Source organism: Dendrobates tinctorius, unplaced genomic scaffold, assembly GCF_039654945.1.
Source record: "Dendrobates tinctorius isolate UK_male_01 unplaced genomic scaffold, ASM3965494v1 ptg000064l, whole genome shotgun sequence".
Lineage (NCBI taxonomy): Eukaryota > Metazoa > Chordata > Amphibia > Anura > Dendrobatidae > Dendrobates > Dendrobates tinctorius.
In genome coordinates this window covers 39280186-39352274 of record NW_027361732.1, presented here as the reverse complement: position 1 = coordinate 39352274, position 72089 = coordinate 39280186, and the positions used below count along the sequence as shown (strand labels likewise).

General features: G+C 43.1%; 1 protein-coding gene across 1 annotated transcript; it reads right to left on the bottom strand.

Moving 5' to 3' along the window:
- Window positions 1–21295: 21295 nt before the first annotated feature.
- On the bottom strand, window positions 21296–50024 carry LOC141094581 (uncharacterized). The gene is made up of 6 exons (XM_073580459.1): window positions 49927–50024; window positions 49764–49850; window positions 49439–49634; window positions 48712–48871; window positions 48371–48601; window positions 21296–21335 (listed from the first exon to the last, which is right to left on the bottom strand). The coding sequence occupies exons 1-6, from the start codon at window positions 50011–50013 to the stop codon at window positions 21296–21298; spliced, it is 801 nt and encodes a 266-aa protein (XP_073436560.1). The 5' UTR covers window positions 50014–50024.
- Between the last annotated feature and the right edge of the window lie 22065 nt (window positions 50025–72089).

Genomic DNA, 72089 nt, shown 5'->3' with positions numbered 1-72089 from the left:
CTACCACCTGAACTATAATCCCTGTGCTTCAACACAGCCAGTTGTCGCTCAGATGTGTCGTCTGCACAGAGAAACACACTAGCTCCTGTGTTACTGGGGTTCAGTAATGCCAGCTGATCCCCTGCTGTGTGGACGGCAGAGTCACCAGCTCCATCAACATTCAAACCACTACTGATTTTTAACCGTGCCCAACTTAGGTCTCTGGCTCCACTGTCTCTACTATTTCCCCTGACCTCCAACCCCGCCATCTACATCTCTGAAGTGGCGTCAGCACAATCTACACTTGTTCCTGTGTTCCTGTGGCTCAGTCCCATCAGTTTATCCCCTGATGTGTGTCCGGCAAGGTCTCCTGCTCTGTCCACATTCCCATAACCAGTAGTGGGAATGAGGACAGAGCTGGCGAACTTGCCGGACAAACATCAGGGGATCAACTGATGGGACTGAGCACCAGTAACACAGGAACAAGTGTAGATTGTGCTGACGCCACTTCAGAGATGTAGCTGGCGGGGTTGGAGGCCAGGGTAAATAGTAGAGACAGTGGAGCCAGAGACCTAAGTGGAGCATGGTTAGAATCAGTAGTAGTCCACAACCTCCATAAAAACCGATGCCCATTGGCCTCTGCATGCGGCATGCGTAATCCTGGGCTCCAACAGCGTCAGTTGGTGTTCAGAAGTGTCGTCTCCACAGAGCCAAACACATTCGTTCAAGTGTTAGTGGGGTTCAGCACTGCCAGCTGTTCCCCTGCTGTGGAGATGGCAAGTCTCCTGCTGCATTCACCTGCCAAAATCCAGTAGGCCCCAGCCTGCTCCTCGCCTAATCCTGGGCTCCAACAGCGTCAGTTGGTGTTCAGAAGTGTCGTCTCCACAGAGCCAAACACATTCGTTCAAGTGTTAGTGGGGTTCAGCACTGCCAGCTGTTCCCCTGCTGTGGAGATGGCAAGTCTCCTGCTGCATTCACCTGCCAAAATCCAGTAGGCCCCAGCCTGCTCCTCGCCTAATCCTGGGCTCCAACAGCGTCAGTTGGTGTTCAGAAGTGTCGTCTCCACAGAGCCAAACACATTCGTTCAAGTGTTAGTGGGGTTCAGCACTGCCAGCTGTTCCCCTGCTGTGGAGATGGCAAGTCTCCTGCTGCATTCACCTGCCAAAATCCAGTAGGCCCCAGCCTGCTCCTCGCCTAATCCTGGGCTCCAACAGCGTCAGTTGGTGTTCAGAAGTGTCGTCTCCACAGAGCCAAACACATTCGTTCAAGTGTTAGTGGGGTTCAGCACTGCCAGCTGTTCCCCTGCTGTGGAGATGGCAAGTCTCCTGCTGCATTCACCTGCCAAAATCCAGTAGGCCCCAGCCTGCTCCTCGCCTAATCCTGGGCTCCAACAACGTCAGTTGGTGTTCAGAAGTGTCGTCTCCACAGAGCCAAACACATTCGTTCAAGTGTTAGTGGGGTTCAGCACTGCCAGCTGTTCCCCTGCTGTGGAGATGGCAGTCTCTCCTGCTGTCTCCGCATTACAAAGACAGTAGGCCTCTGCCTACACCCTCCTATTTCCTGGGCTTCAACACAGCCAGTTGTAGTTCGGAAGTGCCGTCCACACGGAAAGAGATACTTGCTCCCGTGTCTCAGTGGGGTTCAGTAACGTCAGCTGATCCCCTGCTGTGTGGATGGCAGTCTCTCCTGCTGTCACCTCATTCAAAATACAGTAGGCCTCTGCCTACACCCTCCTATTTCCTGGGCTTCAACACAGCCAGTTGTAGTTCGGAAGTGCCGTCCACACGGAAAGAGACACTTGCTCCCGTGTCTCAGTGGGGTTCAGTAACGTCAGCTGATCCCCTGCTGTGTGGATGGCAGTCTCTCCTGCTGTAAACTCATTCAAAATACAGTAGGCCTCTGCCTACACCCTCCTATTTCCTGGGCTTCAACACAGCCAGTTGTAGTTCGGAAGTGCCGTCCACACGGAAAGAGATACTTGCTCCCGTGTCTCAGTGGGGTTCAGTAACGTCAGCTGATCCCCTGCTGTGTGGATGGCAGTCTCTCCTGCTGTAAACTCATTCAAAATACAGTAGGCCTCTGCCTACACCCTCCTATTTCCTGGGCTTCAACACAGCCAGTTGTAGTTCGGAAGTGCCGTCCACACGGAAAGAGATACTTGCTCCCGTGTCTCAGTGGGGTTCAGTAACGTCAGCTGATCCCCTGCTGTGTGGATGGCAGTCTCTCCTGCTGTCACCTCATTCAAAATTCAGTAGGCCTCTGCCTACACCCTCCTATTTCCTGGGCTTCAACACAGCCAGTTGTAGTTCGGAAGTGCCGTCCACGCGGAAAGAGATACTTGCTCCCGTGTCTCAGTGGGGTTCAGTAACGTCAGCTGATCCCCTGCTGTGTGGATGGCAGTCTCTCCTGCTGTCACCTCATTCAAAATTCAGTAGGCCTCTGCCTACACCCTCCTATTTCCTGGGCTTCAACACAGCCAGTTGTAGTTCGGAAGTGCCGTCCACACGGAAAGAGACACTTGCTCCCGTGTCTCAGTGGGGTTCAGTAACGTCAGCTGATCCCCTGCTGTGTGGATGGCAGTCTCTCCTGCTGTAAACTCATTCAAAATTCAGTAGGCCTCTGCCTACACCCTCCTATTTCCTGGGCTTCAACACAGCCAGTTGTAGTTCGGAAGTGCCGTCCACACGGAAAGAGATACTTGCTCCCGTGTCTCAGTGGGGTTCAGTAATGTCAGCTGATCCCCTGCTGTGTGGATGGCAGTCTCTCCTGCTGTCACCTCATTCAAAATACAGTAGGCCTCTGCCTACACCCTCCTATTTCCTGGGCTTCAACACAGCCAGTTGTAGTTCGGAAGTGCCGTCCACACGGAAAGAGACACTTGCTCCCGTGTCTCAGTGGGGTTCAGTAACGTCAGCTGATCCCCTGCTGTGTGGATGGCAGTCTCTCCTGCTGTAAACTCATTCAAAATACAGTAGGCCTCTGCCTACACCCTCCTATTTCCTGGGCTTCAACACAGCCAGTTGTAGTTCGGAAGTGCCGTCCACACGGAAAGAGATACTTGCTCCCGTGTCTCAGTGGGGTTCAGTAACGTCAGCTGATCCCCTGCTGTGTGGATGGCAGTCTCTCCTGCTGTAAACTCATTCAAAATACAGTAGGCCTCTGCCTACACCCTCCTATTTCCTGGGCTTCAACACAGCCAGTTGTAGTTCGGAAGTGCCGTCCACACGGAAAGAGACACTTGCTCCCGTGTCTCAGTGGGGTTCAGTAACGTCAGCTGATCCCCTGCTGTGTGGATGGCAGTCTCTCCTGCTGTAAACTCATTCAAAATTCAGTAGGCCTCTGCCTACACCCTCCTATTTCCTGGGCTTCAACACAGCCAGTTGTAGTTCGGAAGTGCCGTCCACACGGAAAGAGATACTTGCTCCCGTGTCTCAGTGGGGTTCAGTAATGTCAGCTGATCCCCTGCTGTGTGGATGGCAGTCTCTCCTGCTGTCACCTCATTCAAAATACAGTAGGCCTCTGCCTACACCCTCCTATTTCCTGGGCTTCAACACAGCCAGTTGTAGTTCGGAAGTGCCGTCCACACGGAAAGAGACACTTGCTCCCGTGTCTCAGTGGGGTTCAGTAACGTCAGCTGATCCCCTGCTGTGTGGATGGCAGTCTCTCCTGCTGTAAACTCATTCAAAATACAGTAGGCCTCTGCCTACACCCTCCTATTTCCTGGGCTTCAACACAGCCAGTTGTAGTTCGGAAGTGCCGTCCACACGGAAAGAGATACTTGCTCCCGTGTCTCAGTGGGGTTCAGTAACGTCAGCTGATCCCCTGCTGTGTGGATGGCAGTCTCTCCTGCTGTAAACTCATTCAAAATACAGTAGGCCTCTGCCTACACCCTCCTATTTCCTGGGCTTCAACACAGCCAGTTGTAGTTCGGAAGTGCCGTCCACACGGAAAGAGACACTTGCTCCCGTGTCTCAGTGGGGTTCAGTAATGTCAGCTGATCCCCTGCTGTGTGGATGGCAAAGTCTCCTGCTGCCTACACAGTCGTACCACTACTGATTTTTAACCGTGCTCCAATTAGGCCTGTGGCTACACTGTCTCTCGTATTTCCCCTGTCCTCCAACCCCGCCAGTTACAGCTCCGAAGTGGCGTCTGCACAATCCACACTTGTTCCTGTGTTACAGGTGTTCAGTCCGGTCAGTTAATCCCCTGATGTGTGTCCGGCAATGTCGCCTGCTCTGTCCACATTCCCATTATCGGAATGTGGACAGAGCAGGCGACATTGCCGGACACACATCAGGGGATTAACTGACCGGACTGAACACCTGTAACACAGGAACAAGTGTGGATTGTGCAGACGCCACTTCGGAGCTGTAACTGGCGGGGTTGGAGGACAGGGGAAATACGAAAATCAGTGAAGCCACAGGCCTAAGTGGAGCTTGGTTCAAATTAGTAGTCTACAACCGATCTTAAAATTTCTTCAATGCAGCCTAAGCCTGCTCCGTGCTTGTCCCTGGGCTTCAACACAGCCAGTTGTTGCTCGGAAGTGCCGTCTTCACAGAGTAAAACACTAGCTCCTGTGTTTGTGGGGTTCAGTAACGTCAGCTGTTCCCCTGCTGTTTTGATGGCAATCTGTCCTGCTGCCTCCCAATTGACAGCACATCAGGCCTCAGCCTGCTAAGTGCTTGTCCTGGGCTCCAACATCGCCAGTTGCTGCTCATAACTGACTTTGGCACGGGTACTCCCTCCTGCCCAGCTTGGTTCCAGCCCTGCCTGCTGTTTCCGGGAAGTGTCAATGTCAGTTTGCCACCCCAAGTTGCCATGTCGTGTTGCGGTTGGGTTAGCCGAGGCTAGGGTGCCAGCAGTTTAGGTGCTTCCTATGTGGACTGCGGGTTCTGGTAAGAAAGGTTTGTTCCATAGTGCCAGTAGGACAAGCACCCCCTGTAGGACTGTGTGATTCGGTAACTGCGGCCAGCTTGCGGCATGCCAACTTTGCTTTTCAGGGGTAACTTCTGATACCCCTCCGGGTTCCAGCACCGTCAGCTGGTTCTCATCAGAGCCTTTGGCCTAGGTGCCTCCATCTCGGTATCCGAGTTCCGGCAACGTCTGCTGGTCCTTGGTAGTGCTTTGTAGCACAGGTACCTCCTGCTTAGTAACCGGGTTCCAGCACCGTCAGCTGGTCCTCGGTTGTGCCATTGGCTCTTATTCCTTCTGCTGCCCCTCCGGGTGCCAGCACTGTCAGCTGGTCCTCGCTATTTCCATTTGCTCTTGCAGCTTATGCTACCCCTCCGGGTTCCAGCACCGTCAGCTGGTTCTCGTCAGAGCCTTTGGCCTAGGTGCCTCCATCTCGGTATCCGAGTTCCGGCAACGTCTGCTGGTCCTTGGTAGTGCTTTGTAGCACAGGTACCTCCTGCTTAGTAACCGGGTTCCAGCACCGTCAGCTGGTCCTCGGTTGTGCCATTGGCTCTTATTCCTTCTGCTGCCCCTCCGGGTGCCAGCACTGTCAGCTGGTCCTCGCTATTTCCATTTGCTCTTGCAGCTTATGCTACCCCTCCGGGTTCCAGCACCGTCAGCTGGTTCTCGTCAGAGCCTTTGGCCTAGGTGCCTCCATCTCGGTATCCGAGTTCCGGCAACGTCTGCTGGTCCTTGGTAGTGCTTTGTAGCACAGGTACCTCCTGCTTAGTAACCGGGTTCCAGCACCGTCAGCTGGTCCTCGGTTGTGCCATTGGCTCTTATTCCTTCTGCTGCCCCTCCGGGTGCCAGCACTGTCAGCTGGTCCTCGCTATTTCCATTTGCTCTTGCAGCTTATGCTACCCCTCCGGGTTCCAGCACCGTCAGCTGGTTCTCGTCAGAGCCTTTGGCCTAGGTGCCTCCATCTCGGTATCCGAGTTCCGGCAACGTCTGCTGGTCCTTGGTAGTGCTTTGTAGCACAGGTACCTCCTGCTTAGTAACCGGGTTCCAGCACCGTCAGCTGGTCCTCGGTAGTGCCATTGGCTCTTGTTCCTTCTGCTGCCCCTCCGGGTGCCAGTACCGTCAGCTGGTTCAAGAGGACAAAGAACAGGAAGACAACCACCAAGATGCAGAACAACAAGAGAGAGAAGACAAAGAAGCATAAAAAAAACAAAGCAGAAGAACATTAAGCATAAGACTAATACTCTGAGCAAATGATATTATCTTATTTATAAGCAGAAGAAGACTAAGCAGTGTATGGGGGTGAGTCCGTTCCTCCTAGTGGTGCCCCTGGAAAAGGCCTGCTTCTGCAGGCCAAACTGAACGCGGACAAATCCTGTTGTAAATCTTTTGTGACAGGCAGAACGGAAGGTGTAAACTTCTAACTTTTCTAGATAACAACTACAGGAATGCCTGACACAAACAAGAATATGATGAAGAAGAATAGGAAGAAGATGAAGAAGCTGAATATGTAGAATAATAATTGTTGAATAAGAAGAATATGAAGAATGTAAGAAAAGGAAGAAGAAGAAGAAGAAGAAGAATGTAAAAAAAGGAAGTAGAAGAAGAAGAAGAAGAATGTAAAAAAAGGAATAAGAAGAAGAATGTAAAAAAAGGAAGTAGAAGAAGAAGAAGAAGAATGTAAAAAAAGGAAGTAGAAGAAGAAGAAGAAGAATGTAAAAAAAGGAAGTAGAAGAAGAAGAAGAAGAATGTAAAAAAAGGAAGTAGAAGAAGAAGAAGAAGAATGTAAAAAAAGGAATAAGAAGAAGAATGTAAAAAAAGGAAGTAGAAGAAGAAGAAGAAGAATGTAAAAAAAGGAAGTAGAAGAAGAAGAAGAAGAATGTAAAAAAAGGAAGTAGAAGAAGAAGAAGAAGAAGAATGTAAAAAAAGGAAGTAGAAGAAGAAGACATACATGTCTGGCAAAATATAAATGAGGCTAACATAGTCAATATCTTTGTAACTCCTAACATCTTTAAAAAAAAAAGTTTAATTCCTGCTATTCCATTTGATTGGGCTAAACCTCTATGGCTTTAATGTCTCCTCCACCTCCCACAATACATTCTACATTATTCTTAGTTGTTTTTCTTCATGTAGAATTAACCTACAAGGAAAGAAAGGGTTTTTTTTAATTCCGATATTTTGGCCCCATTGACTTGCATTGGTTCCCGGTATCGGAATCGGCGATACCGATACTTTTTTTAAAGATCGGCCGATCCATTCCGATCCGATATTTTCAAGTATCGGCTGGTATCGCTCAACTCTAGTAGATAGCTGTTATTGGAAAGGTTACACTAATTGACTGTAATAAAAAGATAGTTCAATGTACACAGTCATATATCTGTATTAGTAGGAGGTCCAGACAACGCTAGGGGGAGGTTCAGACTACAGTATCATATATTTGTACCAGTGATAAGCTCAAATTGCACAGTCATATAACTCTATTAGAGAGAGAGCCCCAGATTACACAGCCTTATATCTGTACTAGATGAGTGCCCAATGCTATCGCATCGGGAGGGCAGTAACATCACGATGGGGGCAGTTTTGTGGCACTGGGGGTGGTTGCCCACCCACTTCCGTGCAGTCACATCCAGCAGGAAAGACGGTGTTTTGCGGCCTGTGCTGGAGATGGTGTGCGGCGCCACCAAAGGGTGGCCACACCCAATCTCCAGCACAGGCCTCAAGCTGAGGTCTTTCCTGCTGGCTGTGACTGCATGGAGGTGGGTGGGCAGGCAGCGGCGGGATATGGCAAGTGTAGTCAGGTTGGTTCCTGGCGGGGGTCCGGTGGCGGCATCCTTCTCATTTCTCCCCCTCATTACACCCTCTTGCTACATCCCTCTCACAGCCAGCAGGAAAGACTGTGTCTTGCGGCCTGTGCTGAAGATGGTGTGCGGGCAGCGGCGGGATCCGGTGCGTGTAGTCAGGTGGTGGGTCCTGGCTGGGGTCCGGCGGCAGCATCCCTCTCATTGCACCCCCTCATTATACCCCCTCATTATACCTCCTTCATTACACCCCTCTTGTTATACCCCCTCTTTACACCCCTTTCACAGCCTTGTGATCGTAGCAGCAGCCTGGATCCGAGCAGCAACTGGGAACCGAGCGGCGGCTGGGATCCAAGCAGCAGCCGGGATCCCAGCGGTGGTCATGATCGCAGCAGCGGCCTGGATCCGAGGGACAGCTGAGATCTCAGCGGCGGTCGTGATTGCAGCGGTGGTCGGGATCACAGCTGCGTCCTGGATCCGAGCATCGATCGAGATCGCAGCGGCATTCGGGATCGCAGCTGCGTCCTGGATCTGAGCGGCATCACTTGGGTATTCCAAAATGGTGGTCGACGTACTTCCAGTGTGGCGCGGTGGATTGTGGGATTCGGTGACATCCAGACGGAAGTGGATGACAGACAATTTAAGGCAATTATATATATAGATTAGTGAGGATTTCAGACTACATTATCATATATCAGTACTAGTGGGAGGTCCAGACTACACTATCATATATCTGTAGTAGTGGGAGGTTCAGACGAGAGTCATATCTGTGTTAGTGGGAGGTGCAGGCTACAATATCATACATCTATATTAGTGGGAGGTCCAGACTACACAGTCATATGTCATATGTTTGAATTAGTTTGTATTAGTTTCTGTATAAGTGTACCTTATGTCCTTTGTTTTAAAGTGTTATCCATATTCATTGAGTTTTAACCCTTCCCACTGTGAGTGTGTATCTGTATTGGGAAATCCTTTTGTATACAGTCATATATCTGTTTTAGTGGGAGGTCCAGACTACACAGTCAGATATCTGTATTAGTGGGAGGTCCAGACTACACAGTCAGATATCTGTATTAGTGGGAGGTCCAGACTACACAGTCAGATTTCTGTATTAGTGGGAGGTCCAGACTACACAGTCAGATATCTGTATTAGTGGGAGGTCCAGACTACACAGTCAGATATCTGTATTAGTGAGAGGTCCAGACTACACAGTCAGATATCTGCATTAGTGGGAGGTCCAGTCTACACAGTCATATATCTGTATTAGTGGAAGGTCCAGACTTCAAGGTCAGATATCTGTATTAGTGAGAGGTCCAGACTACACAGTCAAATATCTGTATTAGTGGGAGGTCCAGTCTACACAGTCATATATCTGTATTAGTGGGAGGTCCAGTCTACACAGTCATACAACTGTATTAGTGGGAGGTCCAAGCTACACTTTCATATATTATTATTAGTGGAAGATCCAGTCTACACTGTCAGATACCTGTATTAGTTGGAGGTCCAGACAATACATTCAGATATGTGTATTAGTGGAAGTTTAAGACTACACAGTCATATATCTGTATTATTGGGAGATCCAGACTACACAGTCATATGTCTGTATTACTGGGAGGTGCAAGCTACATGTTTATATATCATTATTAGTGGGAAATCCAGTCTACACAGTCAGACACCTATATTAGTGGGAGGTCCAGACTATACATTCAGATATCTGTATTAGTGGGAGATCCAGACTACACAGTCATACATCTGTATTAGTGGGAGGTTCAGACTACACAGTCATATATCTGTATTACTGGGAGGTCCAGGCTACACATTCATATATCTATATTAGTGGGAGGTCCAGTCTACACAGTCAGATATCTCTATTAGAGGGAGGTCCAGACTACACAGTCAGATATCTGTATTAGTGAGAGGTCCAGACTACACAATCAGATATCTGTAATAGTGGGATGTCTAGACTATACAGTCATATATTTGTATTAGTGGGAGGTCCAGACTACATAGTCACATACAGTACAGACCAAAAGTTTGGGCACACCTTCTCATTCAAAGAGTTTTCTTTATTTTCATGACTATGAAAATTGTAGATTCACTCTGAAGGCATCAAAACTATGAATTAACACATGTGGAATTATATAATTAACAAAAAAGTGTGAAACAACTGTAAATATGTCTTATATTCTAGGTTCTTCTAAGTAGCTACCTTTTGTTTTGATTACTGCTTTGCACACTCTTGGCATTCTCTTGATGAGCTTCAAGAGGTAGTCACCAGAAATGGTTTTCACTTCACAGGTGTGCCCTGTCAGGTTTAATAAGTGGGATTTTTTGCCTTATAAATGGGGTTGGAACCATCAGTAGTGTTGTGCAGAAGTCTGGTGGATACAGTGGTGGAGGAGGAGGTATGATGGTGTGGGGGTGCTTGCTGGTGACACTGTTTGGGATTTATTAAAAATTGAAGGCATACTGAACCAGCATGGCTACCACAGCATCTTGCAGTGGCATGCTATTCCATCCGGTTTGCGTTTAGTTGGACCATCATTTATTTTTCAACAGGACAATGACCCCGAACACACCTCCAAGCTGTGTAAGGGCTATTTGACCAAGTAGGAGAGTGATGGGGTGCTATGCCAGATGACCTGGCCTCCACAGTCACCAGACCTGAACCCAATCGAGATGGTTTGGGGTGAGCTGGACCGCAGAGTGAATGCAAAAGGGCCAACAAGTGCTAAGCATCTCTGGGAACTTCTTCAAGACTGTTGGAAGACCATTTCAGGTGACTACCTCTTGAAGCTCATCAAGAGAATGCCAATGCATTGAAGCTGATGTTCCTCTCTTCTCTTCTTCACACTGGTATTTAATTCCATCATCCATGTGTGCTGTCTGACAAGTGTGAACTGCATCATATGTTGCAAGATATTTTCATGGTATTTAATTCCATCATCCATGTGTGCTGTCTGACAAGTGTGAACTGCATCATATGTTGCAAAATACTTTCATGGTATTTAATTCCATCATCCATGTGTGCTGTGTGACAAGTGTGAACTGCATCATATGTTGCAAGATATTTTCATGGTATTTAATTCCATCATCCATGTGTGCTGTGTGACAAGTGTGAACTGCATCATATGTTGCAAGATATTTTCATGGTATTGTGCTGACTGACAAGTGTGAACTGCATCATATGTTGCAAGATATTTTCTTGGTATTTAATTCCATCACTCCTGTGGTGGGTCTTTCTTTTTTTTTTTTTTTTTCATTTTTGGTTTCTTCTTTGAAGTGTAGAAAGGTTTTTTTTCCCTTTCTCTGTTTGATGGCCTTGTCCAGTGTTAGTTATTTACCCTGCATAGTAATGCCTGCTCTGGCCTTGTGCTAATTGGTTAATTACTGATTGTGGCCTTTTGGTGGCTGAAGCTAGCAGACATTTCATTTCGTATATATTTAGCTCTGGCTGGGATAGCACGCGTGCAACAGATATTAAGTGCAACAGGATCAAGTGTTTTGCAGTTAGACAATGCAGTTGGACAGGGCAGGAGACAGGTAAGGTGCATAAGTTTTTCATGCACGCATGCTTCTTGGTCAGTCGTACTACATATGCATTGATCATATCAACCTGCTGCTTATTTGTCTTCACTTCTGCTTTTTAACAACTCGCCTGCCCTTTTACACATTTTGTGCACTTTCTGCATATCCACCCCTCCCTTTTCCCCTCTCCCATGTATAACTCTGAGGCTCTATTGACATTTCTTACCCACACCAAACCATCCAAAACCTCCATGCAGCACTCAAAACGTTCATACAAATCATCCCACCACCTGCTTTTTCTGTTTTTTCTCCTTTTACTAGTTGCAGGTGACATCTCCCCCAACCCTGGGCCTCCCTCCACAGCATACGTTACTCTCCTCCAGCTGCATATAGAAACCCTGCTAATCTTATTAACATTCAGTGCATGCCATCTCCTATCACTTTCCAATGTGCTCTCTGGAATGCACGGTCTGTGTGTAACAAACTGACTTACATTCACGATCTTTTTCTCTCTAATTCCCTTAACCTTCTGGCTATTACAGAAACCTGGATCCAGCATTCAGACACCACCGCTGCTGCCGGTCTCTCGTTTGGTGGGCTGAATTTTTCACATACCACCAGACCTGAGAACAGACAGGGTGGAGGTGTTGGTTTGCTCCTTTCATCACAATGTGCTTTCCAGGTCATCCCCCCGGTTCCCTTACTTACATTTCCTTCCTTTGAAGTCCACGCCGTCAGACTCTTTAAGCCCTTCTCCTTACGAGTGGCGGTTGTTTATCGCCCTCCAGGCTCCTCCCGCCAGTTTCTAGACCACTTTGCCACCTGGCTTACTCACTTTCTATCCTGTGACATCCCCACCCTCATCATGGGAGACTTTAACATCCCCATCAATGATCCGCTCTCCCAGTCTGCCTCTCATCTTCTTTCTCTAACTTCTTCATTCGGCCTCTCATAGTCTACTAATTCTCCTACACATGAGGACGGGAATACTCTGGACCTGGTTTTCTCCCGTCCCGGCTCACTGCACGACTTTACTAACTCACCTCTCCCGCTCTCGGACCACAACCTTCTTTCCTTCTCAGTCAAGAATTGTCTCCTCACCCGGGACACCCCCACTTACCACACTTATCGGAATACACGTACCATTAGTACCCAACAGCTTATGGACAATCTCCACACATCTTTAGCCCCCATCTCCACCCTCTCCTGTCCAGACATAGCATTGTCACACTTCAATAATACACTGAAGAATGCCCTAGATGATGCAGCACCTTCTACACGCAGAAAGACCCGACACAGACAACGGCAGCCCTGGCACACAACGCAAACACGCTTTCTTCAGCGCTGCTCAAGGTGTGCAGAGCGGCAGTGGAGAAAATCTCTCTTAGCAGAAGACTTCACCCACTATAAGTTCGTGCTCAAAACCTATAACTCTGCCCTTCATCTGGCCAAACAATCCTACTTCACCACCCTCATCACCTCACTATCCAACAACCCAAGACGACTTTTTGAAACCTTAAACTCCCTCCTGAAACCTAAAGTACAGGCCCCCATCACCAACCTCAGCGGTGAGGATCTGGCCACTTATTTCCTAGAAAAAATCAACCACATCCATCAGGATATCTCAGCCCAATCTCCTCAGTGCCTGGATCCCCTTCCCTGCCGCACCTCAAGCTCACTAGACATCTTTGAGCCTGTTTCAGAAGAAGAAGTTTCCAAGCTCCTCGCTTCTGCTCTGCCTACAACCTGCAACAGTGACCCCATTCCTTCACAGCTCCTGCAGTCTCTCTCACCAGTGGTCACCACTCACCTGACTAAAATATTTAACCTCTCTCTTTCTTCAGGTATATTTCCCTCCTCATTTAAACATGCCATCATAACCCCTTTACTTAAAAAGCCATCCCTGGACCAGAACTGCACTGCTAACTACAGACCTGTCTCTAACCTTTCCTTCATGTCTAAACTCCTGGAACGCTTGGTCCACTCCCGTCTAATCCGCTATCTCTCGGATAACTCTCTTCTCGACCCCTTACAATCTGGTTTCCGCTCTTTACACTCTACTGAAACTGCCCTCACTAAAGTCTCTAATGATCTAATAACAGCTAAATCGAAAGGTCATTGCTCCCTGCTTATTCTCCTGGATCTCTCTGCCGCATTTGACACTGTGGATCACCAGCTCCTCCTCACTATGCTCCGCTCTATAGGCCTCAAGGACACAGCCCTCTCCTGGTTCTCCTCCTACCTCTCTGACCGCTCCTTCACTGTATCTTTTTCCGGCTCCTCTTCCTCTCCTCGTCCCCTTACTATCGGGGTCCCGCAGGGCTCAGTCCTAGGCCCCCTCCTCTTCTCTTTATACACTGCCCCTATTGGACAAACAATCAGCAGATTTGGGTTCCAGTATCATCTCTATGCTGAAGACACCCAATTATACACTTCTTCCCCTGACATCACCCCTACCCTAATTCAAAATACCAAGGATTGTCTGTCTGCTGTCTCTAGCATCATGTCCTCCCTCTATCTGAAACTAAATCTCTCCAAAACTGAACTTCTTGTGTTTCTCCCCTCTACTAACCTCACTCTACCTAACATCGAAATAACCCTGGAGGGTTCAACCATAACTCCCAAGCAGCATGCCCGCTGTCTTGGGGTCATATTCGACACTGAACTTTCCTTTACTCCCTACATCCGATCACTCAGTCGCTCTTGTCACCTGCATCTTAAAAACATCTCCAGAATCCGACCTTTTCATCTTTGAAACTGCTAAGACTCTTACTGTCGCTCTTATTCATTCTCGTCTGGACTACTGCAACTCTCTTCTGATCGGTCTCCCTCTTACCAAACTTTCTCCTCTCCAATCCATCTTGAATGCGGCAGCCAGGGTCATATTTCTGTCCAGCCGCTTCACTGATGCCTCCATCTTGTGCCAGTCATTTCACTGGCTACTTATTCGCTACAGGGTCCAGTATAAACTCATCTCTCTCACCCACAAAGCTCTCCACTGTTCTGCACCGCCTTATATCTCCTCTCTTATCTCTGTCTATCGCCCTACACGTGCCCTCCGTTACAAATGACCTAAGACTAACATCCCCCGTAATCCGAACCTCGCACCTCCGTCTCCAAGACTTCTCGTGCTGCTCCAGCTCTCTGGAATGCACTTCCCCAGATGATCAGACTGATACCTAGCCCTGACCTATTCAAGTGCGCTTTGAAAACCCATCTCTTCAAACAAGCCTACCACATCAACTACTCAGCAAACTAACTTTGCCCTGTTCCCTCCTTCCAAATATTATTCTGAATCTGCACCCTACTATTCATCTGTCTCCACACCCTCCATGCACACGATAACTGCACTTGATACTTGTCCATTGCACTTAAACACACGGGCTGATGACCGGATCATGCAGCTTTATATGAAAATCCCTATTTATTATAATTGCCAGACCTGAATTAACAAGCACTTTTCACCTACTGTGTCCCCCCCCATTTCCTTGTAGATTGTAAGCTTGCGAGCAGGGACCTCACTCCTAATGTCACTGTTTGAATTGTCTTAACTTGTATTGAATTTATTGTCTGTACATGTCCCCGCTTAATTGTAAAGTGCTGTGGAATATGTTGGCGCTATATAAATAAAAATTATTATTATTATTATAAAGCAGTAATCAAAGCAAAAGGTGGCTACTTTGAAGAACCTAGAATATAAGACATATTTTCAGTTGTTTCACACTTTTTTGTTAATTATATAATTCCACATGTGATAATTCATAGCTTTGATGTCTTCAGAGTGATTCTACAATTCTCATAGTCATGAAAATAAAGAAAACTCTTTGAATGATATGGTGTGTCCAAACTTTTGGTCTGACTGTATCTGTATTAGTGAGAGGTCCAGGCTACACATTCATATATCTGTATTAGTGGGAGGTCCAGACTACACAGTCATACATCTGTATTAGTGGGAGGTCATATATTTGTAATAGTAAGATGTCCCAACTCAAATCCTATAAAATAGCCAAATATTTTCTTTTTTAATTTGGTATTAAAGATTTAGATAACAATTTTATTTTTTTTATTTCTAGAACTTTCACCTGTTAATCAAAATAATTATTGAGCCTTTAAATACCCCTATAAGAGGTAAACATTATTAGCATTTTTTAGGAACCATATGAGGGAAAAAATGAACGTGTAGAATGACAAAAAATTATACTTAGTAGAAAGATCTACAGTGCTAAATGTGGTGCATGAAAACTAGGACTATAAACCTAATGTCATTCCTGTTATTGAAATAAGAGTAATTTTGGAATTATAGCCCTGGCTCACATGTGAATAGCAAGAATCTGCAGCTCAGTCTACTTTGCCTGTCTGGCTACTTGTAGAAAAATGGTCTGATTACTAAAATTATATGCAGAAAAATTTATTATAAGCATAAAATATAGAATTTTATCAAGCATTAGCGTGAAACTCCTCACCAAAATTATTATAGAAAGCCTTAAAGAGTTGATGGGACATTAGCATTATTCTGGAAGCCTTAAAGTTAGGAAACTTTAGAGTGGAATGTATTAGGCAATGTCAGGATCACATATCAAATATACATAAAAACGCCTAATGTTAAAATAAAACCACACAACTCAAATGGTTCTGCCAAGCTATTTGCATGGGTTAGTAAAATATGTTATTTTCTTGTCAACTTGTCTGATATGCATCTCTCCAATTGAAGATTACAGTGGGAGATGTAGGTAGTACTTCAAATATCTCTGCAAAATTATCAGTGCTTTAGATAGTACCAACACAAGATGCATTTAGAAAAGCCACAAATGTCCCTCAGTTATGGTTGATGGCGCCAAGCAAGAAATATTAAAATTAACAGTAAGGATATGCATTTATGGCAGTCATCCACATAGACCCAGTATGACAGTACACAAATTCTATACAGCTACATATTAAAAACCCTGTGGGCAATCCGTGTGCTATTGCATGGTGATTCCATGAGGCATCATATTGTTTCTGAGGTCAACCAGGGAAAAATAACTGCAGAATATGATGTCTTATAGCATGCCACAATCTTTGTGTCACGGATTGCACATGATTCTATATATACCTGTTGGGCCCGCACCAGACTATAGGCACCATATTATCGCCCTATAATATGGCCTTGAGCATGGCACTTTTTTTACTTTACTAAGTCAGATTTTCCCAATTACCCTTTGTGGTCATCCACTCTATCATGCGTCTAATTATAAATGATGTATATTTTGCCTTTCAGACCCCAAATTTTCAGGGTGAGTTTATATTTCAGATGCAATAGCTAAATGGAAATAAAAAATGTCTTCGCTCAAAACTCTTCCTGTTAATCGAGTTATTGCTTTAAACTGGCAATGCTCTGTGCCATCAATTTTGCTTCCAAAAATATTCAATAAGAAATTCTCTTCACCTCCACAAAGTTCACTGACAACATACAAATCAAGTGAAAAATGGTCCGACTGAAAGGTTGCTGTCATCATAATGCATGTTTAATTGTTGTGCAAAATGTTAATGGTTTTAAAGTGTACGAATATTTACGGCAATTTCTGGATATGATAATCTCGCTGACCTTCTCTGTTTTGCATCCTAACCAGATAGTGTCATGCAGGACAATGTTCTAGCAAATGCCAAAAGTGAAAGGTTACATTTTCATTGTGGATGTTTCTGTTGAGTTCTACTGTATGTTGCTGTTTTTTTCTGTTGCAGTCGCAGTTGATACTTTTCTTTTGTGAATTTTTTGAGGTTCGTTTCTTTTGCCTATATCAATACTAATACTGAATAATTCAAGATGTCTTAAATGTGAAAGGTACCAGAATTAATGAATGCAACTGAATATATCCAAATTAAATGGGTTATCCCAAATTAGAAATTGTCACTTATTGACAGGATAGTTGGGAACTAGAAGCGAGCAAAGCTTTTGAAATGCAAATTTACCGGCTTTGCTGAACATTTCCAAAAAATTTGATTTGCAGCAAATGGAAAGTACTTCAAGTGCCCTGAAATGATGTGTATGACACTCAGAAATCTTCTAGGACTGTCACCAACGCATTTCAAGCTCTTTAAGAGTATTACAGCCTTATTAGTTATCAAAGTGACCTCAACAGTCACATACTATCTCTAATGTTTAGTCAGTGTTTTATGGTTTTCTCTCCCCACTGTGGAGTTGTTAGCTTTGAAGTTCTATCACTAAAGATTTCTGACAAAATGGCTCCTGCATTGCACAACTCTTCTTTTATAAAAGCTATGATAGTTCCTCCTGGTTGTCTGGACTATACTATGTGATGTGATAGCTGCCAGGCGTTATGTAGGCCTTCCTTGGTTGATGCAATGTTCTGCATTGTGTAAAAGGTTGGTGGCCATCTTAGGAAATTAATAAATTGTTCGCATTTTTCAGGTTGAGTGAAGTCTTGCAAACTCAGCACACATTTGACCTGCATCAATTCAATTCACTCATCTCTAATAATAAGTAGATAATGGCTGTGGATACCACTGCAGGACAACAACTTATCCAAAACATGGGAATTTAAAGACCTGTAATGTGCATGCAAGGCAAGAGGATGTGATTGTGTGCAGAAAAATGCCGAGCAATGCCCATTTGACTATCCATAGCATATGGAGCAGGAGTATTTTAAAAGGTATTTTTTGAATATGCAGGAGGAGTTGGGGACTTATAAACAGATTACTGAACTTTGGTACAAGAGGATATAGAGATGTTAACTTTAGTGGGATTGTGCAGTATGAGCCCAATACTGTTGTATAGTGAAGTAGGTCCAATTGCCAATGGTGGAGGTATTTTACAGAGACACACATTGATTTATCAATTCTTTATGTATACTTTGCAGAGTGGTGATGAATTGACACCATTGTCAGGTATGAGATATATAAAAGAAAACTTTGGACAAAACGTATATACTGTTTTATAGTGTGTGATGTGTTATTGAACATAACCATTGGATAGAAAAAACAGACAAAAAATTATACTTGTGCCATGTAATGCCCCTTAGTCCATGCTTGCACTAGACATTTAAATGCTAGGGTCATATTTCAGCCATGAAACCCATGTCCTGATAAATAGTATGTGAATAATATAATTCATATAGACCCTATCTATGAGTCTGAGTAGAGCAGTGGCAGACCTTACGCATCCAAATATTAAATGGTCAGCGTGTAATAAGACAATTACCCTACATCAGAGGTGGACAATGAATTTTCCCCAGAAGCCACATGAGAAACTTCTGCTCATTATAATTTTTTTATTATAATTTTTTTCACTTAAATCCTTCCTGACCTATCGATTTTCTGTTTTACTTTTTCTCCTCTCCTTCCAAGAGACATAACGTTTTCATTTTCTGTCCACATAGATGTATAAAGGCTTCTTTTTTTGTGAGAAGAGTTGTACTTTTGAATGACACTATTCATCTGTAAAATTTGTAAAAAAAAAAATTATGCTTGCGTCGCCATTTTCTGAGATCCACAACGTTTTTATTTTTTAGGGATATCGGTCTGTGTGAGTGCTTATTTTTTGCATCCTGAGCTGGCATTTTTTATTGATACCATTTTGGAATAATTCAGCCATCATCTGCCGGGAAAGATGTGGGCTCGGTTTGTGAGCCCGTATCAAAGTCAGGGAGTCAACATACTGTATGACATTCCAACATATGTTTCTACTGGTAATACTTGTTACAATAGGGCTTATTGTAATATGTATTATCACTTGTAGCTGCTAATCAAAGCCATAAAAAACAGTTAGTCATATTGCTTTGGTTAATAAGCCAGTATTCCTTAATGGACAGCTCCCAGCACAATATGATGCCCCACAATTACCAGGTATAGTATGATGTCCCCTCACACAGTATATCACACCAGAGCCTCCTGAGCAGTATGCCGTCCCCACACAGCTCCGTACATAGTATCAAATTGCCACACAGCCCCCTACACAGTATAATGTCCCCACAAGCCCTTCTACACAGTATGATGTCCCCACAAAGCATTACAAAAAGCAAAAAACACAAATGTCCTGAACTAAAAAGTAAAACATAAACTGCAAATAATGCATAAAGGTAATAATAATAAGGGTATTTAGTAAACATAATTTTGATCAAAAGAATGTACAGGCCATCCCGCCACGTCACGGCAACCCATGTGGGACAGTCCCTACTCTAGTATTTAAAATCTTTTCACTTGCCAAGTGACGTGAATGTAAACAAGGATCGAGCGGCTGAACCACTATTAAAGCTTAGGCCAGACAGGATGGTTTTCCAAGCTCAGAAAGAGGGCGGTCACACCCATATATGCACAGAGTGCACAATGAAATGAATAAAAAACGAATCTGAACTGAAAAAGTAAACTAATGTGTATGCACAATGTAAGTGCATATTAACAAATGACCATTAACCAGAGAAAACAAAAAGCAAAAAAAGGTTTTAAATACTAGAGTAGGGACTGTCCCACAAGGGTTGCCGTGACGTGGCGGGATGGCTTGTACATTATTTTTATCAAAATTATGTTTACTAAATACCCTTATTATTATTATTACCTTTATGCATTATTTGCAGTTTATTTTTTACTTTTTAGTTCAGGATATTTGTGTTTTTTGCTTTTTGTTTTCTCTGGTTAATGGTCATTTGTTAATATGCACTTACATTGTGCATACACATTAATTTACTTTTTCAGTTCAGATTCGTTTTTTAAAGCATTACAAAGTAGGATGCGCCCAAACTGCTCCCCATGCAAAATAATGTCCCCACACAGCCCACTTGTACAGTATTATGTCCCAACACCCCCCTTGAACTGTATTAGGTTGCTACACAACCCCTAAACAACCTTCTAGCACAGTATAATGTTCTCACACAACCCTTTTGCCCAGTATTATGTCCTAACACAGCTCCTTACACAGTATTATGTCTCAACACAATGCCCTTACACAGTATTGTGTCCCCACAGCTCCCACAATGTACTGTTAACAAAAAAATAAATAAATAAAGCTACTCACCTAACCTCATTCCCCCGTAGTTCCTGTCTTCTCCATATACTGAGGCACAGCTGGCACAAAGTATTGACGTCATCATGCCTGCTGCACACCGGGCTCAGTGATGGAGTGGCTCCCTGATCTATCATTGTTTTCACTGGAACTTATTACTGAGAATACAGATACCGAGGAAAGTGAGACACCAGGCAGGTGGCAGCCACGTGGTGCAGGATGCCACAACAACCAGCCCAATATCCGTGAGACACACCAAAACAGCCAAAAGGCTGTATGTGTCCTGCAGGCCACACTTTGTTCAGGTCTGCCTTACAGAGCCTGCAAGTTTCTAAAGTGGGACCAAAATCAGTCTGCTGACCGTTTCGCCATTCTAAATTTATAGCTAGCTTGTCTTCTTGAGACAGCCTATTTTAGCCTAATGAGTATTTTTAAGTGCCATCACCACTACTTTATATGAATAAAACATAAAACTACAGCACTAAAAACTTTGTAAAAGTGAATATGATTATGCAATATATGATTGATGGATTCCCTTTATTAAAGCTCATGCTAGTATCAATCCTCTAGTAATATCAATGACGTATCTACATGTAAAATCACTTAACTTATATTGGAAGCAACTCCTATAAATTAAAGATGTGAGGTACACTTGAAATAAATCAAAGGCAGAGTAATAAAAAGGAACATGATGCAAATAGAGGATTTCTAAACTTTCAACAGGCAGTGCATATGTAACCACAAGAGACAAGATCAGCTAGCATTATAAGCATCCTTGCTTAAACTGTACAGAGAGTGAGATTATGGTTTATCCATCAACCCAAGTTTCCTTTGGAGCTGTAATTGTTCTCTTTCTCCAAGGAATCCTCTTTATGGCATGAGCTTAAAAATTGAAGAGCTTAGAATTGACAGCTAAATGGTGTTTTAACAACCAAGACAAAGGTGGCAAACTGTGCACTATCTGGATATTTTCACTCCAGCATCCTCCTATTAGCGACTGGATTACACTCTGGCCACCAGTTCTTAAAAAAACATATTTTGCAGTTGATTCAATAATAAATATTGTCATAGTGGTTTTCTGTTGTCACTACCACTGCTGTAGCTGAATGATGACACCATATTTAGTTCTAGAAGAAAAAGAAAAGAAATAAAACAATTGATAAATTTTTACAGACCGTTTAAATAAAAAAGAACCTATACATGTTTGGTATCTGCAAACGCATAATGACCTATATATTGCCATGATTCTCCAGGTCATTATGAGTTCATAGATACCAAACATGTATAGGCTCTTTTTTATTTTGAGCGGTGAAAAAAAATTCAAAGTTGGTAAAAAAAGTGGCTCAATTTTCCGAGACCCATAGCGGTCTCCATTTTTCAGGGTCTGGTGCTCGGTGAGGACTTTTTTTTGCACGCCTAGTGGATTTTTTTATTGATCATCCATTTTTGAATTTTATTGCAATGTTGTGGTAACCAAAAAAACTTAATTCTGGAGTTTTGATTTTTTTCTCATTACGCTATTTACCCATCTGATTAATTATTTTTATGTTTGATAGATTGGGCATATCTGAACCCGATGATACCAAATATGTGTATTTTTAAGTCATTGTTTTATTTTGAATAGGTAAAAAAGGAGAGTGATTTGAACGTTTCCTTTTTTTATTTTTTTAAATATTTTTTAAAACTCTTTTTTACTTTTTACATGCTTAGAAAAAATATAGCTGCGATATTCCTATCGCTTGTGCTACACATGTGTAGCAGAAAGGCTCATCTGCTATGAATGTCTGCCACTGGGTGGTGCTCATAGCAGTTTGGCAATGACAATCACATGGGTCTTCTGCAGACCTCGGGTTGTCATGTCAAACCATCGGCGCTCATGCCCACCCATTGGTGCCCCGTGACCATGAGACAGGGTTGCCAATGTGAGCTAGTGAAGCGCTTCTGGAGCAGGCATCTTAAATGCTACTATCAGAGATTGACATCAACATTTAACATGTTATCAGCCGCGGGTGGATCACGATTCCACCTGTGGCTGTTAGGGACCCATGTCAGCTAACGAAATCAGCTGCCATATGCTGGAAAACATGTTGTCTCAGTGCCAGAGCCCACATCAAAGAGGGGAAGGTGACCTATGACATACCTATACGATAGCCATCATTTCTTTTTCAGTTGAAAACAAGCAGTAATCATGTCCTCTGTAACGCCCCCTACATCTCTCCTACTTCTGCTTCCCCCTAGGTTCACATACAGGATCAGCATAGCATTCTGCTCAATACAATGCAACAGGCGAGGTCACAGATACAGTGAATAGCGGTAACACAAAGTACCAGAACTCCAGTCCTGGCAATAAAAAAATGATCCCATGCTCCTCCTCATTGACTAGTAATGAGCTACTGTAATCGAACGGCTGGCGAGAGAGATGTGTGAAAAGAGGGAATACAACAAGTTGTATATAAATATAAATATATTTTATATATGTATATCTTAAAGGGATCCCCGGTATGGAATTAGGACCGTTCCACTCAGCGCTGTGGTTCTGACCCCAGGGTCTCTTAAAGGGATCATTGGAATGGAAGTTAGGGCAATTCCACTAAGTGCTGTGGTTCTGACCCCAGGGTCTTTTAAATGGATCCCCGCTATGGAAGATAGGGAAAATCCCTCACCACTCTGATTTTGACCCCAGGCTTCTATTAAAGGGATCACTCATATGGAAGTTAGGGCAAATCCATCCAGCGCTTTGATTATGACCCCAGGCCTCTCTTAAAGGGATCCCCGGTATGGAAGTTAGGGCAATTCCACTCAGCGTTCTGATTGTGACCCCAGGCTCTCTTAAAAGGATCCCCAGAATGGAAGTTAGGACCGTTCCACTCAGCATTGTGTCTCTGAACCCAGGATTCTATTAAAGGGATCATTGATATGGAAGTTAGGGCAATTCCACTCAGCACTCTGGTTCTGTCCCCAGACCCCTCTTAAAGGGATGCACGGTATGGAAGAGAGGGCAAATTCACTCTGTGCTTTGATACTGACCCCAAGCCTCTCATAAAGGGATCTCTGGTATGGAAGTTAGGGTACATCCCTCAGCACTCTGATTCCCACACGAGGCTTCTATTAAAGGGATCATAGGTATGGAAGTCAGGGCAAATCCAGTCAGCGCTCTGGTTATGACGCTAGGCCTCTCTTAAAGGGATCCCAGGTATGGAAGATAGGACCGTTCCACTCAGCATTCTGGTTCTGACCCCAGGCTGATGGGATGATGTGGGATATTAGAGGTAGTAGTCCGGTGGCTCTGGCTGATGAGATGATGTGGGATATTAGGGGTAGTAGTCCCGTGGCTCTGGCTGATGGGATGATGTGGGATATTAGGGGTAGTAGTCCGGTGGCTCTGGCTGACGGGATGATGTGGGATATTAGGGGTAGTAGTCCGGTGGCTCTGGCTGACGGGATGATGTAGGATTTTAGAGGTAGTAGTCCGGTGGCTCTGATGGGATGATGTGGAATATTAGTGGTAGTAGTCCGGCGACTGTGACGGGATGATGTGGGATATTAGTGGTAGTTGTCCGGTTGCTCTGGCTGACAGGATGATGTGGGATATTAGGGGTAGTAGCCCGGTGGCTCTGGTTGACGGGATCATTTGGGATATTAGGGGTAGTTGTCTGCTGGCTCTGGCTGACTGTATGATGTGGGATATTAGGGGTAGTAGTCTGGTGGCTCTGGCTGATGGGATGATGTGGGATATTATAGTGCATGTGGCTGTGTGGAGTGGGTGGTGCTGTACACTCAACTTCATATATGTATCTATATATATATATATATATATATATATATATATATAGATATAATCATTATAATTTGTTATAACTAACTGTAGTTAGTTACTATGCCCGGGCAACGTTGGGCTCTTCAGCTAGTATATATAGGCTAAAGATCAAGGGTGTACTTATATACCAACTCTGCTGTATAAATAAAGATACAAAGCCTAGCTCTGGAAACAGAAATATGTAGAGAGTTGGGAGAGCTGTGTCTGCAGACATAAGCACAGAAGCAGTGAGTGAGCTCTGCTGACTAGAGCCCCGCCCACTCACACAGCATGAAAGTCACATGACTGTGATGTTAAATCAGATTCCAGAGCCAGGAACTCAGGGTATCTAGCATAACATCATAGGAAATCAAAGGACTCACAGCCGGAGATCATGTGAACAGGAGTGCAGTTCAGATTACAGAAGGATCTAGGAAAACAATGTAGTTCCCAAAGAGCCTATCTATAGCACTTAGTTCACAACTCTTGCTCTGTCTTTTATTCTTAATGGTGTTTTACACATAGCGATATCGCTATAACGTCACCGATTTTGTGACGTTATAGCGATATTGCTATGTGTGATACATACCTCCGACCGGCTCCCCCGCTGTCTGTCACTGATCTCGCGAGATCGCTCAGCTCCATTTCTCGTCAGGCACTTCCTGCTGGCGCCGACGAGCGACGTGTGGAGGCAGGCAGGAGGACGTCAGGATCGCCGCGTCTGAAAGGTAAGTATCATCCGCTGTATCGCTGCTGCATCGCTGTGAGATCTGCCTCTGTGTCAGCTCACTAGCGATCATTTAACGATGCACCAGCGATCCTGACCGGGTCGTATCGTGGTTGGGATCGCTGGTGCATCGCTAAATGTAAAAGGGCCTTTAGATGTCAGTGTTTCCATGTGAAATAAGAATGCTCAGGATTATTGTGGAATGGTGCAACATGGGACAGATAAATATGTAATTCTCCATCTGATCACACAGAATTCTGGGGTCCAACAGTGGTGGGACACTTTATGATATCAATAGTTTGGGCACCAAGAAAACTTGCCCCACCCTGAATATCTACATCTCACTTAAGTCCTTTGTAGAGGTTGCTCCCAGACTAATTTACAGAATAAATACTAGATAGCAAAGTGCTATTTATCCAACTGCTAGGACCACCACCAGTCACCAAAATGAGGGTCTTGAGCATCGTTCCTCAAGACCACAGTGAACAAGAATTTGTATGAAATCTAAAGAAAAGCAGGAGACTTGGTTTTGTGTCCATTTAATATACACACTCAATAGATTTTATTGAATAAAATGCAGGTCTGAATATTTCTTCCTCTGCTATTGCCAGAAATATAATGTATAATATAAATAAATAGTGGAATAGAAAAAAAAATAAGTTGGGACTTTACTTTGACACTTTTATGCCAGTTAATCCTTTAAATCTATGGTGTTAATTAGCTCACATTAGGCAAGGTGTTTTATTTTCTGGGTAGTTATTCATCTATGAAAGTGGACGTTTATATCATTGCTTAGGATAAGTTATGCTCTCTGGAGTTCAGAGTCTCTGATGCATTAAACAAGTGTAATTTCATTGCATACATGCGTAGACAACATACATAAATAGTTTTCAATGCAGCTTGCCTCCAATCCATAAAATTATACTGTCCTCTCTTCTCTCACATTCATTTCCATGAAGACGCTTGTCAGATGAACTTTATGCCGAATGCATTCAAATTTCATAGCTCTACCTCTGGCCTAATTTTCACTGGGGAATGTAGTGTGACTTTCACAACCAAGTTGGCAGAGATTCGTAATGAGTGAAAGGGAATACTTCAACCCGAACAATGACGCTTTTGTGGGGTAAAAAGGAAAAGATGCAAGTGAGCACAATTAGGTTTCGACCGCTGCTCTGAATAACTTAATTCAGCTCTGTCTCCCTACTATGAATAATCTCATGATTGGCATCTTGCTGGATCTAAGGAAGATGATCTGCTCTTTAGTTTTACTAGAAATAAGGATCCTGCTATTTTATGAAGTGAGAATATTAAGTGACTCTTCGCCTTAAATGCTCCCAAGTTTCAACTTGTTTTTTTTTCCCTTTTAAATTAATAATAATTTTTTAATTTGATATAAAAAATATATAAACATTGCTAAAGATTATCACAGTTGAAGAATTCCCCAAGATGCAATATTAATAATGTGTTGGCACATAATGTTTGCTACAGTGGTTTGATGCCTTAATTCTATTTCCTTGGTGTATACATGCTATATTTGCTTGGGGGAAATCTTTTGTATTGGTTCACCAGAGCATGCACCCTGTTTTCTGGGTTTTGAATTAATTTATCCCACGCAGCTGCCATCACTGTGATACTTCCCAGCTTAGTGGATTACACAGTGTAACACAAAATAATAAAAATGCATTTTCCATTGCACTGCCATACAGTATAGCGCTATATGAAAGGCTAGGTCGACGCTGTTTTCTTCGTTCCATTTATTTGTCATCTTTCCAGCCTGTTGCATGGTTGTCAGCAGAGCAATCATTCAAAATTCTGAAATGTGGCAATTGGCTGAGAAAAGAGCATTTCAGAGAAGCAGCAGTTTGTCTATTGACAGAGGTCCAGAACATCAGATAAAATGACATTGATAGACAATGACAAGGTCATTTCATCTAAGCAGACCTAGAAAAGATGGTCAGCAGGTAGGAAAGTGATATATATTAGCGGAGCGTTATTAAATGCAGGGTGAGTAGGCATTGTATGCATGTAGGACACAACTCTATAGCGTTTAAAGGATATCAAATAAAATCTTGATTAAAATGATTGTACTATTTTGTACCTTCAGAAATCACTGTGAAAGAACCAAAAATCCACTACACTCACCCCATGTTACTTCACATTAGATGAGTAAATATAATAGAATAAAATTGAATTCTAAAACAATAAATTCTACACACTGGCGCTCACCTAAGAAAACTACTGCAATAGCTGCTAGTGAAGACCAGGCGCTGTGCAAGTCCTGAAGGATGAGATAACAAACTTGAAAATAAAACACACTTCACTGCGCTTATGCTAAAGAAGTAACAATTGAATAAAGGCCAAAAAACACCACAACCAAGGTTACAATTGAAATATAACCTTTACCTGATGTTGCACACAGTTAATGATGAACAGCGGTGATACTAAAATTACGCAAATTACACAAACACTGTGTGAGTTAAATTCATTAGCCCCTAGAAACTCCGGATGAATAAAGGCCAAAAATCACACAAGGCAGAGATAACAATGGCACACACTAGCTGACTGATGGTGGTGAGGAAGTAGTTAAACCACACTCATTGCACTTAAGCCCACATCAATAGGGAACGGCACTTTTGGACACCTACTTGCAGTGATAAGGTGCCGGGTTGCTGAGTTCAACTTTCAGGCAGTAAAGCAGCGTGTGGCATGTGGGAGTGCGCTCTCAAAGCTACGCTGGTTGATGAGATCCAGCTGACAGGTGAGGACAGAGAGCAGGGAGCTTTGTGAAGGCAGAAGCAGACGGCAGGCTCCGGCCGTAGCCCGCCGCCGACACACTGCAGGGAACAGACAGCTGGGAGCGTGACGTCACGAGACCAGCTGCTAGGCTGGACGGGGAGTGTGAGGGGTCAGTCTGAACGACGCGTTTCGAGGGACACAGTCCCTCTTCATCAAGGTTACAGGCACTGCCCCTAGCCCATCCTAATAACACCCTGCCTTCCAGTTTAACTCCTCCCACTCTGCTGCAATTTAGATTTAAACAACGCCCGCCTGTATCAGCGTGGTTACATAAACTTAAATCCACCATGTTGGAGGCATATATGAGAGACCAGTTGGAACAAGTATAGGATTGGTCATGGAGTACAATGGAAGCTGAAATGGCTACATTAATAAAATATGCATATAAAACTAAACCTATACTTTATTAAATTATTAATAAAAATGACAAAAGTGAAACATAACAATAAAAATAGATATAAATATAAAAAACAAAAATCAAAAATATTATGTGCCTACCAACATGAGACCTATATGCTGGATTACAATATTTAAAATAGCAAAAATAAGGAATACAAATAAAAAGAATTCTTTCTAGAAAAGAGGAGACCACTAAATTGGTTTACAGAAACTAGATGAATTTTTATGTTAATATTTGAATTTAGATTTAGAATTAAAAGGCATAAAATTCCGTTTCATAATTTAGGCCTTTGGGGGCCATACCGTCCAGGAGAAAAATCCACCTGGATTCAATTCTGGACATTTGTTTTAAAAAATCGCCCCCTCTTGGATTAGGGTGCACTAATTCAATACCACAGAAGGATATACCACGACAAGAACGATTATGAGCATCCAAGAAGTGGCGAGACAGGGGATGACCTTTGAACCCCTTGTTAATGTTATCCAAATGTTCCTTGATGCGAACTGATAACCTTCTTTTGGTCCGACCTACATACAGCTTGTTGCAGGGACACTTTAATAAATAAATGACCCCGCTTGAATAGCAAGAAATTGCAGATTTGATACTGAACTCTTTCGTATTATCTGAATTGGAGAACATACTTTGCAGTTCTTTTTTAATACATGTCCGCAGGCAGCAAACACATTTACCGCATGGAGAAAAACCCATTTTTCGGGTCAAAAAGTGGCTTTTAGGTACTGGATTTAAAGAAAAAATGGGTTTAGTAGTTGGTGCTAACAGAAAGCCAAGGTTTGGGGCTTTTTTATATACAAATTTGGGATGTGATGGTAAAAAGTTACCAATAATTTTGTCTTTCATCAATACCGGCCAATATTTTCTGATAATTTTACTACATTTTGTGTGTCCTGAATGGAACTGAGTAATGATAGGCAGTTGATAGATTTGTTCCTGCAGACTAGGTTGATCCTTGTTTAGAATCGGTTTATGAATAAGATTATTTTGGGAAATATTTTTAATAGTTAGTCGGGTTTTCTCCAGCGATTGAAAATCATAGCCTTTAGCTACTAGTTGATGCATAAGGTGTTTGGATTCATTGTCATAGTCATCATTTTTTGTACAATTTCGTCTTTCGAATGAATTGTCCTTTAGGGACATTAGTTAGCCAGATTGGTAGGTGGCAACTGTTAAGGTGGATATAACTATTAGAATCCACATCTTTTCTGTGACATTTGGTTATCAATTTCTGATCCTCCACAAAGATTGTGAGGTCCAGAAAATTAATATTGGTTTGGCTTATGGTTGGTGTGAATTCTAGGCCGTACTGGTTTTGATTTAAGCTTTTGAGGAAGTTCTCCAAAGCTGGTTTTGAACCCTCCCAAACAAAGAAGATGTCGTCTATAAATCGACACCATAACCCCAATCCCTTTCTCAAATGACCTTCCTTGGTATGGATGGTTGATTGCTCTCACATACCAACATAGGTGTTGGCATAACTGGGCGCAAACCGCGTACCCATTGCAGTGCCACATATCTGCAAATAGAATTGTTTTTCATATACAAAATAATTATGGGTAAGGATGAATTCAATACTCTTTCCAATAAAATCAATCTGAGTGTCCTTATAGACTCCCAGTCTCTGAAGAAAATGGGTTGCTGCTACACACCCTTTTTGATGATTAATCACCGTGTACAGTGATTTAATGTCAAGTGTACCCAAAAAATGGTTTGGTTCCCAACGTACAGTTTGCAAAATTTGAAGAATATGAGCAGTATCCTTCAGATATGCTGGTAAAAGACACATAGATTTTTGTAAATGTGTGTCTACATATTTGGATAGATTTGCTGTTAAGCAATTGATCCCAGATATAATTGGTCTGCCGGGGGGATTGATTGGGTTTTTATGGATTTTTGGAATATGGTAAAAAACTGCCAGTGTCGGTGTTTTGTTTGTTATAAACAGATATTCCTTTTTATTGAGAATACCGGAAGTTTTACCAAGTAGAGCCAGATTGCTCAGTTGTTTAACAAAAGTAGTGGTAGGATCACCTGATAGTTTGCGATAAGTTGTGGTATCCTCAAGTAGTCTAACCGATTCCAAGTGGTACCGCATACGGTCAAGAACCACAATACCCCCCCCTTATCAGCCGGTCTTATGATTATATTGTTATTTTCCTGAAGATCAACCAGTGATTTCTTTTCCTGGTTATTAAGGTTACCTTTTAGGAATTTAGGTTTTCCCCTGTATAATTTTCTCAAATCTGAGGTGACCAAAGATTCAAATGAGTGGAACGCGTTAGAATAAAATTGAATTCTACTTGAACTTTATAAAAATTTACCATTGAAAATATGTGGATTTTTTTGGCGGCCACTGTCTACCATTTTTCTGTACTGTAAAATTCCATCATAATGTTAAAAACATTTAAAAAATCCTTATGTTCATCTCTCTGGCCTTTTTGGTTTAGCCATCTAGTCCTCATCACATCTTCAGATCGTCTCTCGTGACGAAATCCCCAGGTCTGTCATGCTGGACCCAGACTTTTAGTTTTGAGGAGGTTCAGAAGCATTCATGTCTGCAAGCTTATGGCATAGGATCTAACATAATGACAACACAACCTTTTGCATTCTTGTGTAGAATCCTCCAATGAAAATCTGTAGAACCTTGGTTGTCAAACATAACTTTCCCTCTTCATGTGATGTCATGGGTAGGGATGAACAAACCCATGGAAGTTCGGATTCTCGTACCTGACCCAAACTTTATTCCAAAGTTTTATTCGGGTACCAGAACTGTGCCCGAAAATGAGCCAGAACCCGAACCTCATTGAAAACAATGGTGACTCAAACTTTTGATCTGGAAAATATATTCTCTTTCCCTCCAAACATTGCAACAGACTTGCGTGAGAAGTCCATTTTCGGAGTTTAGCACTGGACACTAACTGTCCAGTACGAACCCCGAGCTCATCTCTAGTCATAACTAAGGCTTCGCCATAGGCCGAAACATGTTGCTCTAGATGTCCATTGGTTTGATCTGACTGCATATACCTGTGCTTTTATACATTTTTAACTATTTTTCAATAAAATGGAAGTTCTGCACAAATAAGACCTCTGAGGGTGCAGCGGATTCTTCATAGCCGGGTCACATATCTCTTGTTGGATTTCGTTGCTGCGGCTGCCGAGCTGCAACCCTGGCTGATGGACGGATCTCTGGAGTGAGATGAGGACAATGAGCTGACAAAATATTTCTTTTTTTTGTTACAATCTCTAGTCATGGATACAACTGCTATATCGGAGAGATCACTGTGCAATACATGCATGGAAGTTAGTGTTAAAAGGGTTGATTAGAATTTAAAAAATCTGATTGCTTTTTTTTGCCACAAAACATCCATTCAAAAATTTCAATAAGAAAACATAACCCATGGACTAGTGTTGAACTGTTTTTGGGAGAAAGCACCAATATTTTCTCCATCTTCTAAGAAATTAAGAATTTGTTTTTTTTTCATTGGATAAAGACACCGGTATGGCGTTGAAATGCATTGTGAATAAAAAACCTTTTTCTCATCATCATTTCTGAAGAATTGGTTAACTTTAGCAGTTTATCCCTCCTACATCCAACTGGATCCAATATCTACTGGATGATTTATCCATCAGCCATAGGGCAGCAGGAGCTGTTTTTATTCATGCCTAAATAGGAGTTGTACCTGTCTTAACTCCATCAGGTGAGCATAAGCAGCACTCTCCTACTTTCCCTCCATAGGGTATCACCTTGAGGTGCCCTCTGTTTTCCACGTCTAGATTTAGATAAGAAATCCAGAATGACCGATCCTGTCTCCTTGACATTTGCTAAATGAATGTTGTTTGGACCCTTATACATATTAGATGGTTAGTCGTTCCCACACTTTTGGCTGATGTTAGGCTGAATTGTATGGCCATGCTTATTGCAGAAATGCTGCGTAAGACCTCATTCAGACAAGTGATTTTTCACAAAAAATACACTCTGAGTGTCATCAGTTTTTTCAACTGAATTTTAGCAGTGTTTGGTCAGTGTCAGTTTTTACCATCAAAGTTTTATCAGTGAAACAGTCATTTTCTCATATGGAAGAATATATAATTTACAATTTTACTCCTACACACTACAGTGTTAATAGCAGCACTGGAAACAGATTGCACACTGATGTCATCCGTGACTCTAATAAAAATGGACATTTACGTGATATTTTTGCTGATAATCAGTCCACAAAAAAAATGGTCATGTGAAAAGCTCTATAAACTATAATGAGGTTGAGCTTTATCCATCTGTGAAAGTCATGGATAGAACACTTTCATCATGCACAGACATCTGAATGAGGTTTTATCCTTACAACTCAGTCAGCATGGTGACAAGCCAACTATTTCCTGGAGACTTGAGTCATGTGCAAAATTTTCTTGTTCCTACCTCATTCTTTCCCAACAACCATACTTTGTGTCAGGAGTTATCATTCAAGAACTTGATATTCTGGAAATATGTTGGTCTGTCTCAAATTACTCATGCCTGCCAACCAACCTAGCCTTGTCTCTACTAAGAGAGTTAAGAAGAGGTTTCTTGTTTTGTCAAGATTTCTACCCCTCTGTGGTGTGGTGTACGGTTGTGTTACCCAGACCTGTTGTGAGTTCATTTTCCCCTCCGTCACTGAGGCCTAGTGAACTCCCTATTCTAGTGAAGGAAGGTAGTGAGCCTGATTATTAGGCACCTGGGACTAATGAAGACGATTGGCTGAGTGGAGTCACTGACTGGATTTAAGGCAGCCTACGCCCTTTCTGCCCTGCGGGTGATTTCTCTGTGGACTCTTGGACACCAGTCTGATTCCTGCTCTCCTAAAGCTAAGTTTTCTGTTTTGCCTTTTTGCATTTAAGATTTGTTTTTGTTTTTCTTGCTTTTTGGATTCTGCCACTCCCTGCTGGAGTGTGCAGTGTTCCGTTAGCTCTGTCTTCTGAAAGTACCTGAGTGCTGATTTAGTTTTTGAAGCTTAGTTGCTTCAGGGCCATTTTTATATCAGCTTGTTGGCTTTTGTCTCTGATAGGGTTTTGGCAGATTGCAGACAGCAGCCTTCCTATCCGTTCCTATCTAGGTAGTTTTTGGGCCCCGTCTTTGCTCAGTCTGTCTTTCTGTCTGTGTAAGTGTTTTCATCTTGCTTCACCGTCATTATATGTGGGGGCTGCCTATTGCTTTGGGGTCTGCTCTGGGGCAGTTAGATTTCCCCTTTCCTTCTTTAGGCCTATGTATCTCTCCGGCTGTGATCGAGGGGTCTAGGTCATTGTAGGAATCCCCCACGGCTACTGCTAGTTGTGTTGATAGGTTCAGGGGTCTGCAATCTGATAGTTGCCAACTTCTCTGGTTTTCTGGACTTAGCTAGCATTTCTGTTTTTGCCTCCTACGGTGACTCAATCATAACACAGGCCTTTATTTTGAGGACGATTTATTATGAGGTCTTTGATGAATGACTGTTTATTAAGCATCAAAAGGGTATTGTGGCATTCGATTCTTCTGCCTGATCTGACATCGGGCCTGGATTGCTGACCATCCAGATTCTACGACAGGCCATTAAAATAAGGCACTTTTTTTGCCCTGCCTGTAAAAAAAAATTAAGGTGTCTGTGATTTTCTTGAAGCTAAAGAAACTAATATTAAACATTTTAACGGTAATTACCATCATTTTACAGTTCCTGGTGAATGCAGCTGATGTTTAGATATCAGAATTTTGGGATGTAGACATGAGTAACTTATAATCATAATGATTTATTATGGTTTTATAATGTGTCCACCTAAAATATTATCTCTCGGTGTTTTTTGATAAGGTGTCCAGGAAAAATAAAAAGTCATGTAGGCAACTCTGAATTGGGCATAGCGAGATGTTGCTGCTCATCGGTTAGGACGATTGGCAAAGCATCCATTGGATGGTCGTGTGTCTTATTAAATAAAATAGGACAATACTTGCCAGGTGTCCTTCCAGGTGTGTAGTAGCTTCCTCTCATGTCCAATGTGAGATAGAAATGAAAGAGATGTGTCCGCACAACCCAATTAGAGTACTAATTAAGCTTTTGGTGTTTGTGCGCTTCTCACTATACAATAGCCGCTCTACTTTACAACCTTGTTAGTTGCTGTGTTATTTTCTCTGTGAAACATCCATTCTTTTGTAGGTCTTTCTTAGAACTTTTCCGATATAAAGTGCCAACAACAGTGTGCTGTCAATCAAAGAAAAGTACTGAACGCTACCTGTGATTTTTTTGTAGGTTACTTCTTGCCATTATCATTCCTAACAATATATTTAGGAGCATTACTTTGTGCTCCAATGTTTCTGTACAGGTTCTCTCTTGCAGAACATTGTTTTGAAAAGGTAGAGGAACTGTCAATAGCTCGGCCATTACATTGTTAGATAATGCATTAGCGCTGCGATCACCTCCAGTGCTGCTAATTACGGGCTCAGAAACACACAGTCTTTGCCTAATGTGGGGAAAAGCGAAAATATTGTTTCATTCTGAGACTTAAGAAACTGATGATAAGACTACAGTCATTGGAAAATAATCTGTTTCTCTGTATTGACTGGAAAAATGAAGAAAAATGAACCATTACAGCACAGCCTTCAATTTAAACACAATGATGGCCATCGCCCAGTGACAAGATGCTAACGGCAAGAAGACCCAAGAGCAGAGGCAGAAAGCTCATAGGCAGTCAGTAAGAGACTGACCTTCACATGTGACAGTAAGATTATGGTCTTTCACATGTGAGAGACTACAGGCCGTGAAATGAATATGTGATGGTTTTTCAACAATACCCATGGCAACCTCCGACTTCAAGATTGATAGTATCACAATGAAATGCTATAAGTGTATCTTGTGCTTTATCTGAAAAGTGAAGTAATCTGGCTGTCTAACAATCTGATGCCTCCAGGATATTAAGGCAATATTGTAGTGGCATTAAAAAAACATTTGGGAATAGCTAACGCACGGAATGCTCATATTTTTGGTGTATACTATATATTCTTTTCTCGTGTTTAGTAGTAGAAACCTTTCTGACAGATAAATCTAGAAATTTCATTTATTTGCCTTTTCTTATCAGGAAAAATCTGTAATTGTTAAAATATATACGGTAATAATAAGAGTTTTACATTGCTAAATGATCTTTTAGACCTGATGTGGCTGTGAACTTACTTTGAAAATAGAAGTCAATGCATCAAAAAATTATACATGTACAATATATTTTACCTTATTATTTATATTGTTTTCTATCTATCTATCTATCTATCTATCTATCTATCTATTATGTATCTATTTAATATATCTCTATTATCTATCTATCTGTCTATCTATCTGTATATCTCATATCTATCTATCTATCTATCTATCTATCCATTATCTATCTATCTATCTATCTATTATGTATCTATTTAATATATCTCTATTATCTATCTATCTATCTATCTATTTATCTGTCTATCTCATATCTATCTATCTATCTATCATCTATCTATCTATCTATCTATCTATCTATCTATCTATCTATCTATTATATATCTATTTAATATATCTCTATTATCTATCTATCTATCTATCTATCTATCTATCTATTTATCTGTCTATCTCATATCTATCTATCTATCTATCTTTCTCATATCTATCCCATATCTATCTATCTACTGTATCTATCTATCTATCTATCTATCTATCTCATATCTATCTATTATCTATCTTGTCCAAATGATGCACTCCAGAACAATTCAAGTGAAATAACAGTCTCATTAAGTGACTAGTGAGTAAAGAGTACCTTTTCTCTCTTGAGTGATTTTGAAGTGCTACCTTTCTTCCAGGATAATTTATCTATCTACCTTTCTAAAGAAAAATAGGTGCATCACCAGCAAAAGCAGAAAGAAATTTTGGGAGCAAAGTCTCCCAGGCAAAGCCAAACGTCAATTAGATCCAAAAAATAGAGGCAGCACTCCAAAGTCCAAAAAATATAAGAATTATTTATTGGCCAGTGGTAAAAATTGGGACGTTTTGTTCCAAGTGACTTGAGAAAGTTCCTCACTTGGAGCGAAACGTCGCAATTCTTATATTTTTTTGTGCTTTGGAGTGCTGCCTCTGTATTTTGGCTCTGTCTATCTGTGAAAAAAAATGCAGCACCATAGAAATGCAAAGAGGGATGCAAGCCTATTCGTATGAACTCAATATCCTCCCCCTACAAAGAAATAAAATGGCAGCACTTCAAACAAATGTCAGTGAAGACCATTCCACTACTAAGCCTTCTTTAATACTAAAATAGCTCAGATAAGAAAAGGAATACTCACCTCTAAGACCAATGAAGTCCAAGCAATACCCAGTGTGTCCTGGAGTTTGTATGCCATTATTGTGTCACATGACTATTAAAGTCTATCAATGGTCACTGATGATCTGCTGCCTTCACAGACCCGTCAGATGGAACAGTTCCATGTGACGGTGGTATGACGGCTGCAGGATTTCAGAGGCCACTAATTGGCTGCAGTGGTCACATGATATAACAATATAATATGACCACTGGTAAAGATTATTGTGCCAATCTGCCGGAGGAGTATTTTATTTTTTAAATTTTATATAGGATACGTTAATGCTTAAAGGTGTTGTCCAGGTTTGGCACAAAAATGTGCAGTCACTTATGTCCCCACATCACGCATAGTGCTGTCGGGATTTTCCAATACCGGGATTGGGCCGACATGTGACCGCAAGTATGCAACATGTATATTCTCGGCCACATCCCGACCAGATATGAGGGGCCTTGCTCAATGCAAGCAAGTTGAGTGAGGCTGTGCACATCTAGTCTACACGTGGCCAGAGTATGCATATCGCAAACTTGCTGTCCCATTACTGCCCGATCTCACCGCTGGCAATGGAGTCCTGACAGTGCACGACATGCATGATGCAGGGATTCACAAGTCTGCAGTCACAAACAGTAACTGCAGACTTTCATGGCAAACCTATATACTTCTTTTAAGAAGACATTGTCCAGTAATAGACAATCCCGTATCTTTCTATTTTTATGACGTGTACACATATTTCTTGTGTAGCTATTATTAATAATTATGAGTTGATTCACCCGAGCACTACTATTATTGCACTGAATAAGGGTATTAGCACCCCTATAGCAGTAATGTTGTTGGCCTCATCGACATACTATACACGGGTAGCAGCATTGTACTCATGTTTCTGGGGTCGGTAGGAAATTGTGCTCTTATATTTGCTATTTATAGTGAGCAATCTGAGAATTACAATGCTTCTTGCATCCAGAGTCAAACCATAAGCCGTTACATACAGTCAGCTGGTAATAAAATCCATCAATACCAGATCTGTACAGCCAGGTGCTTTTGCAAGATTTGATATTCTCCATGGCTATAGTAAGGTGAAGGATAATTGATACCCTTTCACAACAGAGAAATTACCATTATTAGCTGTCTGTGATTGTAAACAGCTTGCCGCCGGCAGTCTACTAGGCCTTGATTCATATTTATAGTTTAGGAGAAGAATTATACACACACAAAAAAGCTAAATGGGTTCGCTTTCTTCAATATCTAGTTCACCATTATGAATCATTGCGCTCCTTTCATTTTAACCTTAACCTCACCTTGGTTTGAACACATCAATGTATCAATTTTTAATTATTATCTGAGCATAAAATATGTATCACATGAACGTTTATGACAGACGTTGCTGCAAGATTCCGCACCATTGTCAGTAAGCTGTGAAGTGCGGGGCATGTGTATTACAACGTGCAGTATTTTCCATGTGCTGTTTTGGAGACTGTTCCACTGTGATGACAGGTTTTATGCAGATTCCCCAAGGTTCACTTCCATGTGATGATGCATTAGTTTCACAGGTAAGTAGATTACAAGATGGCGAAACATTGAATGGGCTCTCTGGGACTAAACTATCTTACTATTCAACTGAGCGAGAAATAAAGTGCGGCACTAGGCAGCAGTCTCCAAGCAATGTAAGGGTGCTGAGTAGAGTTGAGCGACTTTAGTCGGATCGGGTTTCATGAAACAAAATTTGTTTCAGATGAAACTGGTCCGACTAGGGCAAAAAAAGTCGGAGTTTCGTCCGAAACCCGACCCCAGTGCAAGTCAATGGGGAATAAAAGTCAGCATTGAGTGGATGAATGTCATCCGCTCAATGTCGACTTTTATTTCCCACTGACTTGCATTGGGGTCGGGTTTGGGACGAAACTCCGACTTTTTTTGCCCTAGTCGGACCAGTTTCATCTGAAACAAATTCTGTTTCATGAAACCCGATCCGACTAAAGTCGCTCAACTCTAGTGCTGAGTACTACCCCATACACTGATTATATCCCGCAACTGTCAGAGGGAATGCCGGGTGTCAAACATCATGATCTCAAATAGATGACTTACAATTCATCAATATGAGATCATATGATCTGTAGTTCATCAATAGATGAATTGCGGATAACCTCTTTAACCCCCTAACCCCCGGAGCTTTTTTCCCTTTTGCGCTTTCGTTTTTCTCTTCCCTTCTTCCCAGAGCCATAATTTTTTTTATTTTTCCATCAATATTGTGAGGGCTTGCTTTTTTGCAGGACAAGTTGTACTTTTGAACGACACCATTGGTTTTACCATGTTGTGTACTAGAAAGTGAGAAACAAATTCTAAGTGTGGTAAAATTACAAAAAAGTGCAATCCCACACATGTTTTTTTGTTTGACTTTTTTACTAAGTTCACTAAATGCTAAAACTGACCTGCCATTATGAGTCTCCAGGTCATTACGAGTTCATAGACACCAAACATGTCTAGGTTATTTTTTATCTAACTGGTGAAAAAAAATTCCAAACATTGTAAAAAAAAATTGTGCCATTTTCCGATACCTGTAGCTTCTCCATTTTTCGTAATCTTGGGTTGGATGAGGGCTTATTTTTTGTGTGCCGACCGGAAGCCATTTTGGTCAGATACGATCTGTTATTGCATTTTAATGCAATGTTGCGGCGACCAAAAAACCGTAATTCTGGCGTTTTGACTTTTTTCTCGCTACACAGTTTAGCAATCAGGTTAATCTTTTTTTATTGATAGATCAGGCGATTCTGAATGTGGTGATACCAAATATGTGTATTTTTTATTTTTGTATTGCTTTATTTTGAATGGAGCAAAAGGGGGGTGAATTGAACTTTTATATTTTTTTATTTTTTTTAAATATTTTTAAAAACATTGTTTTTTCACTTTTAGCATGCTGCAGTCGTCTTCATGGGAGACTAGAAGCTTCCACAACCCGATCAGTTCTGCTACATAGAGGCTATGATTAGATCAACTCTATATAGCAGAATTACTCACTTGCTATGAGCGCTGACCACCGGGTGGCACTCATAGCAAGCCAACACTGACAACCATAGAGTTCTCCAGGAGACCTCTAGTTGTCTTGCCAAAGAACCGGTGACCCACGATCACATTACGCGGGTCACCGGTGGGCAGATTTCCAGCACGATTGCCTGAAGTGCTTGTTAAATGCCACTTTCAGTGTTTGACAGCGGCATTTAATGGGCTAATAGCCACGGGTGGATCACGATTCCACCTGCGGCTGTTGTGGGCACATGTCAGCTGTTCAAAACAGCTGATATGAGTCATGAAAGATGTGAGCTCACCGCCGGAGCCCACATCAAAGGGAGAGAGTCCGACGTCGGTGTAAATGTACGCCCGATGTCGAAAAGAGGTTAAAGGATATCTGTAATAGAAAAAATGTCAGCTCACCACCAAGTTATACATCTCGATCCATGTTGCATGCCGACACTCCGCAGGGACAAGGGTGAAGCAGCCACAGCAGAATCCAACAAGTACAAATAGTGTCCAGCGGGAAATGAAGGTAAAAATTAACTTTTAATTTGTCATATGTTAAAATATAGTGCAATGATTATGACTAAGACGTAATGTCGAAACGCGTTGATCTATTCAGTTTCTAAGCCAGTGTGTACTAAGTGCTGGATTGTCATTGTACCATATTTTAACGTATGACAAATTAAAAGTTGATTTTTACCTTTAATATTTGTACTTAAAGGATATCGGTCACCAGATTTTTGGTGCCCTCTCTGAGAGCACTAAAATGTAGTGGCAAAGACCCTGATTCCAATGGTGTGTTACTTACTGGGCTACCAGCTGTGATTTTGATAAATTCTTTGATTAATCTTTTGTATATCAGCTAGTCTTTTCAATGTTCATTTCTGTGTTACTCCACCCACATCATTGATTGACAACTTTATGTCAACACTGTGCATAGGCGGAAAGCTGATAATCAGTTGCAAGAGCACAGGTACCTGGAATTTATCCATATTGAAGACTAAATTTTTGCAGGTTTAATAGTCCTTTAGTGATAATCTCCTTCTGATAAAATGGTGATTTTATAGAAAATAAAGCAAGCAGCCCAGTAAGTGACACATCACCACAATTTGATTCTCTTCTGTCCCAACATTATGTCGCTTAAGATGAAGTAACAAAAAGATGATGACTAATTATCTTTAACCCCTTCACCCCCAAGGGTGGCTTGCACGTTCATTACCGGGCCAATTTTTACAATTCTGACCACTGTACCTTTATGAGGTCATAACTCTGGAACGCTTCCATGGATCCCGGTGATTCTGACATTGTTTTCTCGTGACATATTGTACTTCATGTTAGTGGTAAAATTTCATTAAAATAACTTGCGTTTATTTGTGCGAAAACCAGAAATTTGGCAAAAATTTTGAAAACTTTGAATTTTTATGCCCTTAAATCACAGAGATACGGCACACAAAAAACTTGATAACTAGCATTTCCCACATGTTTACTTTACATCAGCACAATTTTGGAACCAAAATTTTTTTTTGTTAGGAAGTTATAAGGGTTAAAAGTTGACAAGCGATTTCTCATTTTTACAACACCATTTTATTTTTAGGACCACATCACATTTGAAGCCACTTTGCGGGGTCTATATGATAGAAAATACCCAAAAGTGACACCATTCTAAAAACTGCACCCCTTAAGGTGCTCAAAACCACATTCAAGAAGTTTATTAACCCTTTAGGTGCGTCACAGGAATTTTTTTGAATATTTAAAAAAATGAACATCTAACTTTTTTTCATAAAAAAAATACTTCAGGTTCAATTTTTTTTATTTTACCAAGGGTAACAGGAGAAATTGGACTGCAAAAGTTATTGTGCAATTTGTCCTGAGTATGCTGATACCTGATATGTGGGGGGGAACCACTGTTTCGGCGCATGGCAGAGCTCAGAATGGAAGGAGCGCCGTTTGACTTTTTCAATGCAAAATTGGCTGGAATTCAGATTGGACGCCATGTCACGTTTGGAGAGTCCCTGATGTACCTAATCAGTGGAAACCCCCTACAAGTGACCCCATTTAGGAAACTAGACCCCCCAAGGAAGTTATCTAGATATGTGGTGAGAACTTTGAACCCACAAGGGCTTTACAGAAGTTTATAACGTACAGCGGTACAATTAAAAAATCATATTTTTTCCACAAAAATGATCTTTTCACCCCAATTTTTATTTTCCCAAGGGTAACAGGACCCTAAAAGTTATTGTGCAATTTGTCCTGAGTACGCTGATACCCCACATGTGGGGGTAAACCACTATTTGGGCGCATGGCAGAGCTCGGAAGGGAAGCAGCGCCATTTGACGTTTTTGGCTGGAATTGAGATCGGACATCATGTCGCGATTGGAAAACCCCTGATGTACCAAAACAGTGGAAACCCCCCACAAATGACACCATTTTGGAAACTAGACCCCCTAAGGAACTTATCTAGATGTGTGGTGAGAACTTTGAACCCCCAAGGGCTTCACAGAAGTTTATAACATAAAGCCGTACAATTAAAAAATCATATTTTTTCCACAAAAATGATCTTTTCACCCTCAATTCTTATTTTTCCAAGGGTAACAGGACCATAAAAGTTATTGTGCAATTTGTCCTGAGTACGCTGATATCCCACATGTGGGGGTAAACCACTATTTGGGCGCATGGCAGAGCTCGGAACGGAAGCAGCGCCATTTGACGTTTTTGGCTGGAATTGAGATCGGACACCATGTCGCGTTTGGAAAACTCCTGATGTACCAAAACAGTGGAAACCCCCACAAATGATACCATTTTGGAAACTAGACCCCCTAAGGAACTTATCTAGATGTGTGGTGAGAACTTTGAACCCCCAAGGGCTTCACAGAAGTTTATAACATAAAGCCGTACAATTAAAAAATCATATTTTTTCCACAAAAATGATCTTTTCACCCTCAATTCTTATTTTTCCAAGGGTAACAGGACCCTAAAAGTTATTGTGCAATTTGTCCTGAGTAGGCTGATACCCCACATGTGGGGGTAAACCACTATTTGGGCGCATGGCAGAGCTCGGAAGGGAAGCAGCGCCATTTGACGTTTTTGGCTGGAATTGAGATCGGACACCATGTCGCGATTGGAACACCCCTGATGTACCTAAACAGTGGAACCCCCCACAAGTGACACCATTTTGTAAACTAGACCCCCCAAGGAACTTATCTAGATGTGTGGTGAGCACTTTGAACCCCCCAGTGCTTCACAGAAGTTTATAACGCCCGGGCGTGAAAATAAAAAATTCGTATTTTTTCCACAAACATGATCTTTTAGTCACCATTTTTTTATTTTCCCAAGGGTACCAGGAGAAATTGGACCCCAAAAGTTGTTGTCCAATTTGTCCTGAGTACGCTGACACCCCATATGTGGGAGAAAACTACTGTATGGACACACGTCAGGGCTCGGAAGGGAAGTAGTGACGTTTTGGAATGCAGACTTTGATGGAATGGTCTGCGGGTGTCATGTTGCCTTTGGAGAGCCCCTAATGTACCTAAACAGTGGAAACCCCCACAAGTGACCCCATTTTGGAAACGAGACCCCCTAAGGAACTTATCTAGATGTGTGGTGAGCACTTTGAACCCCTAAGGGCTTCACAGAAGTTTATAATGCCTGGGCATGAAAATAAAAAAATCGTATTTTTTCCACAAACATGATCAATTAGTCCCCAATTTTTTCATTTTCCCAAGGGTAACAGGAGAAATTGGACTCCAAAAGTTGTTGTCCAATTTGTCCTGAGTATGCTGACACTCCATATGTGGGAGAAAACTACTGTATGGACACACGTCAGGGCTCGGAAGGGAAGTAGTGACGTTTTGGAATGCAGACTTTGATGGAATGGTCTGCGGGTGTCATGTTGCCTTTGGAGAGCCCCTAATATACCTAAACAGTGGAAACCCCCACAAATGACCCCATTTTGGAAACAAGACCCCCTAAGGAACTTATCTAGATGTGTGGTGAGCACTTTGAACCCCCAAGGGCTTCACAGAAGTTTATAATGCCCGGGCATGAAAATAAAAAAATCGTATTTTTTCCACAAACATGATCAATTAGTCCCCAATTTTTTTATTTTCCCAAGGGTAACAGGAGAAATTGGACCCCAAAAGTTGTCCAATTTGTCCTGAGTACGCTGACACCCCATATGTGGGAGAAAACTACTGTATGGACACACGTCGGGGCTCGGAAGGGAAGCAGTGACGTTTTGGAATGCAGACTTTGATGGAATGGTCTGCGGGTGTCATGTGCGTTTGGAGAGCCCCTGATGTACCTAAACTATTGAAACTCCCCACAAGTGACCTCATTTTGGACACTAGACCCCCACGGAACTTATCTAGATGTGTGGTGAGCACTTTGAACCCCTAAGTGCTTCACAGAAGTTTATAACACTCGGACGTGAAAATAAAAAAATCATTTTTTTCCAAAAAAATGATATTTTTGCCCCCAATTTTTTATTTACCTAAGGGTAACAGGAGAAATTAGACCCCAAAAATTGTTTTGCAATTTGTCCTGAGTAGGCTGATACCCTACATGTGGGGGTAAAACACTGTTTGAGCGTATGGCAGAGCTTGGAAGGGAAGGAACACCATTTGACTTTTTCAACTCAGAATTGGCTGGAATTGAGATCAGACGCCATGTTGCATTTGGAGAGCCCCTGATGTGCCCAAACAGTGGAAACCCCCAATTCTAACTCCAACCCGAACCCCAACACACCCCTAACCCTAATCTCAGCCCTAACCCTAACCCTAGCCCTAACCCTAGCCCTAACCCTAACCCTAGCCCTAGCCCTAACCCTAGCCCTAACCCTACCCTAACCCTAACCCTAGCCCTAACCCTAGCCCTAACCCTAACCCTAATGGAAAAATGGAAATAAATACATTTTTTTTATTTTATTATTTTTCCCTAACTAAGGCTAGTTTCACACTTGCTTTTTTTTGCAGCGCGTTTTTCCCGCAAAAAAACGCATTGAAAAAACGCATACAAATACATACAAACGCTGCGTTTTTTTCAAGCATTTTTATGCGCATGCAGGAATAAAACGCAGCGTTTTTGTGCGTTTGTATGCGTTTTTTGTGCGTTTGCGTTTTTTTACAGATTTTGGAAAAACCCCACAAAAAAGAAAAAACAACCATTCAACAACACACAAGACCAATGGGACTTCATTGTGGGTGTGGTATGTTAATATATAGACCCTGTATACAGTATTCTTCACATTTGCTTGATTCTTCTCGTGATCATGGATCTGCGCTGGAAGAGTTTTCACTTCAACTTGGATTTGGACATCGCGATGGCTCAGGCGTATGCAGTTGCTTGCCATGAACAAAGGAAGAGAGAGAGGCAGCGAAGACGGCGGCGTATGTGGATACATCCGATTGTTGAACTCCGGGAGAGCCGTGGGGCATACCACACCCTCTACAGCGAGCTCCAGTCAAACCCGGAGAAATTTACAGATTATATCCGGATGTCCCACGAAAGTTTCATGGATTTGCTTGCTCGTGTCCAACAATCCATCCGGAGACAGGACACACAGCTCCGTCGTGCGATTCCTCCTGAGGAACGGCTACTGGTGACATTACGGTATGTTTTAAAAACCAAGGGGTGCGGTCTGATGTTTTTTTTTTTAAATTTAGTATTCAAAACCTTGGGTAATTAGTTTTCGTGAATGTACTAATATTTTATTTTATAGTTTTTTAAAATAATATACATAAATATTAATTTTACTTCTTTGTCTGTTCACAGATTCCTGGCGACTGGAGAAACCCTATCTTCACTACACTTCCAGTACCGTATTGGAATCTCTACCTTGTCTGGAATTGTTGCTGACACCTGCCGGGCTCTCTGGAATGTTCTTTGTCCAGAATTTATGCCCCTGCCCACCGCTGAAAAGTGGATGGAAATTGCTGACAAATTCTGGACAGTATGCAATTTTCCCAACTGTTTGGGAGCTGTTGATGGTAAACACATACGGATCATCAAACCCCAAAGAACGGGATCTGAGTACTATAATTACAAAAAGTACTTTTCAATAGTACTCATGGCCATTGCGGATGCCGGATGTATGTTTGTAGCAGTGGACATTGGAGCATTTGGCCGTGGTAATGACTCACAGGCTTTTAAAAACTCAGACATGGGCCGGAGGTTGTATGGCAACCAATTTAATTTCCCTATGCCACGGCCTCTTCCTCACACCGAAGCTCCGCCACTGCCCTTTGTAATGGTTGGCGATGAGGCTTTTCAAATGTGCGGAAACTTACTGAAACCCTACTCCAGCCGGGACTTGGACCACACCAAAAAAATATTTAATTACAGGCTGACCAGGGCCAGAAGAACTGTCGAGTGTGCTTTTGGGATTCTTGTCTCCAGATGGCGAATTCTGGGCACGGCCATTAATCTTAAACTTGAAACAGTCGATGAGGTGGTGAAGGCCTGTGTGGTTCTACATAACTTTGTGATGGCTAAAGAGTACCCGACCTTTGAACTGGACGATGATGCTCCTAACCCATTGCCTGAATTCACTCAGCACACTCTCAGGTCATCCGTTGAAGTTGGCCAAATGAGGGACCAATTTGTGGCCTACTTTATTTCTGATGTAGGACGGGTGCACTGGCAAGATGAAATGGTGTAATGTTTTTGTTTGTTTATGGTAATAAAAAACCTTATTTGATACCATTACTGAGTGCACTATATTTTTTAAACTCCAATTAAATAAAAAACTTCCCATGTATAACTGAATTTTTTGATGTTCACACACCTGGGCAGGTAAATACACATATGAGTTAAAATGCAGCATTGCTAGTCTGCGTGAAATATATTGGAACGAGGAAAACTGCAGGCCATGAATCAGGAAACCAATTTTTTTCAAGAGAAAATTGTCCAACTAGTTGAAAAAAAAGTATGTGATTTTCTCAAAACACAACCCTCAAAACCCAACCCCAATGAAAGTCCATGGGGAATACAAGTCAGCATTGAGTGGATGAATGTAATCTGCTCAATTCCAACTTACAAGTTATTACACTAGGCCTTGGAATGACTATACTAGGCCGTGGTATTTCAAATATGAGTATAGTAGGCCTTGGGCCTACTAGTATAGTCATATGTGAAATACCACGGCCTAGTATAGTCATACCAAGGCCTACTCGATTTTTACCAACTAGGATCTTGTTTCACGAAAAACAAACTGGTGAAACTTGACAAGTTTCAACAGTTTGTTTTTCATGAAACCAGATTCTAGTTGGTAAAACTAGAGTTATTACACTAGGCCTTGGAATGACTACACTAGGCCGTGGTATTTCAAATATGAGTATAGTAGGCCTTGGGCCTACTAGTATAGTCATATGTGAAATACCACGGCCTAGTATAGTCATACCAAGGCCTACTCGATTTTTACCAACTAGGATCTTGTTTCACGAAAAACAAACTGGTGAAACTTGACAAGTTTCAACAGTTTGTTTTTCATGAAACCAGATTCTAGTTGGTAAAACTAGAGTTATTACACTAGGCCTTGGAATGACTACACTAGGCCGTGGTATTTCAAATATGAGTATAGTAGGCCTTGGGGCTAGTAGTATAGTAATATGTGAAATACCACGGCCTAGTATAGTCATACCAAGGCCTACTGTAATAACTCGATTTTTAACAACTAGCATCTTGTTTCACAAAAAACAAACTGGTGAAACTTTTTAAGAAAGAAACTTATTTTTTAGACAAGTTTCAACAGTTTGTTTTTCATGAAACCAGATCCAAGTTGGTAAAACTCGAGTTATTACACTAGGCCTTGGTATGACTATACTAGTCCGTGTTATTTCACATATGACTATACTAGGCCTTGGGTTGGTTTTTAACATGTATTTACCCATCAGTGTGTGTGAGCGGCGCAAACAACATTAATGAAACTTTGTAATGGTGAACTACAAATGTAAATTTATTTTTAATCACAAAAATAAACCAAAAAATTATTTTTTCCGGCGTTTGGGGGCAGATGGTTTCAATTTGGGGGTGTGCAGGGAATATGCAACACTTGCAGTTGAAGACGGTGTTTGAGGGGAAGGGGCAACAAAACTTGTGGGGGAAGGTTGTCCAGTTAAGGGAATTAAACTAGGAACACTTGGAGGAGAGGAAATCTGTTCAGGTACATTAGTTGTAATGGCATGTCGCCGTAGGCTTGTGTGCCTGGACCGACTTTGGCCCAATGCCCGCCTTGATAGATTTCGCCTTGAACTAGGGGCAAATATTGAGTGTAGGTCCCCCGTCTGCTGGTGTGGCTGCTGCTGAGGTGGCTGCTGCTGCTGCTGAGGTGGCGGCTGCTGCTGAGGTGGCTGCTGCTGCTGCTGAGGTGGCTGCTGCTGCTGCTGAGGTGGTTGCTGCTGCTGCTGAGGTGGCTGCTGCTGCTGCTGAGGTGGCTGCTGCTGAGGTGGCTGCTGCTGCTGAGGTGGCTGCTGCTGCTGCTCTTCGTTGGCAGTGCTCGTCCTTGCAGGAGGACTGGTGGCGGCAGTGATGGTCCAGGTTTGCGGAGTGGTGGTGGCAGGGCTACTACATGTTGTTGTAGCGGCAGGGCTGTTCCATGTTTGCCTAGTGGTGGCTGAGCTCCACGCATGCATGGGAGTGGCGGTGGTGCTCCAGACAGGAGCAGCGCTTGCCATGGTGGTGTCGGTGAAGTGACCAGCTGCACTCAGACTTGTGGTGGTGTAACGGTGGGTGTCCTGGCTTTGAATAGAGGTGTCCGTGCAGTGGTATGCAGCACAAGTCGGTAGTGAGGTGAAGCGAGTCAATGGTGGCACAGGTGGAAATGACACCACTGACTGCTGACCGTACCGATTATGCTGCATAGCCTGCAAGAAAGCATTGTTGCAGGCCTGCAGCACATTCAGCTGTTGCTCAGGACTAAGGTGTTCCGCCATGCCCTTTTCAATCTTGCTAAAAAAATGGTGTGCTGGTCTGTTGAGGTCGGCCTCCAGACGGTCAAGGCGCTGTTCTACAGAATTGAAGCCGTGTTCAAAGTGGTTAAAACCACGTAAACCGCTTTCAACTCTGTCGGACAGTGACTTGAGGCTGGAATTAAAGGCCTCGCTCAAATGCATAAACTCGGGCAAGACATTCCTGTCCAAGGCCCTCTGCCGCTGGCGGGTAGTGCCCGCATAACCAGTGGCAGAGACCTGGGACAGGGGAACACCTGATGGCCCAGCTTCCTGGTCACCAGCTGTGTGTGTGGCTGACCTGCAAGGTGCTTCCTGGCTGTCGGATGGCTGGGACGGGTCAGAGGACGTCCGAGGAAGGACCGCTCCAGGGCCAGGTTGCAGGGTGCTGCTCCAGGTGCTGTGGAAGAAAGGAAAATCATTACTACCATGCCTTTACAAGAAGCATCAGCTGTGGATTAGAAAAACACAGATTAATAAAAATAAAAACCCAAAATTTATAATACTTACGATCTCGTGGCAAGGACCGGTCTTAGGAACTGCAACGCGTGATAGTGACGGTATCTAGTTCTGGTCCTTGACGCAGATCCACTGCGAACCTGGCCCTCAGCACGAACATCACTGTTGAAGCGGTCCTTGATCGAACGCCAACGTGTTCGGACTTTGTCCACTGTTGGTAAAAAAAAAACAGTGCCGTCAAGGACAACAGTCACTGCGGCACAATATAGCAATACAATACTCAAAGCAGTCACTGTAGAGCCCGATGACACTGTTGGGTTTCCTGCTAGAATATACCTAACACGAAACCCAACAGTGCCGTCAAGGACAACAGTCACTGCGGCACAATGTAGCAATACAATACTCAAAGCAGTCACTGTAGACCCCGATGACACTGTTGGGTTTCCTGCTAGAATACACCTAGCACGAAACCCAACAGTGCCGTCAAGGACAACAGTCACTGCGGCACAATGTAGCAATACAATACTCAAAGCAGTCACTGTAGACCCCGATGACACTGTTGGGTTTCCTGCTAGAATACACCTAGCACGAAACCCAACAGTGCCGTCAAGGACAACAGTCACTGCGGCACAATGTAGCAATACAATACTCAAAGCAGTCACTGTAGACCCCGATGACACTGTTGGGTTTCCTGCTAGAATATGCCTAGCACGAAACCCAACAGTGCCGTCAAGGACAACAGTCACTGCGGCACAGTACAGAGCAGGGAAATACTCACTAAACGCCTTTTTGGAGGATGCTGTGGCGCTGTCCCAGCCATCCATCAACGCTGCGGCCACCTCATTCCATAGCCGCCGGGTCACCACAATGTCCTTGTACAGCCGGTCACGGCTGTCCCACAACGGCGAACGCTCCTGGACCAGGCTGATGAGCTGCTCATTATCCAGGTAGACGTCTTCATCCCGTTGTGGAACCTAGACAAAACACATTCATTAGAATAATCAAATTTAAATTGAATAAAAAGTTACAAAAAAAAGAAACATAAAAAAGAGTAAAAATAGAAGATAAAAAATAAAGAACATTACAAATCATTTGATACATACATTCCGTATCACCACCGGGACTTGGCTTCGCTGCTCCTGCTCTTCGCCCTCACTAGTCCCGTCCGCAGAAGATGATGATGACGATGTCTTAAAAAAGTTGAAAAAAACGTAAGAGATTTGGAGAAGCAGCAGATATACTTACCAGATGCACGAAAATAATCACCTCACGGTCTGCTTGCGCCAATTCCTGCCGCGATGGGGAATACTCGGATTCTGAAGACATACTGCATGTAAAAATAATAAAAATCATTAGTACATACATAATTTAAAAGGACAGGCATATAATGTAATATACTCACATTCTTCGCTGATAGAAGATGGGTTCCTTGTTGACTGTCTGCTCTCCAATCTGTCAGTGTAGTAGTGGCAGAGTTTTGGCAGGCACCTCCTTTATATAGACTTTTTTTTTTTGACTTTAGAAGATTATAACTAGTACAACAAGTGGACACCACCAAAAAAATGCAGCGCTAAAAAAACGCATACATGCGCATGCCCGTGCGCAAGTATGCGCATCCATAGGCTATAATGGCCATTTTTAGCGCAAAACGTGCGCATACGTGTGCATGCGCTTTTTTGCAGGACCAAAAAATGCAACATGCTGCGTCTGTAAAATACAAACGCACACCCCAAAAAAACGCAGCGCATGAAAATGGCATGCGTATGCGCACCCATGTTAAATATAGGGGAAAAAACGCATGCGCACGTATGCGTTTTTTTCCAGCGGAAAAAAACGCAAATGTGAAACCAGCCTAAGGGGGTGATAACGGGGGGTTTGATTTACTATTTATGGAGGCTTTTATGTTTGGCAGCTGTCCACGCTAAAAGACGCTTTTTATTGTAAAAATAGTTTTTGCATCACCACATATTGAGAGCTATAATTTTTCCGTATTTTGACCCACCGAGTCATGTGAGGTCTTATTTTTTGCAGGACGAGTTGATGTTTGTATTGGTACCATTTTCGGGCACGTGACATTTTTTGATCGCTTTTTATTCCGATTTTTGGGATGCAGAATGAACAAAAACCAGCGTTTCATGAATTTCTTTTGGGGGGGTGCGTTTACACCGTTCCGCGTGCGGTAAAATTGATAAAGCGGTTTTATTCTTCGGGTCAGTACGGTTACAGCGATACCTCATTAAGGCTAGTTTCACACTTGCTTTTTTTTGCAGCGCGTTTTTCCCGCAAAAAAACGCATTAAAAAAACGCATACAAAAGCATACAACTGCTGCGTTTTTTTCAAGCATTTTTATGAGCATGCATGAAAAAAACGCAGCGTTTTTATGCGTTTGTATGCGTTTTTAGTGCGTTTTTACCGTGTTTGCGTTTTTTTCCAACATTAGGTGGCCCCTCACACTAACCCAAACCATGACTTTACTAACCCTAACCCTGACCCTAACCCTAACCCTAACCCTAACCCTAACTAACCCTAACCCTGACCCTAACCCTTAACCAAACCATACTTAACCCTAACCCTGACCCTAACCCCAACCCTAACCCTGACCCTGACCCTAACCCTTAACCAAACCATACTTAACCCTAACCCTGACCCTAACCCCAACCCTAACCCTGACCCTGACCCTAACCCTAACCCTAAACCCCTTTAACTAACCCTAACTCTAACCCAAACCCCTAAATTACATGGTTAAAAAAAAAACGCTTGTGCAAAAAAACGCATACATAAGCATGCCAATGCGCACATATGCGCACCCATAGGCTATAATGGCCATTTTTAGCGCAAAACGTGCGCATATGTGCGCATGCGCTTTTTTGCAGGGCCAAAAAGTGCAACATGCTGCGTCTGGAAAATACCAACGCACACCCCAAAAAAACGCAGCGCATGAAAATCGCATACGTGCGCATGCCAGCGCGCAGGTATGCGCACCCATGTTAAATATAGGGGAAAAAACGCATGCGCACATATGCGTTTTTTTCCAGCGCTAAAAAACGCAAATGTGAAACCAGCCTTAGGTTGTTTTTTTATGTTTTGTCGGTTTTATGCAATGAAAACTATTTTATATAAAAAATAATTATTTTTGCATCGCTTTATTCTGCGAGCTATAACTTTTAAATTTTTTCACTAATGATGCTGTATGGTGGCTCTTTTTTTGCGGGACAAGATGACATTTTCAGCGGTACCATGGATATTTATATGCGTCTTTTTGATTGCGTGTTATTACACTTTTTGTTTGGCGGTATGATAATAAATCATTATTTTTTGCTTCGTTTTTTATTTTTATTTTTTAAGGGGTTCGCTAAAGGGGTTAACTAATGGGACAGTTTTATTGGGCGGGTCGTTACAGACGCGGCGATACCTAATATGTTTACTTTTATTGTTTTGGTTTTTTTATTTCCAAAAAATGGATTTATTGGGGGAATATTTTTTTTTTTTTCTAATTTATTTGGCAATTTTTTTTTTATTATTTTAACACTTTTTTTTATTTTTTTTTAACTTTATTAAATAGTCCCAGGTGGGACATCACTGTCCTGTGACAGATCGCTGATCTGTCACATTACAGATCACTGTGACAGATCAGCGATCTGTCACAGGCATTGCAGAAGGCTTCCTCATGCCTGCGCTTTGCAGGCACTGAGGAAGCCAGCTTCCTGCAGGCCCCCGAAGGCCCCCGTCGCCATCTTGGATTCGGAGGCCTGCTGGAAAGGAGCCCCCCGCAGCAGCGCTGCACATTGCGCTGCCGTTGGGGGCTCAGGGAAGCACAGAGGGAGCCCCCTCCCTGACAATGCTTCTCTTTAACCCCCGGTACACCGCGATCATGTTTGATCGCGGTGTGCAAGGGGTTAACGTGTCGGGGGCGGTCCGTGACCACCCCTGACACATTGTGCCGGGTGTCAGCTGTGATAATCAGCTGACACCCGGCCGCGATCAGCGGCGCTCACCATGTGGGCGCCGCTGATCGCAGTAGACGTACTATCCCGTCCATGTGCATAGGGGCCCAGGTCCCATGGACGGGATAGTACGTCGGATGGCAGGAAGGGGTTAATAATGGGGCTGCATCAAAGGCATCTCAGCACCATATAGTTAATTTGTAAATATAAACCTTATGCATGTTGGAGAGTGATCCCTGTATGCCTCATATCAGATGACTTGTTGTTAAGAAATCATCTTTTATCACTTTATATAAATGACTTCTTCCGGGCTCCTGAGCGGATGGTGTCTGGAAGATAACTCTGCCGCCAGAGATTATTTAATATAGAAGGGGGAGTTACCAGTGTGATGTGTAATGGCCGCTCTCTGCTCTCCTGATCTCACTGCAGAGCTGAGTGTGATTATACCTGACACATCTGCAGGTTCCTCTCTGCTTCAGCTTCCATATCACAGGCAGACAGGGTTGCAATATTGTTTCGTTACAGCAGAGCTGAGAGAGAAGCAAAAAATGTGTTTACAAGAAGACAAATTTCAGTTCTCCTGTTCTGTGTTAGTTACTTGTCTCACACTGGTAACTTCCCCTTTTATTTAATATAATCTCTGGAGGCAGAGTTATCTTCCAGGCAATATTCTCCCTTTTGCATGGAACAGTTTATTTACATATACGAATAATGCGGATTTCTCTGGAATAAGATATCGGATCACAAATATCAGGGGAACACGTTATTCAGCTTCCTATGACCTGAATTCCTATATAGATGGATTAGCAGGGTTAATCCTACTGACATATTCCCTTTAAAGCAGTTCTCCACATTTTACAAATCCTTTTTGAAAGTTCCCCTGAAAATAAAGGAATGGCAAGTTGTTTGTGCAGTAAGAGTTTAATTACACTTGAGCGCCACCACAGACAAAATGAAGCATTACATGATATTAATTTAAGTCAACAGGCCATCTTTGCAGTGCATAGATATATGGGGTCCACAAAAGAGAGACATATGCTCTTTGTGGAGACCTTGTTCCTTCCTATTGATAGAAGTCAATAAGCACGATCCACCTTTAGTGACACAGAAGATGCCATAGGAAATGAGATTTTTATTGTTTTTTCTTACATCAGATGAGTGTCCAGTACATGCTGTACCGATTACACAGGAAAATATGTCCATGTGTACAGCGCCTTACAGGACATTCCACAATTTATTTTCTATTTTTCATTTATTTTGCACTAAAATCTTCTGCAGCACCGAGATTGTCATTTGTTATTGCCACTGTACAGAGATTGGAGATTAGATTCTAGTGCTGGGTTTACACTGCACAATTGGGGACATTAACTGATCTCCGATCTGCTACTCATAATCCAATCCGTAGACATTTAGTGTCCTATTTAGGCACCAGACATAATTCTGTGCTCAAAAAGAACATTTGTGATTATTCTGGGCTTATTGAGTGTGTTATCAGCAGCATATCTCCAGTTTACAAGGAGCGATTTGCTGCCAATAACAAGGCCTGCTAAAGGCACATTTCGATAGGCTAATAATTGGGTGAAGAGGGATAGACTGAACGCTCCTTCCTAATTATTGGTCCATCTAAGCAGGTTGGCAACAACACTTTGTTGGTCTTAAAATTTATTTTTGATTATGCTTTTCTTATATAGCGCCATCGTATTCTGCAGTGTTCCATGATCGTTTCCAGCAGCACATAATCTTGGGTAACAAACGTGCTGCCGAGAGCAATGATATTCAGTTCATGTATTAACAGTTCTTTTATGTGCATAGAAATGTCTTAACAGGCCGCTGACCGGTTTACACATATTGACCAACCCATAATGACTGGAATTGTGTTGTGCTGACCACCCATTAAAAATGATTGTACCAGATGAACAAGCATTTTTCTTGGTCATCGAGGGATTGCCAGACCTCACTCGGATGCCACTTGTGTGCTTTACATTTTTCATGGACTTTTGGATAGAAGTTTGAGAAACCTCTTTCAGTTTTTTTTTTCATCCGAGAAAAACTGATGAAACTCAGACCAATCTCTTACAGTAAAAACTGACTCTCTGGTGAAACTGATGAAATTTTAATGAAAAAAACACTGATGAAACTTGAACCATTTTTCTTGCATACTAGAAAAATCACTGGCATGTGAAGGAGTCTGAAGAAGAAAAGCTTCCAGTCACGCAATGTGACTGCAGACTGACGAATTTTGACAAAGTGCGACGTGCAGACTTTCACGATTCCCTTGTATCCCTCATGCAGTTGGGCGGTCACATTACCAGATGTATGCAATTTGATGACTGCAGAATTTTCTTCTGAGACCTGACAACTCCTTGAAGAAGGCTTCTAATAGAGCTTCTGACATAGATGTGAACAGAGTCTTTAATCCACTGTCTAGAAGTGCTATATGTGGCTGTGAAGCCCTCTAAGGGCAGGTGCAGATGACCGCTTTCTCTCCATCTGAAAACATTGGTCTGATTATTCTAATCAGACTCTTATCATGCTAATCAGACTATGATCAGAGCGGAATCCGATATTCTCGGAGGTGGAGAGAAGCAAAAAAGTGTCTTCAACTTCTACATTATATCAGTCTGTGAAAATCGGACCTTACTTGGATTTCACAGGGGAAAAATGGCTAAATGTTAAAATGGAGCTCTGCTTAACTTGTATTTCTGACCCAGTTGGATGAAACACATAAGGTGGGCCGAGCTGCTGGAGTAAATCAATTCTTCTACTATGATAATGAGATTTTTCATTCACCACGCGTTTCAATACTATACTGGTATCTTTATCAAGGGAGAAAACTAATCAGTATGGCTTTGAATGTGTTGTGAATAAAAAACCTTACTGTCATCATTGTTGAAGAATCGATTTACTCCAGCATCGCAGCCCACCTTACGGCTAAGTGCACACGTACCGGAACTCTCGCGGAAATTACCGCGAGGGTCCCGGAATTCCAGTCCGCGGGAAAATCGCATTTTAAATTCCCGCGATTTTCCCTCGGAAAAACTAGCATTTTGCAAGCGTATTTAGCTTGCAGAATGCTAGCGTTTTCCAAGCGATCTGTAGCATCGCTTGGAGAACTGATTGACAGATTGGTCACACTCGTCAAACATAGTGTTTGACAAGTGTGACCATCTTTTTACTACTGAGGCCGCCTATGCAGCATCAGTAGTAAAAGATAAAATGTAAAAAAAAATAAAAAATAGTGTTTCTTACCCTCCGACGTCCCGCGCATCCGTTCCCAGTAATCCTTTGCGAAAATGCCCGCGATGACGTCAGTTCTCGCGGGATCGCGACGTCTCGCGGTCATTCGCGATGACGTCGCGCGAATGACCACGAGACTTCGCGATCCCGCGAGAACGGACATCATCGCGAGCATTTTCGCAAAGGACTACTGGGAACGGGAGCGTGAAGAGAAGCGGAAAGACTGCGCGGGACGCCGGAAGGTAAGAATAACAATATTTTTTATTTTTAAATTCTATTTTTTACAGGGGTATGGTACCCAAAGCCAGGAGGACAGACTCCTCTCCTCCGGACCGTGGGTACCATCCGCAATTGTTCTGCTTACTTTCCGCATGGTGTGCACAGCCACATGCGGGAAGTAAGCGGAACAATGCATTCCTATGGGTGCGGGATCGCCGCGATTCCGCAAATTAATGAGCATGCTGCGGTTTTTACCGCGAAGCGATTCCGCCACGGTAAAAACCGCAGCATTAGTACAGCATTGCGGAATCCCATAGGAATGCATGGGATGCTTATTTTTCACGTTTTCGCGGCAAAATCGCGCGGTTAAAACCGCCGCCGAAACGCGAAAAAAATGCAACGTGTGAACTCAGCCTAAATGTTTCATCTAACTGGATCCGAAAACTCCTGGGGGAGATTTATCCACCAGCCACATTGCAACAGAACTTGTTTTTGTTCATGCCTATGAAGGAGTTGTGCTTCAGGGGAAGGAGTCCGGCACTATATGTCTGCCCTAATTTCCCAAAAATCCAAATAGCAGAGAGCTTCCGAACAATAGGGAAACCGGGGCAGCACCTAAAATTAGACCATGTACTAAAATGTGGAAAAGAAAAAGGTAGCACTCGCTGTCCCTTAAGAATACTAATTTATACAACAATAAGTTAAAACATGGTTGCGGGAGTAAATGAAACACGCCATGGATGACGGCCTTTTCACGACTCAAGGTGCTTCAACGGGTCCTTACATTGAAGCACTTTGAGGTGCGAAACGAAAGTCGTCCATGATGTGTTCCTTTTACTCTTGCAACCATGTTTTAACATTTCCTGAATTAATAAGTATTCTTAAGGGATGGTGAGTTCTACCTTTTCCTTCCCACATTTTACTACAAAGAAGTTTGTGTCTGTCATAACTCCACCAAGTGAGCATAACCATCACTTATCCACCCTCTCTCCATAGGGTATCCTGCTATTGTCGTCTCTGTCCCCCACATTTAGATTTATTCAAACTTGTATTTCGATGATATACAACAAATCAGAAGAAAAAACCATACCTAGCTACATACTGTACCCATAGAAGCAGCAAGAGCTTATTAATTACCTCCTTCTTGGAGCTCGAGTCTAAGAAAGCTTTTAACCATTGTTCAGTATTATTTCAAGCAGAATAATCCCAAATCTTTGCAGGTGTAAGGAACATAACAAATCTCTACAGAGCTGTGGTAAAATTAACATGTCTCTACATCCCAGTAACGACTACATTCTCCTAATCCTCTGTGGATTCTATGTGCTTCGTAAGTGAATCTGAGGTGGCGTCAAGCATTTGACACAGGTGATGGTGTGCAGACTAAGTTATCCAGCAGCCATGTACATCCCTCCTATAAAACCCACTTGATCCATAAACATCTGTTTGCCGGGGTTTTGATTTTATTGAAATTTTATATGCAAAAGGTTGGAAAATGAATCCAACTGCTAATCTAGTAGAACTTTTGTGTAAACAAGAATTGATTTTATTCTAACGCATTAGCAAAACTTATCACAGTATTGAATGAGACACTACATAGTTATGAAAGCAAATCCCTGGGAGTATAGGGTATTATAACGAAACATGTATGGAGGGATGTTTATTGGATTAATGACTGCGATTAATCAAGGATGCTCCGCACGTTGTTTTGTTACAGAAGCTGAGCCATTTTATGAATGTGCATAAAAGATTCTCTCGAATTTTGAGAAAAAGGACAATGCGAGTCTTTCTCCAACCCCCTGATGTTTTGCCCAAAGCATGTTTAATCCCTATGGAAGCATTCAGTGTAGGAAATAAAATTATCTATGGCTTGGGACTTGTATGATGAAGTGAATGAGCGACACTTCGAAAAGCTGTAAATCGAATAAGTGCAAGTTTTCATAGTTAGAAAAAGTCAGGCTGCCGACTCACGGAATTAACTTTGAGGCTTTGCTGGCAAAGTCAAATGTTACTTGGCATGAGACTCTATTAACATTAGAAAGAGAGTGAGTAGATAATGTAGACAAAGGGGAGCCAGCGGAGGTAAACAACACTCTCTCTTAATGAGGATTCTATCCAGAACCACGGGCTTGTAATGCTTGGCTATTTTTATACTTTTCCCTAGAAATTTAAGAAAAATATATACCATCATTTAGCACAGATATAATGTAAGGGGAAGAGTATTCTGCCGTATATTGTAACATTCAGGTATGACAATGATGGCGACAATGAGCTGCTACTTCCACTAAAATCAAAAAAGCAATTAAGAAAGGAAAGTATAAAACATGTAGTCATTAAAATGATTATTGCTGATATTTCGGGGCTATTACTATCATATTCTTACAGACACATGTTGAGTGGTAAATAACCACACTGTGCTAAATGAACAGAACAAAAAGCAATGTGTTATCCTAATTGTTATTGTTCTTATAAAGAGTAATAATTATGTATTCATGTTTGGATTCACTATGTAAATATCCAAAGTCTGCTCTGTTAGCAGCTCATTGGGCTCGCTACCTTAGAATAGCAACAAAGACAACATCTATATAAATTGGGTAATGTGTAGCTGCTTTGCCGATCCTGTGCAATGTGAAGGGAGCATATGTGGTCATATTAACAAGGGTTAGGGACCAGGAAAGATGAGTTAATATTTCGAAATTCAAATTTGCCATATTTACATGATTTTGCCAGGAAAACTGATTTGCAGTTCATTAATTTGAAGCAAATCACAAATATACTTTAAAGCAATGAGTTGCCCTGAAAAAAAGGTTTTGACATAGTTATCTTTCCGTCAGATAATAACTTTCTTCATTTTCGTACTGTCACATGCTATCTGTACAGTTCCTTCATGTCATGATCACGTGTGTCAGGACACAGATGTTACTGCAAGGCGGACCCATAACACACGTGACCCTGGATACACCGCCTCCAGTGGGGCGCATTTAAATAATAATACGTGCAGGTGGATACGCCGCCTCCACCTGGCGAATTTAGGTATTACACGTTAATAAACATTCTGGAAACCCCGCCTCCAGTATGGCGAATTTAAATAATAAGGGGGACCTGGGAAACATTAACAATTGTGGGCCCTGCAATAGGGAAAAGGGAATTGGAGACCTCCTGAGCTCCCCTGAGCCAGTGTCCCTGCACTCCTAACGTTCCCTATGCCGGTTTTGCACCGGGCGCCGCACGCGTACCTCAACGCCCTAGCTCGCCCTGACCCTAAACCCTCACTAGGGAATAGGTCGGTGCGGAAACTAATCCCACCACTGCACTAATAACACACATGAGGAAAGAGACAATACAGGGGAAACACCACTTAGCTTTGCTCTGTTGCATGCGCTTCCAGCAACAGAGCCCTCCACCTGAGTGCATCTTCTCCTCCACCTGGATCCTTCACCATAACAGGATCCTTCACCTTAGTGCAGCCTTGGAGCAGAGTCCAAAACCAGTTACAGCTGCTTAGAACCAGAGTCCCAAGGATGAGTTCAGCTGCAGACACGAAGTCGAGCATGCTTGAGTCCAGCTCAGTGGCCAAGTCCCACATGGTGAGTGCCACTCTCCATAGTCGCCACTCCACCAGACCATGCAGACACTTCCCGCTGACACCATCACTGCGACTCCACCACGCCATGCCAGCCCTTCATCCAGACACCATAGCTGACACTCTTCCCCCCTGGCTAAGCTGCGCAGGACTCCTCACCAGCTCCATCCTTCATCCAGGCTCTCCAAACTCAGAGTGAACACAAACTCACAATATCACAGGCAGTGATTGCACCCCCTAGCACACCTTTATAGGGTGTCACACCTGATCCCTAATTAAGTGCACAAAAACCTAAAGTGCAATACTGCTAACCACCACCGGGGACAGTCAAGACACCTGGGAACTTTCCAAAGTAAAAAAAATTCACCCAGTGCAATTAATACCGCCAGATCCCACACTGGATCATGACAGTACCCCCTCCTTAATGAGGGGCCTCTGGACCCTCAAGACCACCCCTCATTAGGAAAACACCTACAGCGGGGACGCCCAGACCCTGAGTTCACCCCACCATTCCCTGACACTTCAGGTTTATGACAAACGCACCACTGGTATTGGCAATAAAGTTCATTTTGGAGGCACCACTCATCTCCACAGTGCCGACCTGGGGAACGAGTTTATGTATGTGTATGTTTGTTTGTTATGAGCTGATCAGGCTCCACAACACACTTCCACAAGATGTTTTTTAGTGGCACACATACACGCTCGTTCACACACAGGTCCGGACCTGAACGTTTATTACACACATTCGTTTGTCATTTTTTGGTGAACTCACTCTGGACTTGACAACAGAGGCGTCCCCCTGTGTCACCACACTCACACCCCCACTATTCACCAAGGGACACCACCCTCCAAACCTTTCACCATGAGGACTGCGCCTCCTAGGGTTGGTCAATGGCGAGGGTAGAGATCTGTCCCTACTCCCCCGCAGCACACCTGCTGCACACACCAGGAGGAGAAGGGGACGGGGAAATGGAGGAAATATACTCTCGCTGGTCGCCTCCACACGACCAGGAGGGCGGCTTCTTCGATGGCATAGAAGATATGGCGTAAACCCCGCGGACTATCACACCAGTCAGCTCACCACAGGGGCGTACCCCTTCACCTCGGGGAATACCAGGCAGCTCCGTGGGGCACCATTCCTCCCACCTGCCTGGGTGCGCCCGCCTGCATGAACCAGTCCTGCTCCCCAGCAGCGACTCTAGGGGGTTTTAGTACCATAGCCGCAGGAATATGGAGGAAAATATATATACTCGCTGGTCGCCTCCACACGACCAGGAGGGGGCGGCATTGAAGATTTGGCATGAGCCCCGCGGACTATACACCAATCTGCTCACTACAGGGACGTACCCCTTCACCTCGGGGAATACCAGGCAGCTCCGTGGGGCACCATTCCTCCCACCTGCCTGGGTGCCTCCCCGTGCGAGAGCAAGTCCCGCTCCCCAGCAGCGACTCTAGGGGCTTTTGCCAGACCCGCAATTTGCCAAAGCCGCCATTTTTTTTTTCCCTCTGGTTATCTGAGCAGAGGCCCCAGACCGTGATAACTGCTGCTGCAGTGGCTCTAAACACCTTGCCGCTCCCCACTCACATCAGTGAGGCCCGGCAGCAATTACTCAGCGGTCTCCACATGGCCAAAGCTCACCAGAAAAAAAACAACTGTATGGCCTGTGATAATGTCATGATCACGTGTGTCAGGACACAGATGTTACCGCAAGGCGGACCCATAACACACGTGACCCTGGATACAACGCCTCCAGTGGGGCGCATTTAAATAATAATACGTGCAGGTGGATACGCCGCCTCCACCTGGCGAATTTAGGTATTACACGTTAATAAACATTCTGGAAACCCCGCCTCCAGTATGGCGAATTTAAATAATAAGGGGGACCTGGGAAACATTAACAATTGTGGGCCCTGCAATAGGGAAAAGGGAATTGGAGACCTCCTGAGCTCCCCTGAGCCAGTGTCCCTGCACTCCTAACGTTCCCTATGCCGGTTTTGCACCGGGCGCCGCACGCGTACCTCAACGCCCTAGCTCGCCCTGACCCTAAACCCTCACTAGGGAATAGGTCGGTGCGGAAACTAATCCCACCACTGCACTAATAACACACATGAGGAATGAGACAATACAGGGGAAACACCACTTAGCTTTGCTCTGTTGCGTGCGCTCCCAGCAACAGAGCCCTCCACCTGAGTGCATCTTCTCCTCCACCTGGATCCTTCACCATAACAGGATCCTTCACCTTAGTGCAGCCTTGGAGCAGAGTCCAAAACCAGTTACAGCTGCTTAGAACCAGAGTCCCAAGGATGAGTTCAGCTGCAGACACGAAGTCGAGCATGCTTGAGTCCAGCTCAGCGGCCAAGTCCCACATGGTGAGTGCCACTCTCCATAGTCGCCACTCCACCAGACCATGCACACACTTCCCGCTGACACCATCACTGCGACTCCACCACGCCATGCCAGCCCTTCATCCAGACACCATAGCTGACACTCTTCCCCCCTGGCTAAGCTGCGCAGGACTCCTCACCAGCTCCATCCTTCATCCAGGCTCTCCAAACTCAGAGTGAACACAAACTCACAATATCACAGGCAGTGATTGCACCCCCTAGCACACCTTTATAGGGTGTCACACCTGATCCCTAATTAAGTGCACAAAAACCTAAAGTGCAATACTGCTAACCACCACCGGGGACAGTCAAGACACCTGGGAACTTTCCAAAGTAAAAAAAGTTCACCCAGTGCAATTAATACCGCCAGATCCCACACTGGATCATGACACTTCAGTGCTTTATAGTTGCTGCATTCCCTGCATCTGCATTTATACAGCCTATGATAATCCCTCCTAATTGGCTGAGTTATAACACAATGTGATGGTTGCAAGGCATTATTGGGATAGCTGCTAACATGTGTGTCATGATCCAGGTTGGATATGACAGAGATAAAGCACAGGCAACCTTCTTTTCTCTGCTTATGTTTGGCTTTTGCCCCCGGTGGCCATTAGGATTATTGCACTGTGGTGTCTTTTGCTCTAAATTTGCCCCCCGGTGGTGGTGAGCGTCATTGCACTTGGTTACTTTAGTTTTGTGTACGTAATTATAAAACAGGTGTGATTGCTCTATAAAAGAGTGTCAGGTGTGGTAATCACTGTGGGTGATAGTCCTCAGTTACAAGCAAGCCTGGGTGAAGGATGGAGCTGAAGGAGAGTCCCGGGCAGCTCAGTGAGAGTCCTGGAGTGGCAGCTATGGTGTCTTCGAGGAGGGCTGGCATGGCTTGGTGGAGTTGCAGCTATGGTGTCAGCAAGGAGTTCTTGCATGGCTTGGTGGAGTGGCAGCTATGGTGTAGAGCTGCACTCATGATGCTGGACTCGGTTGCTGGAAAGCTGGACTCAAGATGCTGGACTCTTTTGCTGGAAAGCTGGACTCATATGCTGGACTCTTGTTATGAATGGGTCACCGAGGAGGTAAAAACAAAACAAGCTAAGTCACAGAAAACCAGAGAGGTTGGTAACTATGCAGATTGCAGATCCCTGATCCTAACCACACAACTAGCAGCAGCCGTGGAGCGTACCTACAATGATCCTAGACGCTTCATCACAGCCGGAGAACTACATAAACCTGAAGCAAGAAAAGGGGAAAACTAACTGCCCCAGAGCAGACCCCAAAGGAAAAACAGCCCCCACACATGTATTGATGGTGAGACAAGATGAAAGCACAAACACAGGCAGGAAAATAGGCTAAGCAAACAATGGGGCCCAAACTAACTAGAAAGGACAGGAAAGGAAAGACACTGTCTGCAATCTGCAAAAAACCCTACAAAAAAAATGTCCAACACTTCTGATAGCAAAATTAACCCTGAAGTCACTAGACTTCTCCCACTATATCAGCACTCTGAAATATTCTGAGACAGAGCAAAAAGAGGCCAATCTAATAAGGGACAAAAATCAAATTGGCAAATACAGCTAAATAAGAGTGGAAATTCAGCACAGCCCCAGCCGGGGCTGGCTGACCACACAAAAAACTGAATAGACCAACAAAATCAAGTGTGAACATTAGCAGAAAAACTTAGCTTTAGATGACTGGAACAGAGTTGAAAACCAAGACCTGACAAGCCAGAAGGAATCACCAGCACCAGAATAGGGAGTCGGCTGTCTTAAATCCAGTCTGAGATTCCTGAGGTCCAATCGTCATCCTCATTATCAGGTGGCAGATCTCTACTGATTAAATCAGCCTCACTACCTCCTGTTACCACCTGAGGGAGCCTGACAGGAGAACTCACAACTAGTGGACAAGAATATTAACTCACAACAGTACCCCCCCTTGAGGAGGGGACATCGAACCCTCATCCACGCCACCAGGTCGATCAGGATGGACCCGGTGAAAAGCACGAACCAATCTATTGGCATGAATATCAGAGGCAGAGACCCAAGAATTATCCTCCTGGCCATAACCCTTCCATTTAACCAAATACTGGAGTCTCCGTCTAACCAAACGAGAATCCAATATTTTCTCTACCTCATATTCCACATTGCCTTCAACCATCACAGGGTCAGGAGGTGCTGCCATAGGCACCACTGGCTCAACAAACCTCTTCAACAGAGATTTATGAAATACGTTATGGATCTTGAATGTAACTGGAAGAGCCAATCGAAAAGAAACAGGATTAAGAATCTCCAAAATCTTATAAGGTCCAATAAATCTTAGCTTAAATTTTGGAGATGCAACCTTCATAGGAATATTCTTAGATGACAACCAAACCATATCACCCACTTTAAACCGGGGACCAATGGTCCTATGCCGGTTGAAAAATCGCTGGACCTTTTCCTGAGAGAGTGACAACTTATCCACCACTTGGTCCCATATCTGCTGCATTCTCTCAACCACAGTGTCCACACCTGGGCAGGATGAAGATTCCACTTGCCCTGAAGAGAATCGAGGATGAAACCAGAATTACAGAAAAAGGGTGACATCAAAGTGGCAGAACTAGCTCTATTGTTCAGTGCGAATTCGGCCAAGGGCAAAAATGAGACCCAATCATCCTGATCAGCAGATATAAAACATGTCAATTAAGACTCCAAGGTCTGGTTTGTTCTCTCAGTCTGTCCATAGGTCTGGGGATGAAACTCGGAGGAGAAAGATAACTAAATTCCCAGATTGGAACAAAAGGCTTTCCAGAATCTGGAAACAAACTGGACTCCTCTGTCGGACACAATGTTCTCAGGAATCCCATGTAACCGAACCACCTGTTGTAAAAACAAGGGCACCAACTCAGCGGAAGATGGCAACTTTGGGAGTGGTACAAGATGGACCATCTTCGAAAATCTATCACAAATCACCCAGATAACAGTCATCCTCTGAGAGACAGGAAGATCAGAAATAAAATCCATTGAGATATGGGTCCATGGCCTCTTGGGCACTGGCAGGAGCATCAGCAACCCACTAGAATGACAACGGGGTTTAGACCGAGAACAAGTCCCACAGGACTGTACAAAATTCCTGACGTCACGAGATAAGGCAGGCCACCAAAAAGACTGACTCACCAAATCTCTGGTACCAAAAATACCTGGATGACCAGCCAATGCGGAGCAATGAATTTCAGACATCACTCTCTTTCTCCACTGGTCAGGAACATACAATTTTCCCATAGGGCAACGCTCAGGTTTATCCTCCTGAAATTCCTTCAGGGCGCGTCTCAAATCGAGCAAAATGGCAGAAAGAACTACCCCCTCACCTAGGATGGTAGTAGGCTCGGTCACACTAAGGGAATCGGCAAAGAAACTCCTGGAAAGGGCATCTGCCTTAACATTCTTTATGCCCGGAAGAAAAGAGACCACAAAATTAAAACGCGTGAAAAACAAGGCCCATCTAGCCTGTCTAGGATTCAAGCATTTGGCCGACTCCAGATAAATCAAGTTCTTGTGATCGGTGAGGACCTCAACTTGATGTCTAGCTCCCTCCAACCAATGTCTCCACTCCTCAAATGCCCATTGCATGGCCAACAATTCCCGATTCCCCACGTCATAGTTGCGTTCAGATGGGGAGAAATTTCGAGAAAAGAAGGCACAGGGATTCATCTTAGAAGTCACAGGGTTATTTTGGGACAAAACAGCTCCTGCACCAACTCAGAAGCATCTACCTCCACCTGAAAAGGAAGTGAGACATCAGGTTGCCATAAAACTGGAGCTGAAGTAAATCTCCACTTAAGCTCCTGAAATGCTGAGACAGCCTCAGGAGACCAATTCAGCACATCAGCGCCCTTCTTGGTCAGATCAGTCAGTGGTTTGACAATACCAGAAAAATTACCTATAAATTTACGATAGAAATTAGCAAAACTCAAGAACTTCTGGAGTGCCTTCAAAGAAGTAGGCTGAACCCAATCATAAATGGCCTATACCTTGGCCGGGTCCATTTCAATAGTCGATGGAGACAAGATAAATCCCAAAAATGAAATCCTCTGTACACCAAAGAGGCATTTCGATCCCTTAACAAACAGAGAATTCTCTCTCAAAATCCGGAACACAGTCCGGACGTGTTCCACATGAGAATCCCAATCACTAGAAAAGATCAAAATATCATCCAGACAGATGATCAAAAACTTATCCACAAAGTCACGGAAAATATCATTCATAAAGGACTGGAAGACAGACGGGGCATTAGTGAGCCCAAAAGGCATCACCAGGTACTCAAAATGTCCCTCCGTAGTATTAAACGCCATCTTCCATTCATCCCCGTGCTTGATGCGAATAAGATTATACGCCCCCCTGAGGTCAAGCTTAGTAAACCAGCAGGCACTCTTAACTCTGGAGAATAAATCAGACATCAGAGGTAACGGGTACTGATATTTAACCGTCATCTTGTTAAGGGAATGATAATCAATACACGGTCTTAATGAACCATCTTTCTTGGCCACAAAAAAACCCAGCACCTAAAGGTGACGAGGATGGTCTAATATGACCCTTCTCCAATGACTCCTTAATATAGGGTCGCATAGCATCATGTTCGGGGGGTACAGATAAGTTGAAAAGCCGACCCTTGGGAAATTTTTACCCAGGCATCAACTCAATTGCACAGTCATAACTCCTATGAGGAGGCAAAGACGCAGACTTGCTCTCACTAAATACATCAGAAAAATCGGCTAGATAATCAGGAATATCATGAGACTGAGGAGAGGTGGAGAAAACAGGAGCATCCCTAAGAACACACTGACAACCCCAACTCACCACAGACCCAGATTTCCAATCCAAAACTGGATTATGAGTTTGCAACTAGGGAAAACCCAGAACAATAGTATCATGCAAATTGTGCAGCACCAAAAATTTACAATTTTCTTGGTGGTCAGGGGCAACTCGCATTATCACCTGGGTCCAAAACTGAGGTTTATTCTCCGCCAAAGGAGTAGCATCAATACCCCTCAAAGGAATAGGTGTCCGCAGAGGCATCATGGAAAAATCACAACGTTTAGCAAAGTCCAAATCCATCAGATTCAACGCTGCTCCTGAATCCACAAAAGCCTTCGTGGAGAACGTGGATAAGGAGCCGATCAGTGTAATTGCCAAAAGAAACTTAGGTTGTACACTGCCCACAGCAAATGTGTGTGCAAAACGTTTCTCTCATTTAGGGCAGACAGAAATAGTATGAGAGGCATCTCCACAGCAAAACCACAGCTTATTATGCCTTCTAAACTCCTGACGTTGCGCCCTAGACAAAACCCCATCACATTGCATAGGTTCAGACGTTTGTTCAAAAGGTAGCAGCGCCTCCCGTGTAGTTTTACGTTCACGTAAATGCTGATCAACTTGAATGGCTAATGACATAGAATCATCCAGACCAGGGGGAACAGGAAATCCCACCATAACATCTTTTACGGTCTCTGATAAACCCTTCCGAAAGAGAGCTGCCAATGCAATCATTCCATGTACCGCACACTTTCAGAATTTTTGACAGTATAACTCTGCAGAATCCTGACCCTGGTTTAATGCCAACAGGGTTCTCTCAGCTTGATCAACAGCATTAGGTTCATCATACAACAACCCCAAGGCTTGAAAAAATGCATCCACATTAGTCAGAATAGGATTTTCAGGTGTCAGAGAAAAAGCCCAATCCTGGGGATCGCTGCGCAGCAAGGAGTTGACAATTTTAACCTGCTGCACAGAGCTCCCCGATGAGTTAGGTTTCAAGGCAAGAAATCATTTACAATTATTCTTAAAATTCAGAAATTTTGACAGATCCCCAGAAAACACATCAGGAGTAGGGATCTTAGGTTCAGCAGCATGTGACTGAATGAGGTAGGTGGAAATTCCCTGTAATTCAGCAGCAAGTTGCGCCACACGATCAGACAATTGATTAATCTCCATTAGGAAGAAAAAAAAATCCTCCTACGGCCCCAGAGAAAAAGAGGAAAAAATATAAAAAAAAAATTCTGACACTTTTTTTTTAAACAACTTTTTCCTGCTTTTGAGTACCCTAGAATCTGAGGTATGGCTGGTGATTCTGTTATGAATGGGTCACCGAGGAGGAAAAAACAAAGCAAGCTAAGTCACAGAAAACCAGAGAGGTTGGTAACTATGCAGATTGCAGATCCCTGATCCTAACCACACAACCAGCAGCAGCCATAGAGCGTACCTACGATGATCCTAGACGCTTTTTCACAGCCGGAGAACTACATAAGCCTGAAGCAAGTAAAGGGGAAAACTAACTGCCCCAGAGCAGACCCCAAGGAAAGACAGTCCCCACACATGTATTGACGGTGAGACAAGATGAAAGCACAAACACAGGCAGGAAAATAGGCTGAGCAAACGATGGGGCCCAAACTAACTAGAAAGGACAGGAAAGGAAAGACACTGTCTGCAATCTGCAAAAAACCCTGCAAAAATAATGTCCAACACTTCTGATAGCAAAATTAACCCTGAAGTCACTAGACTTCTCCCACTATATCAGCACTCTGAAATATTCTGAGACAGAGCAAAAAGAGGCCAATCTAATAAGGGACAAAAATCAAATTGGCAAATACAGCTAAATAAGAGTGGAAATTCAGCACAGCCCCAGCCGGGGCTGGCTGACCACACAAAAAACTGAATAGACCAACAAAATCAAGTGTGAACATTAGCAGAAAAACTTAGCTTTAGATGACTGGAACAGAGTTGAAAACCAAGACCTGACAAGCCAGAAGGAATCACCAGCACCAGAATAGGGAGTCAGCTGTCTTAAATCCAGTCTGAGATTCCTGAGGTCCAATCGTCATCCTCATTATCAGGTGGCAGATCTCTACTGATTAAATCAGCCTCACTACCTCCTGTTACCACCAAAGGGAGCATGGCAGGAGAACTCACAACTGGTGGACCAGAAAATTAACTCACAACAGACTGTTTCTGGACAGCTGCACGCAGGTGGTGGACTCTGTTTGCTCCAAGGCTGCACTACGGTGTTGGATCCGGTCAGAGGAAAAGATGCACGCAGGTGGTGGCCTCTGTTGCTGGGAGCGTAAGCAACAGAGCAAAGCTAAGTGGTGTTTCCCTGTTTTGTCTCTTTTCCTTATGTGTGTTTTAGTGCAGTGGTGGGATTAGTTTCTGCACCGTCCACTTCACTAGTGAGGGTTTAGGTTCGGGGGCGAGTCAGAGTTTTTAGTTTCCTTATCGTCGCCCGGTGTGAAACCAGCCTAGGGAACTTTAGGAGTGTAGAGACACTGACTCAGGGGAGTGCAGGAGGTCTCCACTTCCCCATTTCCCTATCACAGGGCCACCATTGTTATTGTTACCCAGGTTTTCCCTTTGTTGTTTAAATTTGCCTTACTGGAGGCGGGGTTTCCAGACATACGTGTATTTCCGAAATTCGCCTGTTGGAGGCGGCGTATCCAGCTGCACGATTTATTATTTTAATTCGCCCAACTGGAGGCAGTGTATCCAGGGTCATGTGTGTCATCTAAATCCGCCCTGCTGGAGGCGCTGTGTCCAGCCACGCGTGACCATGACAATGTGAACCTTTTCTGGTTGATTCAATTTTCTGCAATGTGTAAAATAGCAGCAACCATTTTAGTCAATTTAGGCTCAGCTAATTTCTAAAATTGTGACACAATTATATCACTCATCGCTAGAGATGGGGAAATCTCTGCGGTAAATTGAATCGCCTTCAATTTTCACAAAAAAAGTCAGATAGTTCCAAATTCACATTGTTTTGTGTCTGGGTGGCAGCTGGCTGTCATAAAATGTTTCAAAATTGCAATATTTTTTGCGATGTTAAATTTTTCAAAAATTTTCACACTTTGCATTTTCATTACAGTTTTGGCGAGCTCCAACAAACTGGACAGAGCTAGGGTTGGACAGCAAGAAGACCACCAGTCAAATTCATGACTAGATGTGGCACACTTTATGCCAGAAATCTAATTCCAGTCCCTGACAAGAGTATGATTTGTTGGAAGGCGCTTCTAAATGAATCAAGCGCCTCTGACTACACCAGACCAGACACCACCTCATCAACACTATCGTGAACCATGTCAGTTTTGATGAATTGGGGCCATAATTTAATGAAGTCTGCCACAATGTTTTTTTTTCTTGATCTGTATTTGCTTCTTTGTGGAAATTTGATTATATTGCTGCATGTGAATCAAGCCTGAACATCATTGTGATCCCAACTGTGTTTTGCTTTGGTAACTGTCAGAGTACATTATTTTTCTCTCTATGTAAGTAATATAAAATAAGCACTTGGAACCGGAAAACAACGGATACATTATGACATATATTTTGAAACAGCCGCTTATGTTTGTAATAGGAAAAACACTATAAGAAGACTGGAAAAACAGATTTTCTGTTTGAAAAATGTGTCCATAGTGTGTGGCACAACAATTGTTTCTATGATCAGACAGAATTATAGAGATCAGTTAAATAAAACAAATATCTTAGGATGCATAGTGTCTAAATGGGAAAGAAGTTTCATGCAAATAAACACTGTAGAAGCACATCTTAGCACCATATGGGAGAGGCTTAATTGTGATATAATGAAAGACACAAAAAGCAATTAGTATTCCTAGATGTTATAACAAAACAATGAAATGAATCATTTCAACATTTTTCAATCATCTTTGTATTTTTTCTGAATAATTTTCATGGGCATCCAGACAGATGTGTTTTATGCAGTTTTCCTACCACACATTTGTGATGATTTAAAGGGGTTATCCTTGAAAATGTTAAGCTGGAGCTGTCACCTGATTCATGCTTCCTATACCTTGGGCAGCATGATTGTCTGATTGACTGCATGATTACAGCCAGGTATCTGTTTCTCTGAAAAGCTTCTATAGCACTCCACTTCACTAACAGACCCAAAGAGACCGTCTCTCATAGCAGGAGATCTATCAGTTACCTCTAGTAGTGCTGGAAGAAGCCGACTGGAGTGGATCTTTAAAGTATTTTATTAGAAATGCTATGGCATGTCAAAGAAATACTGTATATACCTGCCTCTGATTCGTGCTGCTTTTGCCTTGAACAGCATGAATCCAGTGACAGTTTACACTTAAGCATGACTATACCCCAATTTTACAGTAAGTAAAACAAACATTGTCTAAGTCAATTGTACTAAAGTTTTATAAAAATCCTAAAAAGAACTGATTCTATAAGGTAAAAATACACCCTCCATTGGGCCAGCACTGAGATCGCGCCACTGATATCGATGATTGTTTATGTTGACAGCACTGATGTCCTGTCGATAGTGTTTCAGAAAATCCATGATCTCAGTGACTCTCAGCAGCTCGCGCTGTCTACTCAGTCAGACCCGCTAAGCTCATGCGATGTCAGAGTCGCTAAGCTCATGTGATGTCAGAGCCAATAAGCTCACAAGATGTCAGAGCCGCTAAGCTCATGTGATGTCAGAGCCGTTAAGCCATGTGATGTCAAAGCTGCTAAGCTCATGTGATGTCAAAGCTGCTAAGCTCACATGATGTCAGAGCCACTAAGGTCACGTGATGTCAGAGCCACTAAGCTCATGTGATGTTAGAGCCTCTAAGTTCACGTGATGTCAGAACCACTAAGCCACATGATGTCAGAGTTGCTAAGCTCACGTAATGTCAGAGCCGCTAAGCTCACGTGATGTCAGAGCCACTAAGTTCACGTGATGTCAGAGCTGCTAAGCTCACGTAATGTCAGAGAATCTAAGCTCACATGATGTCAGAGCCGCTAAGGTCACGTGATATCAGAGCTGCTAAGCTCACGTGATGTCAGAGCTGTTAAGCTCACGTGATGTCAGAGCTGTTAAGCTCACGTGATGTCAGAGAATCTAAGCTCACGTGATGTCAGAGCTGCTAAGCTCACGTGATGTCAGAGAATCTAAGCTCACGTGATGTCAGAGCTGCTAAGCTCACGTGATGTCAGAGAATCTAAGCTCACGTGATGTCAGAGCTGCTAAGCTCATGTGATGTCAGAGCCACTAAGCTCACGTGATGTCAGAGCTGCTAAGCTCACATGATGTC

Excerpts from the sequence above, each read along its gene's own strand:
- LOC141094581 (XM_073580459.1), bottom strand. The coding sequence starts at position 50,013 with ATGATTTTTATTATTTTTACATGCAGTATGTCTTCAGAATCCGAGTAT. Across the intron at positions 49,851-49,926 it reads TGGCGCAAGCAGACCGTGAG|ACATCGTCATCATCATCTTC; the intron begins GTGATTATTTTC and ends AACTTTTTTAAG. Across the intron at positions 21,336-48,370 it reads GACAGGAATGTCTTGCCCGA|AACTAAATATGGTGTCATCA; the intron begins GTTTATGCATTT and ends TTTTTCTTCTAG.